Source organism: Anticarsia gemmatalis, chromosome 19 (assembly GCF_050436995.1).
Source record: "Anticarsia gemmatalis isolate Benzon Research Colony breed Stoneville strain chromosome 19, ilAntGemm2 primary, whole genome shotgun sequence".
Classification (NCBI taxonomy): domain Eukaryota; kingdom Metazoa; phylum Arthropoda; class Insecta; order Lepidoptera; family Erebidae; genus Anticarsia; species Anticarsia gemmatalis.
The window spans coordinates 20,241-92,329 of NC_134763.1; the positions used below are offsets into that span (position 1 = coordinate 20,241).

General features: G+C 49.0%; 1 protein-coding gene across 1 annotated transcript; it reads right to left on the minus strand.

Moving 5' to 3' along the window:
- Positions 1-19,943: 19,943 nt before the first annotated feature.
- On the minus strand, positions 19,944-34,233 carry LOC142980952 (uncharacterized). The gene is made up of 14 exons (XM_076126581.1): positions 33,727-34,233; positions 24,831-25,175; positions 24,700-24,754; positions 24,360-24,611; positions 24,192-24,252; positions 23,901-24,034; positions 23,468-23,818; positions 23,012-23,397; positions 22,594-22,726; positions 22,257-22,472; positions 21,651-22,184; positions 21,287-21,519; positions 20,839-21,180; positions 19,944-20,734 (listed from the first exon to the last, which is right to left on the minus strand). The coding sequence occupies exons 1-14, from the start codon at positions 34,216-34,218 to the stop codon at positions 20,147-20,149; spliced, it is 4,122 nt and encodes a 1,373-aa protein (XP_075982696.1). The 5' UTR covers positions 34,219-34,233; the 3' UTR covers positions 19,944-20,146.
- Positions 34,234-72,089: the final 37,856 nt, after the last annotated feature.

Genomic DNA, 72,089 nt, shown 5'->3' on the forward strand with positions numbered 1-72,089 from the left:
CTAACCTAACCTAACCTAACCTAACCTAACCTAACCTAACCTAACCTAACCTAACCTAACCTAACCTAACCTAACCTAACCTAACCTAACCTAACCTAACCTAACCTAACCTAACCTAACCTAACCTAACCTAACCTAACCTAACCTAACCTAACCTAACCTAACCTAACCTTTTTTTTTTTTTTTTTTTTTTTTTTAACTCGGTTAATGCATGAAATTGCATCCCCAGCGCCCGGGGGAGCGCTGGGGTATGTGGGGCTCTCCGAACCAGAAGGGCTAGGCCTACCCACTAAACCACCGAGGTGTTGCTTCCTCCTCCGCATAATGTCGAGGCTGCGGGATCGCTTAAAGCACGCAACCGCAGCCCCGACGCGGCTGTCCATCAATGGACCCGTCCACAGTGTGGGACGACACCGCAACACACTGGTGCCGTCCCTCCACATACCCCCTCGTGCAATGACCAGAAAACTCCCCCGAGTTCGCCGGCCGAAGGGGGCCTTCGGAGGCCGGGACAGACTGCGCGCAGATGCGCAGTATGTCCCGGCCTCCGGTATAATCCGCGCCGGCCACCGAGCCCGGAGGTGGCAGACAGCCCTCTCCCGGACCAGGCGGCCCAACAACTTCTCCTACTACTACTGACTACGGCGGGGGGAGGAGGTGTGCATACCTCCTTCTTCGTACACCCCGCCTCCGCTGGCGGCGCGGGTCGGAGGAAGACGCCTCACGATCCCGCTCCGCGGCCTCCTTCTGCGAAATGACTGACTCGCAGAAGGTGGCCACCGCCCTCCAGGACCCCTCGCTATTCAGCATCGAGCTGATCACGTTAGTTAGCGAGAGGTCCCCCTCCACGAACGCCGACATAGCGTGCCTCTGCGGCCCCCAGGCCGCGCACTCGACCAATGTGTGGTGCGCTGTATCTTGCTGCGCACCACATTCATGGCAAACCGGTGATGGTTCCCGGCCCGCAATCTGGTGCAGGTACTTACCGAAACAACCGTGTCCGGTAAGTACCTGCACCAGCCGGAAGGACAGAACCCCCCACTTTCTACTCAACCAACGGGACAGGTGTGGCTGAATCGCCTCCACCGTGTCGCGGCCAGCGACTGGGGACCGCAGTTGTTCGTCCCATCTTCTGACCAGGTCCGTTTGCGCCTCTGACCTGGTCCTCCGCACTTCGTCAAAGTCAGGGCGTTCGCCCCGCGTTCTTGCCTCCACTTTGCAGGCATACACCCGCGCTAAGACCCCTGCCTGTAATTCCCAGGGGGGGTCGCCCGCCAGTAGGGTGGCCGCCGTCCATGATATGGTACGGTACCCCCTTATCGCTCTCACCGCTATCACCCTCTGGGGTCTCCTCAACAATACTAAGTTTTTAGCGGTGAGAGCGTCCGCCCACACGGGGGCACCGTACAGCGCCATGCTTCGGACGATGCCGGTATAAAGGCGCCGGCAGGCCGAGCCTGGGCCCCCCAAATTAGGGAGCAGCCGACCTAGAGCGGCCGCTGCGGCGATTAGCTTCGGGGCTAATTGCGTAAAGTGGGCCCCGAAGTTCCACCGTCCATCTAATGTGAGACCCAGGTACTTGAGTTGGGCCCTCACCGGCACATCTACTCCCTGAACAACGATGCGCGCGTCTGGGGGAGGTCCCCTCCGCGGTCCGTGGAATAGGAGGGCCTCCGTCTTCGTTAAGGAGACCCTCAAGCCCAAGAGCGCGAGCCGGTCCACCACCAAAGACACGGCGATTGTGGCCAGCCGCGCCGCCTCCTCATAAGACCCGCCCCGGGCAGCGACGAAGGTGTCGTCCGCGTAACCGATGACTTCCGCGCCGGGGGGAACCGGCCCGCGAAGGAGCCAGTCGTATCCGATGTTCCACAGGGTCGGACCCAGAACCGACCCCTGTGGAACACCGCACGTCATTCGCCGCGCATACCGTCGGCCATCTCGGCCCTCCCAAACAATTTGTCTGTCCTGGAGGTACGCCCCCAACAGCTTCCGGAGATAGGAGGGCACCCCATGGTACCGGAGTGCCTCCATGATAGTCTCGAACGGAATACTGTTGAAGGCATTCGCCACATCCAGCGATACCCCCAGGACAACGTCTCCAGCCGCAACCGCTCCTCTGCTAAACTCTTTAAGGGCTGTTAGGGCGTCTAAAGTAGACCGCCCTGCCCTGAATCCATATTGGGCCTCTGAAAGCTGGGGCCCGACCACCTCAAAGTGCTGGATGAGGCGAGATGCGATTATTTTCTCGAGCAACTTGCCCGTCTCGTCCAGCAAAACAATTGGCCTGTACGCCGAGGGGGAGTCAGGGGACCGATCTCCCCCTTTCGGGAGCAAGCACAACCGCCCGACCTTCCACTGCTTCGGGAACTCTCCTCTGCTAATGCATGCATTGAAGAGTCCCCGAAGCTGTTCTTCCAGATATTTTGACGCTACCGCCAGCAGTCGTCCCGGAACGCCGTCAGGCCCCGGAGCCGTTTTCCTGCCACGAAGTCGGTCCAGGGCCAGCTCCATCTCTCCCTCTGAAATTGAGGGGGGAGCCTCTTCCTCTGCGGGCTCCGGAGTAGGAGGAGCCATCACTGGGGGCGTGTGTCCCGGCGAATTGGGGAACAGTTCGCCCACCACCCTGCCGAGAAGATCCGGCTGTAGGGTTTCCGTTAACGGGGCGCCAAGATTGCGTAATTTCTTTCGAGCCGCTCGGTAGGGACGCCCCCACGGGTCCCTGTCTAGGTCCGCCAGGATCTCCTCAAAGGCGGCCGATTTGGCTTGGCTTATGGCCAGTTGTAGGGCTCGCTTGGCGGCGCCATACTGCTCCCGCAGTTCCGCCAGTTCAACATCGGCTCCCTCCCGGTCCGGAGCCCGCCGGTTCCGTGCTTGACAACGGGCGTGTGCTCTACGGGCTCTGTTGGCCGATATGCGAAGTTCGGCTATCTCCGGGGTCCACCAGTAGACGGACTTGCGTGCTGGTCGACGCCGCGCCCTCGGCATGGACGAATCACACACTTCTGCGAGGATGGTGTGCATCCGGCCGGCCAACACCTCCGTGTCGGCTCCCTCCTCCGGCCTGGGGGCGAACCATCGGTGAACGATGGCCGCCTCCTCCGCCAGCTCCTTGTCGAGCCGGCCTAAGTTCCACCTGGGGAAGGTGCTGACGGGCCGCCGCCCACTCGCCGCACCTCCCGAGGGAGGGGAGACCTCAAATCTTATGTAGAGGTGGTCAGATAGGGTCTCGACTTCCTCCTCCACCCTCCATCCGACCACCCTGCGCGCGACTGCAGGAGTGGAAAAGGAGAGGTCCACGATAGACCCCCCGTTGTGACGCACGCAGGTGTGGACTGTCCCCAAGTTGAGCAGGGACAGCCCGGAGAGTAGTCCCCATACTTGGACCGCCTCCCCCCTCCCGTCCGTGACGGGGCAGCCCCACGCCCGGGACTTAGCGTTGAAGTCGCCGAGCACCAAGATGGACCCCGGCGACCTGCGAAACACAGCCGCCCTGACAGAGTCCAGGAATGCCTCGAACTCTGCCAGGGAGCGGTTGGGGGAGAAGTACACCCCAACAATGGTGTACTCCCCCCATCCGACCACGACGTAACCTGCCCCCCTTTCGATGACGACAAGAGGGGGGCCAACACCCATCCGGACCACCACCGCCACCGAACCGTCGAGGTCCCCGGCCCAGTTAGAATGGGGGGGGATGAAATACGGCTCGCAAGCCACCGCAACGTGCACCTGCCACTGCGCGAGGGATTGAAGGAGGAGATCCTGTGCCCTCGCACAGTGGTTGAGATTCGCCTGTAGGAAGCTAGCATGTCGACTACAATCCATTATTATTCTGACATGCTAGCCTCCCTGTCTGCCCTCCCTGGCCGAGTCGAGGCGGTGGGAGCTCTCCACGCCCCCACGCCCGACCTTCCTTTTACCGTGGGGGGAGCACAAAGCCTCCCCCCCATTAGATGTCCGGCCGGCTTTCCGGCCGCAGCGCAGACGCTGCACCGCATGGTTGCGGATTTGCAGGCTGCAGTTTTATGTCCCTCCTCGCCACACCGGAAGCATATTTTGCTGCGGTCGACGGGAGAGGGACATGTCGGCCTTGTATGGCCAACGCCCAAACACCTGTAGCAGCGGAGAGGCCGCTGCTCTAGTAGTCGGACCGTTGCAGAGGTCCATCCGACCATTAATTTGGCCGCCTTCGATATGGTCTTGGAGGCCGCCACCGGGCACTCGACTATACACGAGCCCATTCCATCGGGGCCCGCGGTGATAGGGTGGACCTTGACTTGGTCCACTAGACACCCCCCGGCACGAGACACAGCAACGGCCACTTTTTCAACAGTGGCCGTATCCCCAAGCCCCAGCACCCGCAGATCGGCGCATTTGACGGGGACCGCTACCTCGGCAACCCCGTCGAGGGCAACCTTCAATTTGTCGGCCAGGGCAATGGCCTTGTCCTGGCTTTGGGAGCCTGGGATCTCGATAATCCGGGCCCCTGTGGCGGATCGGCGAAAGTGGACGGACTCTATGCCCAGGTCCGCCGGATTCACCGCCTCCTCTGCCCGCTCCATGAGCTGGGCGTACGTCACTCCCTTAGCGGCAGCCTCCGTGTTCAGGGTGACCAGTACCGCGGCCGTCTTCGGGGCAGTCAGCTTAGGCTTGGCCCGCTGGGTCTTCTTAGCCGCCTGGGAGGCCGGTTTTTGTGCCGCCGTGGAGGGGGGGGACTTTTTCCCCTTCCCCTTTCCCTTCTTTACCACCTCCGTCCAGGTGGTCGCTTGGTTCGATGGACCCGCTACAGGAGTGGTGTCCATCGCCTCCGGAGTCGGAGGGACCGCCGGCAGTTCGGGGACCGGGGGATGACTCACTCCCTTTTTATTCCCTTTTTTCCTCCCCTTCTTACCCGACTTGTTCGCGGCGCTAGAGGACTCCGCTGCAACAGGGGCCGGGGCAGAAACCGGCACCGGCATCGGGGTATCAACTGACCCCACCGGGGTCCTGTCCGCCCTTAGAGGCGGACGAATCCTCGTCTCCGGAAGGAGGCGCTCCTCGATGCCCTCAAACCGGGCATTGATCATGGTCCCGACCGAGGCGATGATTGAGCGCCTAAATTCTTCCAACAGCTCCCCCATGCCGGGCATAGTATTCGGGGCTGCTGGGGCAGGCGGTGGGCAAGTTGCCCTCGTGGCGGTAGTAGCGCTCGCCTGCTCCAACTCCAGCAGCAGCGATTTGCGCTCAGCCTTCAACGCCTCATTCTCCCGGCGGAGGCGAGAAAACTCCACCTGGGTGCGGCGCACCTCGTCCGACACCGTTCTGTCCGCCAGGGCCTCTACAATATCGAGAAGACCCGTCGCCGCCATATTGAGGGTCCTCATATAACCCCCCTTTAGGTTTTTTGATGTGCGCACAACCTCAAAAATGGCTGCTGCACTCACGCCGGCCTGCGCCCTTAGCTGCTCGGCATCGAGCAGATGCGGCGCGTCCAGTGTTGGGCGCTCAAGCCCCTCGTCCGGGTCAAAGATGGGCGCCGGGGGTCCCATTGTTTTACGGGACGAACTCGACCGACTCCTGGTAGAAGGTGCACCCGGAGTGGTCCTACCGCGCCTAGCTACCGGCTCACGTGGAGCAGTGCGGTCTTCGGTTTCAGTTTCCGAGCCCGAGACTTCAGACCCGAGAACCGAAGGCGTTCGGTGTCTTTTTCGGCGGGCACCGTCGCCCGAAGCCAAAAATTCATCCACTCCGACTGGGAGTCGCTCCAGCACCACAACTGGAGTAAGGGGCCTGGAACCCCCTCCTCCGACAATCGACGAGGGTCGCGCAACACTGGGCGTGCGACGACCCTCCACCACTGCGCAGTCAACGCTGCCGGGCTTTTTGCCCCCGATCTCCTCCTCACTGTTGGGCTTCTCGCCCCTCCCACTGTTAACGTCGTTTATGTTTTGATTAAAAGGTTCCATAAAGAGTCCCACGAGTATGGGGGAAATAAACCGTCCACCCAGGCAGAGCCCCCTGTACCTGGGTAACCCTATTACACGGTGAGGTCGGGCAGGTTTCACCGGATCTTACAAACTAACTTTTTTTAGTGAGGTTAAGTCCTCTTGGCCCGGCCAATTAAGGCAAGGCCCTCGGTCCCAGCAGTGGCCGCGAGACGTGACCACGACACCTCCGCTGGGATAACGAGTTTGAGGGCGGTGACCGAAGTCTGCCCTCCCGGAGACGATACCGAAACCGGGAGAGCCCGCCCTCCCACCGACGGATCACCCGTCCCTCCTCCGTCACCTGTGCCCTCTGCAAGCAGAGGGACACGCACAGTGATTTTTTATAGAGGTTTTCTTCCTCGCGACCGCTGTCTCCCCGACCTCCGACAAGCAGCCCCCGATCCTGACCCAAAAGTTGAGCCAGGCTTGCGGTTTGGGTCCGCCGAGAACGGTACTCAGCGGACACCCCCACCCCGGGCAGGACATGAAAGTCCGCCCCCCCATGGTTTTTTATAGAGGTTTTCCTTCCTCTCTCGTGCAGTGGCGCTCGCGCACCACCACACGGTGTGAAGGGACCTGGTTCTGAGCCTGAAGGCCTCAGAACGAAACGGTCCCTTCGGGTCTGTCTTGGCTTCGCTAATGCTACTGAGCCCCCTCACCACGACAAGGTGCAGACCCACGAGGGGGAAAGAAAATGTACGGGCTGCAACAGAAGCCGGCGCCTCGTTGGACAATGCCTGCTTGTTGCTCTTCACCCATCAATCTATCCCACCATTCGAGGCACTATAGAACAAGTCTACAACACCCATAGAACAATGGGAAAACTTCGATATAATATAACTCAGATTCGAACCCGAGCTTCTTTAAGTCAATGACTGTAACTATAGCCAATACGCCACGAGCGCGTATAACCTAACCTAACCTAACCTAACCTAACCTAACCTAACCTAACCTAACCTAACCTAACCTAACCTAACCTAACCTAACCTAACCTAACCTAACCTAACCTAACCTAACCTAACCTAACCTAACCTAACCTAACCTAACCTAACCTAACCTAACCTAACCTAACCTAACCTAACCTAACCTAACCTAACCTAACCTAACCTAACCTAACCTAACCTAACCTAACCTAACCTAACCTAACCTAACCTAACCTAACCTAACCTAACCTAACCTAACCTAACCTAACCTAACCTAACCTAACCTAACCTAACCTAACCTAACCTAACCTAACCTAACCTAACCTAACCTAACCTAACCTAACCTAACCTAACCTAACCTAACCTAACCTAACCTAACCTAACCTAACCTAACCTAACCTAACCTAACCTAACCTAACCTAACCTAACCTAACCTAACCTAACCTAACCTAACCTAACCTTTTTTTTTTTTTTTTTTTTTTTTCCGTCAGGGAAACCATTCGGGGTCGCTGTAGAGGGACGACCCACCGGCTAGGTCCCCGCCGCGCTGGGACGGCGCAAACGGGGTATGTGGTCCACCGAGAGAGCCCACTAAAACACCTGACGGGTGTCCAACCGCTTCCGCTACGACGTGCGCCGGGATAACCGCTATACGCAAGCACCGCAAGACGCACGCCATGCGCGGCTTGCCCCACCACGGGGGCCCTTCCTTGGGTGATGCCGTCTGGGTGGATAGTGACGGCATCAATCACCAGAGACGATGGGCGTGACACCACCCGCCCATCACCTACCGGGGAACCTCACCACTCCTGTGGACGACGGATGTCCCATATCCGCCGCCCGGAGGTCCCCGTTAAGGAGGAAGACGGCGCTCATGCGCCGCACGCCTGCGCCCGACGCGGCGTCGTCGGATTGGGTCAGCTAGGGGATCTAGCTCTCTGACCCGCTCCGCTTCCTCCTTGCGCTTGATCACCTCTTCGCAGAAGGTGACCATTGCGCTCCATGCCTCGTCGCTGTCGACCATGGCCTGGCATATGGCCGAGAGCGACAGATCGGCTCCGGTGGCGTCAACTAGCGCCGCACGTGGCCCTGACCACGCCGAACACACGGCGAGTGTGTGTCCCGCCGTGTCCTCGGCGCAGCCGCAATGATGGCAAGCCATCGATGCCTCTCTACCGGCTATCCGACACAGGTACCTCCCGAAGCAGCCGTGTCCGGAGAGGACCTGCGTCAGCCGGAAGGTCATCGTACCGTGCCGCCTGTTGACCCACCGATCCAGGACCGGTCGGATAGCGCCGATGGTCAGAACACCGGCGCTTGGCTCCTCCAACCGCTCGGACCACTGCCGGAGGATTTCGGCGCGGAACTGACGCCGCGCCATTGCCCCCGTTTGCAGCGATCCGGTCCCCTCGACCTCCCCTGCTCTCACCTGGCGGTAGCGTTCCGCCAGGGCACGAGCCTCGAGGTCCCACGGGGGAGTCCCGGCGAGGACACATGCCGCCTCAAAGCTGACGGTCACGTATCCCCGTATGGCCCTGATCGCCATCACTCGCTGCGGTCTTTGGAGGACCGCAATATTCCGGCGATTCAGGGCATCCACCCAGATGGGCGCCCCGTAGAGAGCCATCGAACGCACAACGCCGGTGTAAAGACGACGGCATGCGCCCGAGGGTCCCCCCAGGTTCGGCAGCAGTCTTCCCAATGCCCCCGCGGCCCCGACAAGTTTGGGCGCGAGGCGACGGAAGTGCTCCCGAAAGTTCCATCTGCTGTCCAGAACGATGCCCAGATACCGCATCGTCTTACCGACGCTGATGGAAACTCCGCCCACCACTAGCTGCGCTCCGACCGGCGGCGCTTTCCGAGGCCCGTGGAAACAAATGGCCTCGGATTTCTCTAGGGCTACCACTAGCCCTAGGCGCCGAATTCTACTGACTATTTCGGCGACGCCGGTCGTGGCCAAGAGGGCCGCCTCCGGGTATGTATTGCCGCGGGCCGTGACGAGGGTATCGTCGGCGTAGCAAGTCACGTCGACCCCCGCCACGAGTGGTTCCCGCAGCACCCAATCGTAGGCGATGTTCCATAGGGTCGGACCAAGAACTGACCCCTGCGGAACACCGCATTTGACGACCCTCCGGCGCCACCCATCCCGCGTGGGATACGTTACGGACCTGTCGGAGAGATACGATGACAAGACTCTCCGCAGGTACTCCGGCACGCGGTGGTGGCTGAGCGCAGCGAGGATGCAGCTCCAGGGAATAGTGTTAAAAGCGTTGGCGATGTCAAGAGACACCGCCACGACCACCCCTCGACCTTCCACTGCACCCCCAATGAGAGACCTCACCCGCGAGATCGCGTCGACCGTGGACCGGCCACGACGAAAACCAAACTGTGTTTCACTAAGGTCCGGTCCTGGTCCCATCAAGTGCTCCGTGAGGCGGGCTGCCAAAAGGCGCTCAAAGAGTTTGCCCACCTCGTCGAGCAAGACTATGGGACGAAAGGCCGACGCCGAGTCTGGCGGGCGTCCCTCCTTCTTCAGCAGGGTCAACCGTCCCGTCCTCCACTTACGGGGAAATTGACCCTGCGCCAGGCACGAGGAAAACAGCCACATCACCCTGGATTCGAGTGCGTTGGGTAGAGCCAATACCCATGCCCGACCAGGAATTCCGTCGGGCCCCGGAGCGGTGTTGCGGCCTTTTAGCCTATCCACCGCCCGGTGCAACTCGTCCAAGGTGACTTCGGGCGCGACTGCTTCCTCCGTCACTTCGATGCTACTGCTCTCCGAATCCGCCGCCGCCGCAAACGGGGGAGGATGTTCCCCCCGGTCCGGAAACAGGCTCGCTAATACCTGCTCCAGGAACACGGGGTGGAGACTTTCCGTCACCGGGGGCTCCCAGGGGCGCAATTTAGCACGCACCATCTGGTATGGCCGCCCCCAGGGGTCCCGATCTAGGGTCCCCAGGAACTCCTCCCAGGCCCTGATTTTGGCCTCCGCAACAGCCACCGACAGGGCACGACGACAGTCCCTGTAGGCGGCATACAATTCGGCCTCACGGGCCTCATTACGGCGACGGCGCCGGCTACGGGCGTACCGGCGTCTTGCGATCACGCAGTCTTGACGAATCTGCGCGATCTCTGGCGACCACCAGTACACCTGACGTCTGGGAGGGCAGGGGCGGGCCCGCGGCATTGACGCGTCGCAAACGCGCGACATAGCGTCCGCGAGCCATTGAGCCTCCGCCTCCACGTCAGCCGGACCCTCAGGCGCTGGACTCCAGGACTGAACCAGGGCGGCTTCGACCAGTAGTTCGCGGTCGAGTCGCCCCAGCACCCACCTCGGGCTGGCCCCGCGGGGGGCCCGACCCGGACTGTTCGGGTTCGCCGAAGGAGGGAGAATCCGATACCGGATGTATCGGTGATCGGAAGCCGTCTCGACCTCCTCCAGCACTTCCCAGTCCTGAACACGGCGTGCTAGGGCGGCGTTGGTGAAAGTCAAGTCCACAATTGAGCCGCCCTGCTGCCGCACGCACGTGTCGACCGAGCCCCGGTTGGACAGAACCAACCCGAGCGAAATGGCCCATTCTTCCAGCGCCTCACCCCTAACATCGGTTGCCGGAGAACCCCACGCCGTGGATTTGGCGTTGAAGTCCCCGGCCACAAGAACGGGGGAGGGCTGTGCCCATCTGACGAGCGACGACACCTCAAGAAGAAATTGCTCGAAGTCAGATAGGGCACAGTTCGGAGAGCAGTAGCACGCGACCACCGTCAAAGATCCCATTGACGCCGCCACGCATCCACGACCCTTCGCTACTTTTTCGAAGGGCGGGGAGCTGTGGGACGCCAATCTCAGTAGGGCTACTGAGCCCGTTTGGTCCCCGACCCAGTTGTCACGGGCCGGGACCATATATGGCTCAGATATTATAGCCACGTTCATCAACCACTGCGCCATGCTTTGGAGCAGAAGGTCCTGAGCTGCGGCGCAGTGGTTGAGGTTCGCTTGGAGGAGGCGAATCTCGGCCATTATTTGCCGAGCTCCATCGCCTCCCCAGCTGATGACGGCTGGCCGCTCTTAGTCTGGGGGGCCTTGCCCCCCGAATTTTGGGGGGCCTTGCCCCCCCTCTTCTTCTTAGCCTTGGGGGCCTTACATGAGGGTCCCCCAAGACGGTGCTCCGCCGGCAACTTCGCCTGTGCGCAGAGAATGCACCGTGGCGCGGCGGAGCACTGGCCCGCTTTGTGGCCCGCCTTACCGCAGCGATAGCAGATGTCGCTGCGGTCGACGTCCGAGTCGCAGACGGCCCGGGCATGTCCGACGCCCAGGCACCGGAAGCACCTCATCTGTCTGGGTTCGGCCACATGAATACGGGCCGACACCCACCCCACCAACAACCTTCCGGCGTCTGCGACTCTCTTGGCAGCCGGGATTGGGCATTTTGCCCAGGCCGATCCCTCACCTCGCGGGCCACTGCGGACCGCGCCAACTTTCACCGCCTCAACTGGGCATCCTCCGACGCGCGAAATTGCCCGGGCCACTTCTTCGGGGGTGACCGAGTCGTCCAGACCCTGGACGCGCATGTCCGCGCACTTCACGGGTCTGGACACGATTGCGTCACCACCCAGGACCTCCCTCAATTTAGTTGCGAGGGAGTCCGCCTTTTCCTCGGCGTTCGGCCCGGGGATCTCCAATTTCCGTGCGCCGGTCGCGGCGGCACAGATTTTGGCGATCCCGTTTATACCGTGATCCGCCAGGACGATGTCCTTCTTCGCCCTGGCGATCACCTCGGCGTAGGTGACCCCCCGCGCGACGGCATCCTGCGATACTGTGAGTATAATCGCAGCCGTCGTGGGGGGGCGTAACGGGACCACCGACTTTTCCTGCCTCTTAAGGGGGGGCTGCGTTGAGGTGGCAACCGGTGTCTGAGCCGGTGCGGCAGCCTTCTTCCCCTTTTTGGGGCCTTTGCGCGCCACGACGTTCCACCCCTCTGTAAGGGGTGGTGGGACCGATGGGGTCGTAGAGGAGCCACCGGCAGCCTGACTCGAGGCAGGAGCTGGGGCGGGAGGTGGCACAGACCCACCCCCCGATTTCTTCCCCTTCCCTTTCCTTCTCGACTTGCCCTTGGCTCCTCCAGTGGAAGCTGGGGGGGCCGAAGAAGGGGCAGAGGTCGAAGGGGCCTCCGACGTTGGGACGGCGGCTTCTGGGGCGGGTGTTTGCTGCACCACCCCTCTTGCTTTGTCCGCCGCTAATGGGGGGCGCAGACGAGGCTCCGGCGGAAGCCGGGCTTCGATTGCCCCGAGGCGGGCATCTAAAAAGAAGCGGATTTCCGCCATTCGTCGGTCGAACTCCGACTCCGACCCTGGTCCCGCTTCAACCACCGTAGAGGGTGCCGGGATTGACTCCACCACCTGCCTGAGCGCCGCTACCTCCTTGGTGAGGAGGTCTACCTTAATATTAAGGCGGCGGTTCGTGGCGTTCAGGGTCATGTTCTCCACGGTGGCGGACCGGCGACTGAGCTCGGACGCCGCCCGCCGGACCTCCCTCTCCGCGTCCTTCAAGGACTTAACGAAGGTGCCCTTCAAATTTAAGGAGCGGTCCGCGACGTAGCGGACCACTTCCATATGCCGCAACATTATGTCGGCAATATCCGTCGCGGGCAGCTCCTCGAGGTCTCGCTCCGACGGACCCACTGGCATTCGGAGGGTGGATCCCTCCCCGGCACTCCCGGCCATGTCCATATCGGTCGTAGACCCGGACATGGCACGGTTGAGGTCAATACCCTGACCTGAGGGAGGCGTTCGCGCCTTCCCTCTCCTCTTTTTGCCGCTTTTACGCGGCGTATCAGCAATTAGGGGTTCACCGCCATCGCTTACGACTGAAACCGGTCGTTTGCGGCCTTTGCCCCCCCTGTCAGTCGAACCACCGTCGGGTTCGCTGTTTTCCTGGCGCCCCCTTCTGAACTTAAGGGTTCCGCCCGAGGAAGAGACCCCCTCCCTTCCCGACTCGCTTCCGGTTATTGACGGACGTCGGAAGAACGAGCGGCGTTCGTCACAAGGCTCGTCTAGCGGGTCTGCAGCGACGCTGCCCCGACTCGACGAGCGGCTTCTAAGACTGCCCTTTTTGGCAGAAGAGCCATCGAAGATTGGGGAGCCGGCCGATGAACGGCCTCCCCCCAATTTTTGGGTACCGCCAGGCGTCGCAGGACGCCTGAACGTACTCCCGTCCCCACCAGGGACATCGTCCACCACACTATCACCAACTGTTTTTAGGTTTATAAAAGAATGTTCCATATTAATCCCACGAGTGTGGGGGAAGTAGACCGTCCACCCAGGCAGAGCCCCCTGTACCTGGGTAACCCTATATACACCGTGAGGTCGGGCAGGTTTCACGGGACCTTACAAACTAAATTTTTTATTGAGGTTAAGTCCTCTTGGCCCGGCCAATTAAGGCAAGGCCCTCGGTCCCAGCAGTGGCCGCGAGACGTGACCACGACACCTCCGCTGGGATAACGAGTTTGAGGGCGGTGACTGCGAAGTCTGCCCACCCGGAGACGATACCGAAACCGGGAGAGCCCGCCCTCCCACCACCTGGCAGCACCGGCAAGCAATCCCCGCGAGGAGATTACTCACCGTTACTCCCAGTCACAACGGTCAACGCCGCTCGCCATACCACCGATCCGAAGATTTGTGGCATGAGGAACGGAACCGACTCAGGGTAATTTTTTATAGAGGTTTTCTTCCTCGCGACCACCGCCCCGAAGGACGGCAGCCCCCGAACCCAGCGTGGGCCTTACGGGTTGTGAGTCTCTCTTGGCTTCACCGTGGCTGGCTTGCCACGGCTACTGAGCCCCCTCACCACGGCAAGGTGGAGACTCCCCGAGGGGGAACCTAACCTAACCTAACCTAACCTAACCTAACCTAACCTAACCTAACCTAACCTAACCTAACCTAACCTAACCTAACCTAACCTAACCTAACCTAACCTAACCTAACCTAACCTAACCTAACCTAACCTAACCTAACCTAACCTAACCTAACCTAACCTAACCTAACCTAACCTAACCTAACCTAACCTAACCTAACCTAACCTAACCTAACCTAACCTAACCTAACCTAACCTAACCTAACCTAACCTAACCTAACCTAACCTAACCTAACCTAACCTAACCTAACCTAACCTAACCTAACCTAACCTAACCTAACCTAACCTAACCTAACCTAACCTAACCTAACCTAACCTAACCTAACCTAACCTAACCTAACCTAACCTAACCTAACCTAACCTAACCTAACCTAACCTAACCTAACCTAACCTAACCTAACCTAACCTAACCTAACCTAACCTAACCTAACCTAACCTAACCTAACCTAACCTAACCTAACCTAACCTAACCTAACCTAACCTAACCTAACCTAACCTAACCTAACCTAACCTAACCTAACCTAACCTAACCTAACCTAACCTAACCTAACCTAACCTAACCTAACCTAACCTAACCTAACCTAACCTAACCTAACCTAACCTAACCTAACCTAACCTAACCTAACCTAACCTAACCTAACCTAACCTAACCTAACCTAACCTAACCTAACCTAACCTAACCTAACCTAACCTAACCTAACCTAACCTAACCTAACCTAACCTAACCTAACCTAACCTAACCTAACCTAACCTAACCTAACCTAACCTAACCTAACCTAACCTAACCTAACCTAACCTAACCTAACCTAACCTAACCTAACCTAACCTAACCTAACCTAACCTAACCTAACCTAACCTAACCTAACCTAACCTAACCTAACCTAACCTAACCTAACCTAACCTAACCTAACCTAACCTAACCTAACCTAACCTAACCTAACCTAACCTAACCTAACCTAACCTAACCTAACCTAACCTAACCTAACCTAACCTAACCTAACCTAACCTAACCTAACCTAACCATCCTTTACATAGGTCGCTTGTCACACCTCCTTGCCGTCGGAATCACACTACTTTATTGGATCGTTATTTGGAATTTTATTCGGATACGTATTAATTCCGTTTACGGATTTGGATAAGGATTATTCGTTTCATTTGTTGCGTTTATTTCAATCAATTTTTTTTTTTTTTTTTTTTATTCATTTCACTCGTGTCGTTCATTTCGTTCATTTCGTTCATTTCGTTCATTTTGTTCATTTCGTTCATTTCGTTCAACTCGTTCGTTTCGTTCATTTCGTTCATTTCGTTCATTTCGTTCATTTCGTTCATTTCATTCATTTCATTCCTTTCATCCATTTCATTCAATTCATTTCATTAATTATGGCGATCTCGTCATCATCAAGAAATCTACCATGAAAATTCTACCATTTGACGTCTTCATCAAGAAATCTACTAGGAAAATTCTACCATCCGACGTCATCATCAAGAAATCTACCAGAAAAATTCTACCACATCTTGTCTTCATCAAGAAATCTACCAGGAAAATTCTACCATTTGACGTCATCATCAAGAAATCTACCATGAAAATTCTACCATTTGACGTCCTCATCAAGAAATCTACCAGAAAATTCTTCCACATCTCGTCTTCATTATGAAATCTATCACTGAAATTCAACCATTTGACGTCATCATCAAGAAATCAACCAGGAAAATTCTACCATATGACGTCTCCCTCAAGAAATCTACCAGGAAAATTCTACCACATCTCGTCTTCGTCAAGAAATCTATCAGGAAAATTCTACCATTTGACGTCATCATCAAGAAATCTTCCAGGAAAATTTTACCATATGACGTCTCTCTCAAAAAACCTACCAGGAAAATTCTACCATTTGACGTCCTCATCAAGAAATTTACCAGGAAAATTCTGCCAGGAAAATTCTACTACATCTCGTCTTCATCAACAAATCTAATGATGAAGTAAATATATTCATGAAAATTTGATTTATGGACATAAAAATATCGCCCTTAAAAAAAAAAAAAAAAAAAAAAAGAGTGATATGCACAACATGAATAAACGCAATAAAGACAAACTTATTATCGCAGCCACTAGGCTCCAAAAATTAAATGAAACCTTCAGAGGTCAGTGTGTGCGATTCTACAATAAAATCCCGAGGGAAATTCAAAATTTAAGTCTCATTAAAGGAGAATGCTCAAAATGTATGGGAATTCCAGATATTCGCCTCTATCAAATTCGATGGCTAAATACTATTTTTTGCTATTATCTACTATTTAAAAGGTGAATTTAAAAAATAAATATTTTTCAAACATTCATCACAATGATTGAAAGAAAGAGATGGCGAGATGAGTTGGACTCTCATGCTAAAGATTGGCAACAAATAGCTTTAGACAGAGATAGATGGAAAGAGGGAAGGGAGGCCTTTGCCCTGCAGTGGGACAATATGGGTTGATAATAATAATAATAATCACAATGATTATTTTTTGAATAATATAATTGTATAAGTAAATATCTAATACTAATAAATAATTAATTTTAATGGAACTGTGATTTTTAAAAAATAATTTACAATAAAATAATTATATTCTATCACTACATAGTACATAGAAGGTGCCAGCTGCATTTCTTCCCGTGCATACTGCAGAAGTCAGTAGAGGGATGGAAGGGTTTGGTGCTTCATAGGCTATAGGCTAGCAATCTACCACCATGACAACACTTTTCTACCTTATAATAGCCCTCCAATTGTCTGCCAACCCGCATTAGACCAGTGTGGTGGACTAAGGCCTGATCCCCCTCTTTGTTAAGAGGGGAGGCTCGTGCCCCTCTGTGGGGACATAAATACATATGACCTGGTGATGATGACTCATTTTTCAAAAATATATTTTTTAATATTTTTAATTTGTAACTCAGTTACATATTAAAAATGTGTGACTCAAAAAAGATTACACATTTACATAGGTCACTTATTTTAAAAATATAAAAATATATTGAAAACCCCTACTGAAAAGTTATAGCAAAATAGTATGTTCAGCCATCGAATTTGATAGAGGTAAACATTGGGAATTCAATTACACAGTATAACTAATTTTTTGAGTAACATAACTTTTGTGTACAGCCTGGGTTTTTTTTGAGCATTCTCCTTTAAGTTATTAGTTAAAAGTAATTTATGTCGTAACGGATATTACACTATTAATGATCATTTAGATGATAACTAAGCTTGGGACTGTGCTGCTTCTACCAAGTCTATTTCAAAATAATGTATTACAATTTGATGAAATATGATTTACTGTGTCAACAGATTAGTTTTCTTTAGATTTTTAATTAACTTTCTTATTTGAATATTATTTATGTCTTGTATTTCTTTTTTTTTTCAACACTGCACACAGTAAATCATTACAACGACATTGTTATTGATCATAATAATGTGACATTGTTATAAATAATTATTATTAGTCCATTGAAATGTTACATGAGATTTACATTTATTAGAGGACGCAATTTTATTTTTGGAACATGTAGGGGGGGTCAATAGAAGCTTAACTTGAAGTTTATGTGGTCGCCACCCTTGTCCCCCGGCCGCCATCTTGGAAAAGGGGATGGACACTTTTTTCGCTATATCTCGGAAACTATGCGTCTTACAATAAAATTGTAAAAGCATAATTTGTAGCAAATTATTTTGTCTACAAATATGTTTAATAACTTTTTGCCCTAAGCTCGTGCTCGTGAGCTCGTGGCTTAGTTTACAACAGCCGCACGGATCGATCTCTGAAATTAAGCTACGCTTGCCGAGGTTGTTCCGTGGATGGGTGACCATCTTATACATATCGAGTTCCTCCGTGTTTCGGAAGGCACGTTAAATTGTGGGTCCCGGCTGTCATTTTCGAAGATCTTTGACAGTCGTTAACAGTAGTCAGAAGCTTGAAAGTCTGACAACCAGTCTTACCGAAGGGTATCGTGTTAATACCCAAGTAATTGGGTTGTGGAGGTCAGATAGGCAGTCGCTCCATGTAAAACACTGGTATCCAGCTGCATCCGGTGAGACTGGAAGCCGACTCCAACATAGTTTGGAACAAAGGCTAAGCGAATATATAACTTTTTGCCCTAAATTAACAATTAAAGAAGTTATAAGCAAAAAAGTGCAATTTTTTTATAATTATTTTTTTTATTGCTCTATAACTTTTTTTAGCGACAGCCGCGCGGATGGATCTCTGAGGTTAAGCCACGCTTGCCGAGGTTGTTTTGTGGACGGGTGACCATCTTACACATATCGAGTTGCTCCCCGTTTCAGAAGGCACTTTAAATTGTGGGTCACGGCTGTCATTTTCGAAGATATTTGACAGTCGTTAACAGTTCTCAGAAGCTTGAAAGTCTGACAACGAGTCTTAACCAGGGGTATCGTTTTATATCCCAGGTAAATGGGTTGTGGAGGTCAGATAGGCAGTCGCTCCATGTAAAACACTGGTATTCAGCTGCATCTGGTGAGACTGGAAGCAGACTCCAACATAGTTTGGAAGAAAGGCTAAGCTGATATGAATAAATTTTAAAAAAATAACTCAGACCAATCTTGAAGAGTATTCTTCGAGGAAAATTTTGCCTTATATATTTTTTTTATTTCATTAATTAGAAACTTAGTAACAGCGCTCCGAAGTAGACCGGATTTGGAAAGAAATTTTTTGTAAAAAAAATTTCACTATTTTGCTTATAACTTCTTTAATATTGTTAATTTAGGACAAATAGTTATTAGACATATTTGTAGGCAAAATAATTTGCTACAAATTATGCATGTACAATTTTATTGTAAGACGCATAGTTTCCGAGATATAGCGAAAAAAGTGTTTCTACCCCCTTTTCCAAGATGGCGGCAGGGGGACAAGAGTGGCGACCCCAAAAACTTCGAGTTAAGCTTCTATTGACCCCCCCTACCTGTTCCAAAAATAAAATTGCGTCCTCTAAGAAATGCAATATTCGGCCCTCAAATTGTAACATTTCAATGGACTATATGGCATTGTTATTAATTTGGAAATATTGACATTTAAAAAGAGCAAGCCGTGAGTTTCTCGCCGTTTCTTCTCACGAGCAACAGCTTTTCCGAAACGGTGGTAGATAAAAAAAGTAAAGTTTATGAAATAAAGAATATTTGACTTTGACAGGGAGTCTTCATTTCATTTCAGGGAGATGTTATAAGATTTCAGGGAGATGTTATGAGATTTCAGGGAGACGTTATGTAATTTCAGGGAGTCTTCATTTCATTTCAGGGAGATGTTATAACACTTCAGGGAGTTATTATGTAATTTCAGGGAGTCATAATATCATTTCAGGGAGGTGTTATAAGACTTCAGGGAGTTATTATGTAATTTCAGGGAGTCATAATATCATTTCAGGGAGGTGTTATAAGACTTCAGGGAGTTATTATGTAATTTCAGGGAGTCATAATTTCATTTCAGGGAGGTGTTATAAGACTCCAGGGAGTTATTATGTAATTTCAGGGAGTCATAATTTCATTTCAGGGAGGTGTTATAAGACTTCAGGGAGTTATTATGTAATTTCAGGGAGTCATAATATCATTTCAGGGAGGTGTTATAAGACTTCAGGGAGTTATTATGTAATTTCAGGGAGTCATAATATCATTTCAGGGAGGTGTTATAAGACTTCAGGGAGTTATTATGTAATTTCAGGGAGTCAAAATATCATTTCAGTGAGATTTTATAAGTCTTCAGGGAGACGTTATGGAATTTCAGGGAGTCATAATATCATTTCAGGGAGATGTTTTAAGACTTCAGGGAGTTATTATGTAATTTCAGGGAGTCATAATTTCATTTCAGGGAGGTGTTATAAGACTTCAGGGAGTTATTATGTAATTTCAGGGAGTCATAATATCATTTCAGGGAGGTGTTATAAGACTTCAGGGAGTTATTATGTAATTTCAGGGAGTCATAATATCATTTCAGAGAGGTGTTATAAGACTTCAGGGAGTTATTATGTAATTTCAGGGAGTCATAATATCATTTCAGGGAGGTGTTATAGGATTTCGGTTTAATGTTAAAAGCATAATTATAAGATTTAACGGAGATGTTATAAGATTTCAGGAAGTTATTAAATTAAAAATTAAAAAAAGAAAAAAAAAGCAAATATTAAACTCAGTATTTTTTTTATTACAACAATATTTCTCGTTCACTTTACAACCTTTACAAACAAAATGACACAATCGCTATCGTAACCACTCACAGACGTACAAACTACACTCGCGTCAACATTATTTACATAAAATACAATATTTACAGGCGATCGTTCCGTCCTCAACAATAAATATAGGTGACGTCACACGAGCGTGACGTCACACGAGCACGGTGAGGCGCTCGGGCGGCGCGAGGCGCGCGGGCGGCGGCTCGGGCGGCGGCAGCGCGCGCTTGGTGAGCTCCTTGTCGCGCGGCGGCGTGTCGTTGCGCGCGTCCGCGTTCTGCGCCTTGTACAGCGAGTGCGCGCGCGGCAGCTCGTCGCGCCGGCCCGCGCCCGCGCCGCCCGCCAGCCCCGCGCCGCGCGGCTCCTCGCGCAGCGGGTTCGCGTAGCGCCGCAGGTTCTCCTCGTTCTGCAGGTTGTTGGACTTCTCCTCGTCGCAGCGCCGCGAGCGCTCGGCCGCCGCCGCCGCGCGCCGCCGTCGCAGCAGCAGCGCGGCCGCCAGCGCGCCGCCCGCCAGCGCCGTCAGCGCCAGCGCGCCCAGCGCCAGCGCCAGCGTGCTGGGCCCCGCGGCGTCCGTGGCGGCCAGCGGCGCGGGCGCGTGCGGCACGCGCAGGCGCAGCGCGGCGCCGAGCAGCGCGTGGTGCGCCAGGCGGCGCCGCGACACCAGCTCGCTGAGCGCGCGCACGGCGGCCCCCAGCGCCTCGGCGCGCTCCGTCCCGTCCGTGCCCACCTCGTCGCCGATCCACTGGAAAGTAACGATACGCGGTCATCGATAACGTAACGGACGACTAATATAATACGCGAGAGACATTAGAATTCAGAATGTTAGGCGTGGAAAACGGCTCTCACCAGGGCGAGGTCGAGCGCATCGTCGTCGTCGGGAGCGAGGTCACAGAGGAGCGCGAGCGGCGGTGCGGGGGGAGCGCGGGCCGCCAGCGCCGCGGCCAGCGCCCGGCGCAGCGCCACGCATGCTCTTTCGACGTGCGCGCCGCGCGCCAGCCTCTCGCGCGCCAGCTGCAGGGAGGCGCGGGCGCAGCCGGGAGGCAGGCGAGCGGCGCGGGCGCCGGGCCAGCACGTGGGCGGCGCGGGTAGCGCGGGGGGCTCCACGCGGCGCCCCGACACGCGCCGACACTCGCCGATGGGAGCGCACGGCGCCCGCAGACACAGCGCCGGAGCCGACGGAACGCAAACCTGCGGGGAAATCGATGAGGATCGAATAAAGTATGATACTCTACAGTGACGCGAGATAGGGCCGCGCCGGTGGGCGTGTCGGCGGCAGAGTGACGGTGAGACCGACCTCGTCGGTGCGGCAGGGCTGCGCGTTGGGCACGTGGCAGTCGGGGAGGCCGCACCACAGGCGCGTGCAGGCCGGCGCGCCCGCCTCGCACCAGCACGCGTTGCAGCCCCACCACCACGTGCCGTTGTCGGCGCCGCACGCGCCGGGCTCGCCGTCGCCGCCGTCGTCGGGCCCGTCGCCGCTGTCGCCGCCCTCGCTCCCCTCCGCGCCGTCCGCGCCCAGACCGGCCAGCACTGCGGACCGACAGACTTTTTAAGACGCCGATTTCTTTCTCGCAACATACGGACATAAGGTATTGAGCGATAAACGTATTTTGTAAAATGCGATAATATAGGTGCAGAGAATACACAGTCAGAACGCTTACTTTCGAGACATCGTCGTGCCGCGCGCTGCGGTGGCGGCGGACACACGCAGCGCGCGGCGCGTTCGGGGTTGCGCGCGTCGGGCACGCAGGCGGCGCCGGGCGGGCACGCCGGCGAGCACGCGGCCGGGGCGGGCGCCCGCACCGAGCACGTGTCGCCCGCCCAGCCCGCCGTGCACTCGCACGCCCACCAGCCCGCGCCGCCCACGCAGCGCCCGCCGTTGCGGCACGGCGACGACGCGCACGGGTCCAGCGCCAGCTCGCAGCGCGCGCCCGTGCGGCCCTCGCGGCACACGCACGCCCAGCCCGGCGCCGCCGCGCTCGGCACGCACGTGCCGCCCGCCGCGCAAGGGCAGGGAGGCGCGGCGGGCGGGGCGAGCGGCGCCGCCGCCAGGGACGTGTCGCATGCGGCGCCCGCCCAGCCGGTCGCGCATGCGCAGCGCCACGTGCCGCCGTCGCGCACGCACGTGCCGCCGTTGGCGCAGGTGCCTTCCGGGCAGCGGTCGACCTCCTCTACGCGAACCGCACAGGTTTTACCTGAACGACAAGAACACTCGTGAGTACGAAGTTCGGGCGCGTCGGACGGGTCGTGCGGCGGGGCTCACTCACCGGTCCAGCCGTCGCGGCAGACGCAGGTGAAGTCTGCGGCGGAGGGCACGCAGGAGGCGTTGTTGCGGCAGGGCGCGGCGGCGCATGCGTCGTGCTCGGCGCGCACGTCGCACAGCGCGCCGCTGTAGTGCGGCTCGCAGGCGCAGCGCGGCGCGGCGCCCGCGGACCGCACGCAGCGCCCGTGCGCGCACACGCCCGCTCCGCACACGTCGCCCTCTGCCGGGAACAACGCGGGAGAGTATAGAGAGCGTGTTCGAGTAGTGCGACGGAAGCGTTCGTGTGGGTGCGACTAGGAAGCGGAGAGGTACGTAGGAGGGAAACGTGTGGAGATACTGACGTTCGCGGGCGGCGCGCGTGGTGCAGTTCTTGCCGGTCCAGCCGGGCGCGCAGTGGCAGTAGTAGTCGCTCTGCGCCGTGTAGCACGCCGCGCCGTTGCCGCACGGAGCGCCCGCGCAGTGGTCGCGGTCGTCCTGCACGCACACACACGCAATGTTAACGTATTCATAGGCATAACACTTCTGACTAACTTTAACATAACATGCAAGTTACAGAAAACACTGGGCAAAATAAACTCGCAAGAGAACAGGACACACAGAACACAAGGAGCACGCGTGGACTCACCGCGCAGTAGCGTCCGTGGCAGGAGGTCAGCTAGAAGTAAGCACAAGAGGGTTAGTGTCGTTAGTAGTGGCCGGCGGAGCGGTTAATAGAGCAGCAGTTAGTGAGAGCGTCGCGGGGCGTCGGGCGCGGCTCACCTCGCAGTTGGTGCCGGAGAAGCCGACGGGGCAGATGCAGCGGTAGTCGTTGAGGCGGTCCACGCACTCGCCGCCGTTGCGGCACGGGCGCGGCGCGCAGTCGTCGATGTCGCGCGCGCACGTGCGGCCCGCGTACCCCGCGGCGCACGCGCAGTGGAAGTCGTCCACCAGGTCGATGCACGTGGCGCCGTTGAGGCACTGCCCCGTGCAGTCGTCCACGTTGGTCTCGCAGTCGCGGCCCGTCCAGCCCGCCAGGCAGGTGCACGCGTACCCGCCCTGCGTGTTGTTGCACGCGGCCGCGTTCACGCACGGGCCCAGCGCCGCCTCCGCGCCGCCCGCGCTCGGCGCCGCCGCCTCGCCGCTCTGCTGCTCGCACTCGTCGACGTCTGTGGACACGGGGCGGTCAGTCACTCGCTCGCGCACGGGTCGCGGAGCACTCGCGGGCGCGGCACGTACCGTCGGCGCAGGTGGGCCCGCTCCAGCCGGGCGCGCAGTCGCACTGGAAGGCGTCGAGCAGGTCGCGGCACGTGGCGCCGTGGCGGCACGGCGCGCTGGCGCAGTCGTCCACGTCCAGGTCGCAGAGCGCGCCGCCCCAGCCGCGCGCGCACGCGCACACGAACCCGCGCGGCGCGGCGCTCAGCGAGCACTCGCCGTGCACGCAGGGCTGCGGCGCGCACGGGTTGTCCACGCGCTCGCAGTCCACGCCCGAGAAGCCCTCGGCGCAGCGGCACAGGTACTGGTCGGGCGCCGTGTTCTCGCAAGTGCCTCCGTGCTGGCACGGCTCGTGCGTGCCGCAGTAGTTGAGATCTGTAACGCGAGGGACGCTTCAGTTCGTCGCGTATCGTGGCGTATGTCGACAACGGTAGGACGATGTTAGAGTCTCACGTACCTTGGTCGCAGAGGATGCCGCCCCAGTTGGTGTCGCAGGTGCAGTCCCAGGAGGAGCCGTTGCAGTAGCCGTGCTTGCAGCCCGGGTACGGCTGGCACTGGGAGCACAGCTCGCCGCGCCACCCCGGCCGGCAGCTGTCACACACATTATTACGATTGTTTTTGATTTAATTGTACTTTTTTATTTCACTTTATTATATGTATAGAAAAATAAGAAAAAAGGTAACTTCATTTCGGATTTGATACTGTTTGGGTAATAAATAGAGCGCATATAAAGTTTGAAATGACTCACTCGCAGTCCCCGGGTCGGTCGCAGCGGCCGTGCGTGGGGTGACAGCCTTCCTTGCACACGGCTGTAACGAGAGAACCAGCCATTAGCGTGGAGTGTTCACTCGGTTGACTCAGTGATGTGAGTGTGACACTGAGAGTTTGTGAGTGGAGGTGGAGGTGCTGCACTTACGTTTCTCGCAGTTGTCGCCCTGCCAGCCGGGCAGGCAGCGCTTGTCGCCCTCGGCGGTGCAGGAGTAGTGGCCGAACTTGTCGTCGCGCGGGCGGCAGAAGGTGGTGCACGTGGTGTTGTAGTAGTTGGGCTGGCACAGCACGCGCACGCGGTACGCCACGGCGGCGCGCGCGCCCGCGTGCTGCAGCGCGTGCCACTCGGCGCTCGGCTCCACGATGCCCGACCACCACGCCTCCTCGATCAGACCCGCCTCTGCAAACCAACGCGCTCGCTCACTACACTGCACTCGTACGTCCTCACCGCGCTGCTTCAGCGCGACATGGCAACACCGGGTACTTACCGGGCTCCGGGTACTCGTAGTCGTCGTACGCCTGCAGGATTAACGTGAACGATCTCTGCAACAGACAAGTGACGGTCAGCGGTGTTGCTACAGCGGCGTACAGCGAGCGGCGCGTGGCGGCGGACACTCACCGTCCAGCGGAAGGAGAAGGGCAGCGCCAGCGTGTAGAGCGGCTCGGCGAGCGTGAAGGAGTCGGTGCCGAGCACGGGCGAGGCGGCGCGCCCGAACGAGCACGCGCCCGGCGCCGCCGCCGACTGGTACTCCTTGAGGCACAGAGTGAAGCGCGTGCGGCACGGCGCCGAGCAGGCGCGCGCCGCGGCCGCGGGGGGCGGCGCGCCGCCGGGGGGCGCGGGCGGCGCGGGGGGCGCGGGGGACGAGGGCGCCGCGCCGCCGCAGCACGAGCCGCCCGCCACCTCGCCGCGGTAGTTGGAGAACTCCAGGATCTGCAGCTCGAACACGCCCGCCCCCGCCGCGCACTGCACACAACACACACACAACCGTTAACCACATGCACTTATCACCTACTCATACATACACTATGACTATGTAAGTTATTGGAGTGACGATAATCAAACATAACTGTGATTGGAATTGAATAAATTGAGTGTAATGTACTAGGGGAATATCTCGTAGATCAGTCTAGTGTCCGCTGGGTCCGTCTGAGTCGCCTATAAGTTTCTATCACAGAAGGTATAACAGACTGTTGTACTATGTACCTACTAACATACATAAACTCGTACTTGGCACAGGATCTTCTACTCATTTCCAAGATCGGTGATGAACATTGATTCAAGGGTCAGTGTTATCGATACAATTTTATAAGCTGGTGCATAACACCAGTGTAAGCGATAATAGCAATAGACTTATTGAACCATTAGGTACGACACCTCATACATACAACGTGCTATGTGAATATGAAATCTGCCAAATATCATACAGCTGAATCTGATACCACTCATCATACAAAGCGATGAAGATAAATGTAAGTAATCGAATATAATAAAGTAAATTGCAAGACCCACGAGAACGTAATAAGTTTGCAACATTCTAATTAGTATGCATTATTAAACCGACAGAATGGTAACATTTACTGTTCACTGATATTATACTTGAGTGTATAATACAAATTAATTACAGTATTGTTCTAAGTGAGTTATAGTGAATGATACTAGTTGATATGAAGAATGGCGGCGACGCTACACACACTACACACTACACGCACGTGTTAGGGTGCAGGCGGCGCGGCGGGGCTGAACACTCTATTCATAAAGTAAACAAAGCAAGCGGTGCGTGCGAGGCGAGGGGCGAGGGGCGTGGGGCTTTGTTTACACGGAGCGCACGCCGCTCGCGCCTCGCCGGTGGGCGGGGCACGGCGCACGCGCGCCGCGACACGCCCACCGCCTCGCCCCGCGGCGACACACGCCCACCACACCACGCGCCCCACCACACTGACAACACGCAGCGCAAGATAGTGTTTACATATTGACACATAAACGTTCTGTATTACAGATTGCTATTATCTACATCATTGTACATAATGTACATGTCAAATATATGACACGTTCATTGTTAGAACTTAGAGACTTCCTCAGATATTAAAGTCAGGACATAAGCATGAGTTACCTATCTGTATCACTGCACGTCAAAGCACATGATACACACGCATCGTCATAGTGCACGTTAGTAGAATAGAATGATGATTCATATACATTTTGTACATAAGTATACCTATATTCGGTAAATATCTAGTGTTGTCTAGTCAACGTGTGTGTATAATATTCAAGCCGCACAGCTTCATAAACATTAAAAATAGGCAAACATAACAATTAATAATGTATTACCTTATTGTTTTTTTACTTAGACTATGTAGATATATTTATAAGTAAACGTAAACAATCAGATATTGTTCTATATGATAGCTATGTATCGAGATAAGAGAATTGTTTGCAAGCATTCAGCAGGTAAGCAACAAAACCTTGTGTGAAGTGTGCTGAAGGCTGCCACTGCACTAGATGTTGTTTGTATGACAGGGCACACTGTTGGCACGTAGTAACAGTTCCCGCGCGACAAAGCGACCCGACAGTCAGGGTAAAGAAGAGACAGTGTTCACAGAAAGATCACAAATGTGTTACAATGTGTGAAATACACTCACACACTCGGAAGAATCTGAAAAATAACAGTTTCTGAGTAACCGGAAAGTAAACATGTAAATATATATAAAGAGATTACATATAAAACGCAATAAACGTTTAACATTATGTAAATAGGTGTAGGTGTGGGATACAACAGATGCGTCTGACCCGGTGTTTAATTAATGACATATTGCAAGTTACATCATGATGAAGATCACGTGCCAAATATAAATAAATGTTTTTTATTAGGTATCGTATATGCAGGCACTGTCTCAGGATACAGATGGGTTCCATGATTCCATGTAATGTAAACAAGTAAGCTGCAGATCTATAAAATAGTCATGAAATTAATACGTACTGCCCTGACTTCTCACGGATATCGATATTTTTTTATTTTAACTTAATATAACATTTAAATGATGGTCGTCTATAACGTAATTTTAATTTGTTTTCAATAATTTTCATACGTAAAATATTTTTGTAGCTATTCGAGATACCTAGTAGGCAAAGTAATGTGCCATGTCTCTGACATTGTACCTCTAGAGTAGAACTGAGAATACAACACAATTAAGAATGACAAATTTTGGGAGTATTTTAGTAGGTAAACTGATTTAGGCAATGACTGGACACCGTTTGCGACAATACTCATACATCAAAAAAATGGTTGTGTCAAAAAAAATAAAAAATTCCTGACTGTCAACAACACGACAATCACAGGAGTTCCCAGGGCGCGAGGCAAAATCAGGGCGATTAACCGGTGCTGGGATTCATTAACAATGGGAGACATTTTGACATACCTACGATACTTCAATCGATAAAATATAAGTACAAGTAAGTCATCACATATTTAGTTTCACAGACTAGTTCTGACTGTAAAGTTCCATAGACTGGTGTATTTCCTAAAACAATTGTCTATCTGTACGTAAGAGTGGCTGTAACGCTTACAAAATGAGATAGCAGAACCGATTATTAAACTTATAGAACTTATCATTAATATCATATCATTCATCAGCGTCAAAAATATTGGCTAAATGTTGATAATAAAAACACACTTGAGTGTGGCGGTGAGAAAACATTATCTCATAAAATATTGTTCAAGCAGAACGTTGTACGAGGTAAATCTGTATAAATAAAAAATGAACCACCGAAACTACCGATTACACTAAATGGCATATTTTTTTATATGTTTGTGACTGCCGGGACAAGGTTTGTATGGGATCGGTGGAATCAAAATGCCAATGGACTTAACAGGAAAAATTGTACTATACCCGGACGAAGTCGGGAAATTCCGCACGTATCTCATATAAACTAGCCGAAAATAAACAATGACAATACCTATTCCACCTCGGCTGATATCAAGTTTGGTGAAAACAAGTTCTTAATTTTTCAGATCAGTTTTTGTGATTGATCTTCGATTGAACAGATACAAAATATCTGGTACACGTCATAAAAAAAAAAATTATCCATGTGCGAGACGGACGAGACGATCCTCGCACGAAGAGATTCGTGCCATCTATAACAAATGGAAACAAATCGCGTTTGCTGTACGAGAGCCGCGCTTAAATAAATAATTATTTTATTTTGTTTATAGCATATATTTTGTTGTATTAGCGCCGGATACACGCGAGATACAGTCCGGTAACAAACAGACGGATAGCAGAGTTCTGGGGGGCTGTCACGTATCTCAATTGACAACTATTTGAGAGTCACTACGCTGTACATTGTTTTCTCCCTTAGATCATAGTGATTAACATGTAACTTCAAATCAGCAATGTACTGAATAGTGACCATCAAGCTGATATAAACTAGCTGTCAACTGAGATACGTGATAAGCCCGCTAGCAATACCTAAGGCCCCATATTTCTTCTTAAATCTATGAGTCCACGCAGAGCATAGTTGCGATTCGTGATGTAACTACATATTAACTTAGTTTATTTTTAAAGGTAGGTAGTTACACTATTTGTCGTTACGCAATGTTTGACAGTTGACAGTAAACACGTTTGTATTACCTATCTAGTACAAATTATTATATTCACATGACGCAAGTTCATCGCGTCATCATCACATCACGGCAGCACCGGGCACCGGGCAGCAGTGCACGACCGACATGTAACTCGATGGATATAATATTACTCACACGACTAGCTACGAGCTATTTTACAAAACATCTTGCTTAAACTATTCATTATTTAAAAAAATCTTTTAATAATTTAATAATATTCTGTAAATCTTACTCTCAATGAGAATGTCCATGATCTATCAGTAAGTAAAACTAATCTTTTTTTTATTTCTCAACATAGAAAGGACTTTCGTCCTATAGATAAGAACATGTCAATCCCCTTAGGCCTTATCTTAACAAAAGAAACTTATTTTTATAATTATCAGCAAATTAAGTGACATTATTTACAATCTGATCTGATGTCGGCAAGGCAATAATGCTTCAAGCCATACCGACATCCAGGAGGTTTAGCTCGAACTTGTGTAAGTATTCCGCTCTTTTGTCATGATCCTTGAGCCGTTCCATCAGAATGTGCTGTACGTCATGTGTTATGTTGTAGTAGAAGTATCGCAGTGGAATAAACAAGTAATTAACAAAGGAGTCGAGGAAACTATATTTGTCAAATCGTAGAGTATTGCTACGAGCGATGAAACTTATCATACGTTAACATTATACACGTACGAGCCACTGAACACATAACTTAACTTTGTTGCAATCTACATCCATACTAATATTATAGATGCGAAAGTAACTCTGTCTGTCTGCTACTCAATCACGCTTAAACTACTGAACCAATTTGCATGAAATTTGGTATGGAGATATATTGATACCCGGGAACGGACATAGACATAGGCTACTTTTTATCCCGGGAAAATGACGCATTTCCCGGGAAAATTCAGGTGGCGGACGAAGTCGCGGGTAATCAATATTATAATGACACTGAATTAACAAAAATCCGTTGTCATGGCAACTGTTTTAATGACGGATATGCTTTAGCGCGATTTCGTTATATTAAGAGATATAAATAATTTTGAGAATATTTTTCGTGAAAAAAAAGCATATTTTTTAGAGTAACAGTAAAAAGTGTTACAAAAACGTGGAAAATTCTGACCCATTCTCTCTTATGTGACGCAAGCGAAGTTGCGCGGGTCAGCTAATTATAAATATAATATACTTCTCAGGGAAATCATATAATGTACGATTTCACTCCAGGAAATTAGCGTTGCTATGTGTTGTTTCGTGTGAGCACCACAAACGAAACACAAATTACTAAATATATACTCGATATACGACGATACCCGGTACTTACTTATATGAACATTTATAATTTACTTACTGATATTATCAAATCACTTACAAATCCAATCACGACAAACAAGGTTTTATACAAGGACTATCTGAGGGTGGCGCGAGCTCGTGGCGGATGAGTTGAGACACGTCCATTATCCATCCAAACATATTGTATGACGTGATAAAGAAATGGAGTGAAAACTAATGTAAGTAAGTGATATTAAAACCATATAAGTACCAGATGTAATCGTAAGTATAAGTGAAGAAGATCTTGAAACTAGAGAGGAATTCGGAGTTGAGGCCAGCTCCTTTGGGGTATTACAACTATTTGGTAGCCACTAAGCTATATGCCGTTTTATCTAAAATGATGACGAATAAGAAGGAACGTCATCATGCTCTGCTCATGCTGGAGTTATAATAAAGGGGGAGGAAATGTAATTACCATAAATTGCGATGGTAGAGATAATGTGATAAACGGGACTAACATTAACTAAACTCACGACTTATCTGAATGTTTTATGAAGACAAGTGGAAATGTTTGAGTGAAGCTTTAAATAATAGGTAAGTGTGGACGGAGGCATTTGCTAAACGATGGCGAGAGTCGAGATAGTGTGAGTGAATGTGTGTGTGTGTGTGTGTGTGTGTGATGTGCAATATTTATGTTTATTAAGTGTGAGAACAAGCACTAGCCGCTGCGACTCTACCGGATTGTATCCAGCTCCTACATATGTATATTATGTATATTATTATGTAGTATGTATATACATCATACATGGTTACGTGCAAGGACTGCGCGAATGTGTGTGTAGCGTGTGTACGATGTGTGAGGAATCTGTACTAGACCATCTACGTGCCTGTGCTGCACTTGTTTTAAGAAAAATAGAAAAATGGCTTTTCACAGAAAATACTGTAAAATTAGGTTAGGCAGGATGATTCTTTGTTAGTAATTACTTCAATAAAAAATATATTTTTCGCAAGTTATCTATCTATCAGTCTATTTTACTGTACTTAATTAATTTTGAAAAAAACTAAAACGAGTTATTTTCATCAGTCTTAAGGGTTACAAATGAATGCAGACATAATCACTCTCGAAAAATAATAATGAAATCAACAATCATAAGATGTCGCAGTCAGAGCAGTCTCGCACTTAGAGTAATACTCGTATGATTGCACACAGCAACTCACATCATTCACTTGATATTTACCATTCATGTGATTAAGTGTCGTTTGTGGAACATGAGAACTAAATACTGAATCTGATTCATCAGTTCACAAAAAATCAATTCAGGAATTTGAAAAAACCAACGAGTATGACAGCAATTATACATAGAGATCTATATTTCATAGATACTAGACGTTAGGAGATAATATTATTATGATAACATGACACCATTCTATTATTGAAGAGCTCTAACAAATGACTAGTCTGGGAGGAGAGATGTCTCTTTTGAACATTATAAAACACGTTGGAGCAAGTTCATGTAGATATTGCTACATACAGAGTACAGACGACTCTAACAAACCACAGATAAACCGACGACAAACATTAGTGGACTATTGATTTAGATATAATTATAAACGTGTATTTGATTCAGAACAACAAGCAGTCAATTTGTTGCAATTGTTCGTGTTGATTCAATTATCTGATGACATGTTCGATGGAGGCGCACGCCGGATGTTCCGAAAATGTAAACTTGAATGGTGGTTTTAAATAGTACAATACGAAGGTGTTCAGTGTTTGATATTTTACATATTGTACGATCGTTCGTCATTGAAGTATGGAATACATTGAGAACTAGTTGTCAGTGTGGAGATAGCGAGCGGGTCGGAATCATTAAACATGAATGGTAGATGTCGTCCGGTCGCCGGTCGCCGGCCGCTCGCGATAAACTAACGAGTGCGGCTAGTTTAGTACGAATAGATACAGCACTATCATGTGATTTTGTCCACTGAACACCACTCACTCAACCATCATTAGGTATAACAATTTAGAAAGAATATCTGACACCACTTTTTCAGAGATAATGTAATGACACGCTGAATTGTTTTGAAGTGCGAGGTGACATCGTCTGAGATCAACCGATTACCTATGAGGGTCGAGCATAATCTTTATTAGCAGAAATGAAACGTGACTTATTTGAATGTAGGTATCCATAGTTTTCGTCCGCGATTAAATTTGTCCGGAGAGATTTCCCGTAGTTCCAAGGATTTTGATAAATATGGTTAAAATTGATCTGTATATAGGTAATATGTACTTGTAAAACATAGATGTTCTGTTCTGTTCTCATAATGTCCTGAACAGTTCATCTGCATCCAAATTCTTTGTGTGCTATTGCCGATGGTCTATTTAGCCAAGAATTTTTCATCGACTTTTGTTTCATATTATTTGATGTTTGAACAATACTATGTAATCGAGTTAGATCTACAAACAGTATCACTGGAACTCCATCATGTTCCTTGCTCAAATCTAATTAATTCTCAATTTAAGATTTCTTTAAATGCTGAATTTCAGTTCTGTTAATTCGTGTAGAACAAGTCAGAGTCTGATAGTAACAGAATCTTTAATATGAATCTAATTTGTTATTGGCTGTTGTAGATCAATTGTTGTTGGTTAACAGAACATACATATGTATGCATAAATGTATGAAATACTCTACGAGAATACGTGTTGCAAGATGGTAAGGTCGCGCGTTGGCCACTCAGTACTCGCTCTATTATTGAGTTGAGAGATGAGAGATGAGTGTCGGTGTCGCGCAGAGGTAGCGGACCTCCGCTCACCTTCACTCTCCTCCACTCACCTCCACTCATCTGTAGTCGGCTCCAGGAGCACACTCGAGCGACACTGGTGCGACATGTTCTACACAACAATATCACATTCGTATCGGCCGAGATGATCGAGTTTTGTTTTATGATTAGTTTAATTGTTCTGCTAGACGATCTCTTCACTTGTCCGTAGTATGTAATGGTAGTACAAATCACGTAATGTAGGCAGAAACAGTCAGAGCAGTCACATCAGTCTGTTTACGATAAACACGCAAGGTAGGTATAACTCGGCCGAAATGTCGAGAAATTCAAAATCTACCTAGATCCAAGATCCAACCAAGATATCCAAGATCTACCTTACCATATATTTTGTTACTATTGTTCTGATCGATAACGCGAACGTAATAGTGATGTGAGGTACGAGACACTACGTGTAGTGGTAATATTATATGTTTTAGACGAGAGAGTGTTTGTGCGCACGAGATATTCCGCGCGACAACGTGAGCTGCGTGCTGATGCGCCGCCATCAGTATGTGGGGCACGCGCAGCGACCGCGCCGAGCTCTGCGCCGAGCTCCGCGCCAGCACCGCGCGCCCACATGTGCCGCGAGAAATACTCGCACCGGTCGCTGGTATGAGCCTTCATCACCTACGTGCGTTCTCTACTAGAACTTGGACAATTTCCCAGCGGACTCTAGACTCGACTATCTAATCACTTCTAACTGTCTCTTCTCTTTCGCAGTGAGAACGATCATTTGAAACCAGCGAGGGTTCAGAGAACAGGTCAGTCGTTCGTACGCGGTGTCGCGGAGGTCGGGGCAATATATAAGAGGAGGAGACGTACGCGCAGCAGGCAGGCGAGGGCGAGGGCGAGCAGCAGCGGCAGTAGCCGCGGGCTCAGCGCGAGGCGCATCGGGTCAGCGCAGCGCCGGGCGCCGCGGCGCGCGCGCCTGCCGCATGCCGCCACGTGTGGCGCGCTCGCTGCACCGGCGCACTGCACGGCTCGCTCCGCCACACACAACACACACTGCACTATACACTCTGAGGGCTCCGTCGTTCTCACTCGTGCGCTCGCCGCGGGCTGCGCGCTCAGACTGCCGGCGGCGCGCGCCCCCCACGCGCCGCGCCCCGCGCTCGCCCCCCGCGCCCCGACACCCCCCGCCGCCCCGCTCCGCCCCACCGACGAGCTTTTAATCCGGTGCAGCACTGATTTACTTTTATTGCAACGTGCACGCCGCGCTCCCCTCCAGTGGACGTGCGCGCGCGCAACCCCGCACCGATCATCCACACTTGACCGTATGTGAGTCGTTAGCTTATTGTTTAATTGCCGAATCATGATTGATGGGGGGCTCTCTTATTATGAAATTATGAGCTTTTTCGTTTAAAATAGGGTATTCAATGCAGCGGGACTATTATTTCCGTATGACTTTTTAATGAAGCTAATGTTAAGCGAACTGGGTCGTACAATGTTATGGTATCCTTTAAAAATATATGAGGTAGGTACCTACAAACATTCTTGCAAGTCACTATGTGGACTACAATAGTAAGGCCTTTGATGCAGTTGATCACGTGAACGGGATCAGATGCAATTGTTATCAAACAACACGTTGTTATACTAATACAAACCATACAAAAGAAGATGCGACGTTTAGCAATTTTGTAAGATCTAATTGTGTTATGAGCAATAGGTTCATTTCAAGCGAAATAGCTTTAGGAGTATTGCAAGGCAATGACATGGGACCACGCTATGTTAAATTGTCATTGAAACAGTTATTGTAGTAACAAGTAGTGCGGTGTCGGCGCACCGAGCGGCGGACGGTGCGGAGTGTGCGGAGTGTGCGGACACACAGCATCTGTCTCATATTGTCCAAATAGTATATTCGGCTACAAAGGGGGCGACCGTGGCTCTGCGTAACGAGCACTATTGTCGCACAATCAGTGGCCCTCTCAATAATTCCTAGCATTGTGTTCCGTCACGTCACGTCACGTCACGTCACAGGCGTCTTCTCGTCTTCGTCTCGTTCTCGACGTGGAAGTACTTACCGACAATATATCAATAGTATACACACACATGTTATTAAGTACATACAATGTGACAGCAGTGTGATGTGTGTGGATGACGTGTTCTGCTCTTATGTGACATCACTTCCTATGTACTGTGTACGTGTAGTGGGGGGTGGGGGGTAAGTGGGGTGAGTGGGGTGACAGTGTGGTGGCCACCCCGCGCGCCGCGACTCTGAGACGTGGCAGATAAATGGGCGGAAGCTGCGCGATGTTATCCCGCGACTCGCGAACGAGACACATCCGTCGCGCGCCGATAGCGCATCCACTTCTCATACAGCTAAGCATCCGTCCCGTCCTTACGCCATACATATACATATAACATAATATATGTATGTATGTGCAGATTCATTTCCATCAGCTCATTTAAATTGGCAAGTTTTATTGTGAGCTGTTATGGCATCTGTAGTACAATGTGTACAGTATAAGTATTAAGTATAGTGTGGTCAGAGCGTACGTACTCGTGAGTAGTGGTGAGTAGTGGTGAGTAGTGGTGAGTAGTGGTGAGATGACCAGTCATTACGGAGAGTATCGGCGAGCCGCGAGCGACGCGTCGCCGCTGAACTTTGATTAATTCAACATGTAGTGCGAATGAGCGCAATTGAGCGCTAGCGCAGTACGCATGCGCGACACGATGCGCGCGCGCCGCTCTCACGCAAATTACGCGCCGTTGCGCTACAATTAGGTGCGCGTCCGCGGTCACCGGCCACGAATTAAACGTACGCGCGCCGCACTAGCCTCTCACGTCATACAACTGTTCTGCGGGAACTCTACACTGAATATTGCAAATAATCAGTTATCCATCTCCCCAAGAAGCGCACTATAATAAGTTGTTGCTCATTCGCGATCGTTTGTTGTGCAAATAATGAAGCGTCGATAGCAGTCTAGGTGGTAATGGTACCTGCATTACAGTGAGCAGGGGCTGAATGACAACGTGGCCGCGTTGTGGGAGGCGTCGGGCGTGTGAATCGCCCGGGGAGCGCACGCGCCGGGCGCCGGCCGCGGTGCAGCACGGGGCGGCCGCGGCGTGGTGGCACACAGCCGCGGGCTCCGCGCTCATTCACCGAGGATCTCTCGACTTATCGTCTCTCATTCACGTAATCACGTCTGGGCTCGAGCCTCCGACCCTCGCCTCGCGCCGCGGCTCGTGTGGCTCCACCGCGGAGTCATCTCGCTATAATACAAGCGAACATAAATTAATGCACATCACATATCGTTGTTGGTTTCTTGTTTAGTATTCGATTCTTTTATTCGAGGAAACCTGCACCGTCGGTTGCGGAACGTCGATATTAATGAATTCCGGGCGACGATCCTTCGACAAACACAACCATGTTATTTGATCTCGCAATATTTTTATAATCGAACGATATCATGTCACTCTCTCACCACACATGAGCCGGGCAGCCCGGTGGTGGTGGTGGTGGTGGTGCAGGAGGGTGGTGTGACGGATGACGTGGAGCGCTTGCCTCGTGTGTTATATCATTATGTATGATGTTAGACAAATTGAATGAGCGTGTCGGGTGGGAGCGGGCGCAGCGGTGCAGCGGTGGCGGGAACCGGTCCCGGCCCGCCGCGGAATGTGCTCAGCCGGAGCTCGCTGACGTTTAGTTTAAGGGACAATGAGGTCGTCGTGTTTCACCTGCATGTGATCGATCACCGCGACTGTGTCTCGTCGCACAGTGTGCACTGGCACTACCTGCTGTATGCGCCGCATCAAGTGCACTCAGTAAGAGCACGCAGGCGAGCACTGACCTCGGCGAAGGTTGTGAACGATTTCTCTACGCGAGAGGTAAACGCGAATCGCAACGCGGAGTGATGTCGGAGGTTGCGTGCGTGTTGCGCCGCGCCGGTGCCGGGCCGCTGCCGACCGGTTTAATGAGCCGCTCCTCGCCCTGAGGGAGCGGGCCGGAGGGGGCGAGGGCGCGGGATACAATCTCAGCTGTGTCCTGTTTATTTTTAACTAACTGGTTGTGTCGAATCTGTTCGCATCCACCTGTGCACCGCCGCCGCCGCGCCGCCGCCGCCGCCGCCGGGACGCATCCAAATCACTTTGTTTATGATTATTTACACATATTAGTTTCTATTGTTGGTATACAAGGACCTACTTGTGCAGGTGGAAATTAATTATATTTTGTATAAGTATACAACGACTAATTATAATGTTGCTGTTTGTGAGTATCAAGTAAATAGATAGAGGGTCTTGATACTCGTGAAGTGGTTCGGTGATCGTGTGAGCGGGTTGTTCTCAGCGGCCGCGCCGGTACAGTGTGGCGTGCTCTCACGAGCCGCGCACGTGAGCCGCAAGACAAGTGCCTGGCGACCTCCTACCACCATTAGCTGTACACTGCCGGCTCAGCGAACCGTGCCCACCGGTCGACCGACCGCGGCGCGCCTATGTACAGCGTGATCTAATGTACTCGCATCCACAATGGGCACTCACTCTCGATGGTGTGAATCACTCGCGTGACGCGTTGTCATAGTGTGTCGTACTCACAACTACCACTATTTACACATGTAGCGATATAAATATAAAATGCAACAATTGCAAAGCGGCGCGGCGGCGGCGAAACATAGCACGTTGAAAGAAATTAATGATGCGAAAAGAAAAACCCAGACGTTTAGTCGAGTACTTTTGTATGCAATAATCCTAATACATTCAGGTTCTACTGTTCCGCATGGAAATTCCCCCCGAAGAGGGTGTAATTCCACGCGGGTGGAAAGCTAGTGTACATATAAATCGATTAGTGTGCGATAGACGCACGTTTCCGCCGCGGTCGGGCGGCGGGCGGCGGGCGGCGGGCGGCGGCGTGTAATTAAACATTATCTTAGTCGCATTAGTGCACGATGGAGCTTATCTAATGCTTGATGTGTGTGAAAGGAGCGCGTGACTCACCACAGTGCGCCTCCGATCCACTGTGATCTGATGGACGCGGCGACTCCGCTGACACACACACACATACCGGCTGCACTCGATGATATCCTGGAGGCAGGCCAAGCACAGTACTTTATGGAGCCACCAGGTTCACAATGGGACACGACGTGCAGCGTATCAGCGTGAGCGCTGGCGGCATGCGGCATGCGGCATGCGGCACAGGTGCACGGGAGGGGCCGGCGCGGTGTTTGCTCACTCTTGTACAAAAAGAGGCTCAAATTAACGCGCCCAAACATTGTTGTAGCTACGAACTGGTCGTCGTTAGAACAACATGGGCCAGGTGCGCCCGCCGCCCGCCGCCCGCCGCCGCCCGTCGCTAATCAAACACACTCCGTTTACCGACCGACCTCAATGAAACGTTTACAACCGAGTGTTACACAAATTAACAATGTCAAATAATGACAAGAAAAGACTGGTCTTTCGATTCACCTGTTCGGTTATAAAGGGAAGTTTAAAACTATGAAGGATCTACAGTAACAGTTTAGGGTGGCAGTGATACAACATGTGTGGAGTGCGCCGCGGGGCCGCGCCTGGTGAGGGGTGCGCCCACTACTGCCGAGTGCCAACATAATAGGCGAACAGTGGCTGACAGATGTGGACGACTGCACCGAGTGTAGTCGATTGTACCGAGTGTCGCGACACAGTGTCAGTGCGCAGTGTACACACGCCAGCATCTGTTGCGACAATACCCGCCATGATCACACACTCACCGCTACACTGTCCCACCACTACAACACGCACGTCGCATGAGCTGCGCACTCACTCACATATTGTATGCGTGTGTACTCTGTATCGGTGCATTGTTTACAAATATATCGCAACTGCACACAGCCGCTTCCTCACCCATTTAAATATCATTATCAGCGCACATGTCGTGGCGGCACACATTATTGCGTCGCGCGCTCGTGTGTCGTGCTCGTAGCGGTGTCATCGACGGTTCTACCAACATTGATGAGCTACGGCGACACTTACCTAGAGCTGGGACGACATTCGCCAATTTACTTATCTGTTCAATATATCTGTGCACGAGGCGGGAATTGATCGCGCTATACAACGGTCACGAGCGATCTACGAGCGCCGCACGGTGTTAGCCCGCGCTGCAACTAACACGCTTCCTGCATCTGAATACTAACGCGTTACGTTCTTAACATCAAGTTAATAAAGTACGAGTGCTAGTCGTGTTAACAGTTCCAACTTAATTTTGGAGGACAATACAATTGAAACATGCGGTAAGAGTAACTACAAGTTGATAGTGTGTTGTGTACTGAGTGTAGTACGTATGGTAGGGAGCAGTGCGCAGGCGCAGGTCCAGGAATGTATAGAGATTGTGATCGCGGCGTAACACAAATAAACCGCGACGTAGGGGCGCGGGACGGCGCGGCCGCGAGGCGCGCAGGTAGCGCGGGTGTGCAGGACGATGCCGCGCGAGTCGCCGCACTCGCCGCGCTGTGGGAGCGATGAGAGCGCTGCGGCCGGGATACACTGCCAGACGTTTTAATTAAGGCCTCACCAGGGCGAGGCGGGGTGCCGGGGGACGACCTTATCGGTTAATTCGATGGAAGTCGATGGAGCGACGACAGGCCGCTTGTGTCGAAGCGCGCCGAGAGCCTGTGACACCGTCGCGACTTAAACCTGACACTTGATATCAGAGAGCATCGTTGAGCGATTAGTAGCATTTTAAACATTACGTACTAAACACACTCATTCAAGATTATCCGAAGACATTAAGGTGCGAAAGCTTAAATACTGCAGCTGTCCTATGCGGTCGATGCGAGGAGCCGCCGCCAATACTCGTAGTCCGTAGCTACGGTACAATGCAGTGCAGAAGTATGTGGTATTATTGCGCGGTATTGTGTGCAGCACACCGACTACACTGCGGCGTCGCGTCGGCCGGTACTCTCCGTCATTTACTTGACGCTCGCAAATTCCTTGTTTTCTCAGCACTCATACAAACTAACAACATGTAAACATGAACGCACACACGTGCGAGGCGAGCCGCCTCCTCACGTGCTGTTATTTGTTTCAGTTTATATAGGATCGACGTGAAGCACCGCACCGCATCGCCGCACTAACGTTCGCCAAAAATAATCACAACACTGTTACTAATGTAATATCTAAACATTGTTTTTTTTAACGTTGTGTCGCTCTCAGCTGGGGAACTTGTAACTGATGGAAATAACAGGGATACATAAATACACAACCTGAACTCTTATTGGGATTGCCAGTATCTAGTAGTGAGAGAGGAAGCTGTGATGTTAACAAGTGTGCCAGCAGATAACGGATGACGCACTTCATACGATGTTTGTTTCGACACTGGCGAGTGTGAGCGTCGTGTTAGTGGTTGACGTCTGTACTACACGAGGGTGGTTATAGCTGGAGAGATGATCTAACACACTTTGGTTGGAAGGTCGGCGGTGACACGCGCGCGTTATCTAGCGGCGGCGGCGCAGGCGCGGATGTCGATAGTGGGTTCCGGGCGAGCACGCGCCGCCGCGCTCCTTGTTGCTAATCATCGCCACTGTCATACACTCACACACTGCGCACGCATGACGCACACACACACACACACTGCGACACACTGGCTCAGTGACCCACTTGCACAGCATCGCCACTATCAGCGACACTCGCTAGGAGGGCGGCGCGGTTCCTCCGCACTCAGCTGACGACGCACACCTCGCTGCTGTTAGCGATACAGATGAGCAATAGTGGCAGTCGCCAGCAGCCGGGGCTCTGGAAGCTTCGGACAAGTTCCCGAGTTTCATTTACAAGTACAAGTATACGATACAAAGTTACTGGGGGGGGGGAGGGGGGGGGTGCGAGGTCAGTTATTTTGCTTGTGTCGTTGAGTGCGCATTGTGAGTACATACTGACGCGAAAACCGCTGATTTCATTTATTCAGTGATCTCCTGAAGAGCCGCGTGTTATGACTCAACCGCAAGTCTTTATGCTTGTTATGAGTGCACGCCAATATAAGAATATATGTTTGTATCGACGCGGATTTTTACGTTTCTTTAAGAAATTTTTTATTATTTTTTTTTAAAGAAAATATCGCATTTAGTGGCAGTATCAGTGCCAGAGTGCAGTGCAGGCGTCAGTAAGCTGGCACATACAGGAGGCGTCCGTCACTGCTGCGCTGCTATGCTAATACACGGACAGCGGCGGCGTGCTTGTAACGAGCACTCGTTAGCTGGCCGGAGGACTGCCACGGTCTCGCTCACTATGTGAGAGATGTCGGCCACTCCCGGTGCGGAGCCGGTGCGGAGCCGGTGCGGAGCCGGTGCGGAGCCGGTGCGGAGCCGGACATGTTAAATACTCTGAAAACTAAATCAAATCTGTCAAATCGCTAAAGCAAGGTTGATTCTGAAATCAGTGATGCGCTGCCTACAAGATAGATACTTACAAACCTTGGCACATAAACGATAGACAAAGTGCGAGGTGTACAGTTCCGCACATTTATATACATATTGCACATACTGCCCGCCACCTACTAATATGTAGCTTGCGAAATGTGCACGATGCTGGGCGGCAATGGGCAGACGGCCCGTCATTTTAGAGCACTCTGGGCGGGGGCGGCGCCCGCCCTTACACCTGTCACTCCGCCCTGTTGCATAATGTCAGGGAGTGATAGTGGCACGTATGTAGGTAGAGCGCAGGGCGCTCGTCCCGCGGCGCTGTGTGTGCGGCGGGAGCAGGGCGAGCGCCGAGGAACCAGTCAGGTGTTATGTCAGCGCGGGGAGCGCGGGGGGCGCGGGCGGCACCTGCGCCGCGCGGCCGTCGACCTCGCCCCCCCCCCGCGGCCTCCCGCACCCCTGTCTTGTAGAGGAGCATCCTGCGCCGCGCGATGGGAGCCTGCGCCCGCGCACCCTGATGCAACATCACTGCACATATCCGCTGAGATTGTGCATTTCTATTCATCTCTGTAGCACTATTTCACACATCACATTCATGCACTATTGTAACGTGGAGTAATTCAAGTATAGATTGATTCTTTCGTTAGTAATTGTAGTCATAATTCAAGCTACAAGTGGATGGTCTGATATTTTAGTTAAATAATGATAAGTAGTCAGGTGTAATCCGCAGGCCGGGGCGGCCGCAGCGCGCACACGCGGGTATACGGCGGGTGTCGGGGACAGAGACGCGTGCAATGATTGGATTCTTGTGGAACACAATGGAGGGCTCTAATTAAATATTTTTTGTGCTATAATTTAATAAATTAAATCGAAATGGCGGAGCATGACTCGATACAAACGCCTCACGTCGTCGTCGGTGCTGCGCTCGTAAACGCTTCAATTTAATTTGTTCCCGCTTTATGTGTCGGCGGCAAAAACGCCCGGCTTCATCCCGCGCCGCACCGCGCCGCACCGCGCCGCACCGCGCAGCGAGCAGCGGCACAACGCGCCTTGTAATCTAATTTATTAGTGAGGAGCGAGCGTGTCGGCGGCATTGTGTCCCGCGCTCCGGCGACCCGGAGACACAACGACACTTGTACCATGAGCAGTGCGAGCCTGCAGGCGTGCTGACTGTCGCCACTGTCGGTGCATGCGACGGCGCGCCCCGCGGCCGAGTGCACAGTACTGCAGAGCGCACGTGACGACGATGACGGCGGGACACGACCGCGCCTTAACGGTACTCCGCGAGCCCGCCGCTCGAGACTCGAGGCGCTCCTCACATTATGGTCGGTAAGTCGCCGGCGCTGCGGCCACGGCCCGCGATAAGAGAATTCTCATTAAGATTAGTTATAATAATAAATGGGGCGCAGCGGGCGGTCATCACAGCGCGTTGCAATTTCCCCGGAGCCGAACAAAAATAGAAGCCATCGAGCGGCGGCGTGACCCCGGGCCACGCGGCGGGGCGCGGGGAGGAGGGCAGGGGGAGGAGGGAGTTAGTGAGGGAACAATTTACACAGAGAGCAGAGCGCGCGAGTAAATGACCGCGATCATAACGAACCATCAGCCGCTGTACTGTGCCCGTACTGTGCCCGTACTGCACACTCCGTGCAAGTGTACAAGTATACGCACTTATACATCACACTTCTCTACCTCTTTGTTCAATAAGACTCTCTGTCTCTATGACTTATGACAGGACACGCGACACATTGTGGACAAGCTCGTAGATGCGAGTCGCCTATACAATGCTGTAGTTGTAATAAGCCCAGCAGCAGGCTGGACGCTGCGCCGACGTGGCAACGTCGCGGCAACATCGCAACACGGTGACAAGGCGACACGACAAAAGACAAGCCGATAGCATCTTATCTACGGCCCGCCCGCATTATCATGTAAATGAAGGCTTCCGGCTGCGCCTGCGCACTGCGGATGTGGCGCGTCTATTAGCGCGGCCGACACAGCCTGCGACCGGCACCGCGCCCGATACTGCCGAGTACTGCCGCCGGAGCCGCTGTACTGCAAGCACTGCTCCTCCACAGTACAGCAACAGTTACCGCTTCTACTTACAACAAAAAAGTTAAGCTTCGAAACAACTGAGCGATCACCCTCCTGCTAATAACTTCAAAATGTCTACTTGGCATGAGTCAACTCGATCGACTGGCACTAGGTACCGCTGATAGTGACACCTTATTACTGCATAACAAGCGTGTGTACATCACTGTACATACACAACAACAATAACACATGGACAGGGGACAGGGCGGCGGCTCTACGTGTGAGAGCTGGAATGCAGGTCTATTTGCGGGGATGAGTCGCTCGTAAAGTGCGCGCTCGCCGCAAATCGGGCGGATAATCGCGCGTGCGCCTCGGTAATTAATACCAAGCAAAAAAACGTTATAAAAACCCGGCGCATGCGCACGCTGATGATGCGCATGCGCAGTAGAGCGTGTCCCGCCCCCACGTGTATGCATGGTGTCGGTGTCGAGTCAGTGTCGTGTCGGGCTCGTGTCGGCGTGGGGGCGCGGCTAGTTTTTGTGACGTCGCGCTGGAGGCAGTCATTAGAATGAGTTGCTTGTTATCGCTCGCGTCACATTATTCAATGAGCACGTTTAGTGCGTGATCAGTGCGATCATCATGTACATGTCGTTGTTTGTGTCGCACACTTGACTCTGTGCACCGCCGCACTTGCTGGAATATCTGAGCGTCCTTCGATATCGCACTCGTTTTATTACAGTCTGCGTTTCTGTTGACATATTTATGTGTTTGTACTGTAGTCACGTACGCTCCGCGGTATTTAATTTCAGCACAATAGTAAAGGAGTCACCGTTAATTGCTCGCCGCTCTCGTATGTAGCAGGACTAGCAGGTATGATGTCATCACAACGATAATCGCACACGATGTCTATCCCACATCTAACGAGCGCATGTTTGGGTGTCATGTCGGCGTGTGACGTCACCGGCGGCGGACGTTCCCGGGTTCAGTTCCCGGAGTTTTTCCACCAGTTAATTAGTAGTGGTTTCTCACGAGCGCTAACATCGTCCTTTATTAAAAGCTCTCGGATTCTGTTTTAGGTATTTTAATGAGCGCCGGTTACCTCTGTCTGCTGTCCACTCCCCCCTCCCCTCGCCCGCACCCCGCCCCGCATCTCTCCGACTGGTACAGGATTTATGTGCGCCGGCGCAGATTCGGCAAAAAGGCGCCAACCAGCCGCAAACCGGCTCCACATACATACGTCATAGGGACTGTGCGCAATTACTGCTGCACTGCGGCTGCACCTCACACACACACACACACATACAGACACACAGACACTAACATTGACTGCGTGCATGTAGAGTTGATCTCACCGAGAGTGAGTGTCGTGTAAATTGATCGCTAACATCGACGATCCTTCCGAGGATGACATCATACGAGTAATAAATATGAGAACAGGCGCGATAACAAACATAATGTCACATATGATCGTATAAGGAGCGGGCGATGTGATACCATCGCGTTATGAATGAGCGGCGGACATATTTGCAAGGTTCCCACGGTCGCGACGTCGTCGTCTCATATTTTCATTAAGGCAGAGTTTTATTCTGCAGCAATCGGTGTGGCTCGTAAAGCCGGCGCTCGTAAACCGGCCGAATATCGCGCGTTCGCCGTTCGTGGGAGAGCTGGGAGACTCACCGACGACACAGCGACATTGTGTCGCCACACTCCGACGCACTACCGACACACACCCATTGTTAGTCGTGGACGAGCGCGGGCTTGCTATGTCACTCGCTACGATTTTTCTAACAAAAGACATCAACGCGTTCATTTGCAAAGCGTTTTTTTTACGATGACATAGATTTCTTGGACATTTTTGATGAGTAAGGTCAAAATCTGGCATATATTTATCTTATTAATTATCATGCAGAGCAGCCTTGTTACCCCCGTATATATCTTAGAGAAATGGTAAAAGATTGTTTCACATAAGTGTAACAGGATTAATTAAGCGTATCACGAATCGGAGATTCTTAAACGTCGCTTAAGTGTGTTATAGAAGAGTGCACGTCACATACTTGCTGTAATATGTGTGTAATTCCCGGCTATGATACGAGGGATGCGCGATGTGAGATAGCGGAGCTATTTATTAGACAGACGGTGTGTGATCGGGAGCAGGCGGCGGTGGTCGCGCGCCTCACATACGATCACATCAACAATGCAGAAGCTATTCAATTAATGCCCAACAATACAATTCTAATGGCAATAAAAAGGCTCGGTGCGATGTTATCTGCGGGCGGCGGCAGTTCCCACGTCGTCCAGCGCTGGGCTCGTTGCCCAACAGTGATATGATCGCGAGCGTGGCGCGCACTAAATCTCTGCTCCGTTTATGGCAGTGTTTAGTGGTTTAATTCTTTTATGAGCGCATTTGCATTCTTGTGAAATCATTTAAATTAATTATGTGTGAGTGATACTCACTTCAGTGACATACTCGCGACACTCTGTTCTCGCCTCGACTCGGTACTTATATAACTAAATAGTATACGTACCGACTGCGCACATCACCTCACTAAACCTGCGTGTATTGTGCATGCTTGATTCTGCGTCTTCTACGAGCTGTAGAATGATTGTTTATCTCTTATCAGATGTTCTTATTTTTGGATTTGATTAGCTGTGGTGTATTGTGTTCCCGCTGATCCGGGCAAGTCAATAGAACTCAAAAGTAGACATCACGCGACGAAACCTTCCAGAACAGACCGTGTCTTTTAATTATTTGTTTGTGGCGCATACTTCCTGTTGTCATTTATGTACACTGTACAAGTATGGAGTATGTGATCGATCAAATTAACTGAAATTCGATAATTGAAGCTCGATAATAACGGCGGAACAGCGAGTGATACGGGACGGTTGGTCGCAGTCTCACCGCTCATGAGACTTATACGTCTTGTGACAAAAACGCTCCCCCCCCCGGCGCCCCTCGCCCCCGCGCCCCGCCGCCCCGCACCGCTCCGCACCACGATGTAATCGACACGTCAATTAATTAAGCGCAACTTGTCAGAACACTACTATACTTGTATGAGTTGTATGGGTTGTATGTATGTATATGGCAGTGATCTTCATAACTGGCTGCACTCGTTCCGCCGCATTCGTCTGCTGTAATACGTTGACATAATGCTACTATAATAACACATGAACACAGCCGGTTCAGACTTCCCTTTGTTCAACTTTTTTCATATTCCTTGAACACACAAGACTTCCAATTAAAGTATGATATGAAATTAATAATTCTTATTATTTGGGCGATGATTGTAACGGAGTCGAACAAGTTAAATGATTGATCGGGGTCTGTTCGTTCCACTCAGGAGGTAACGTTGTTTCGTGTGTATGTTAAATTTATGTAAGATATGTAGATGTCCAAATTAAAATTTCCAAATAAAAAATCAGTTGACGTTGGTTTCATCACTATCTACCGTCTGTACACCGTCCCGACGAGATCAGTATATAATGCTCAAGCAGTTAATATTGCCAGAAACACGAGCTCACTCAGATGCGTGGCATTATCACATAATCACGCGGTGTCGCTTACATCGGCTCACCGCAACCCGCTTAATGAACACTTCACGGCGTGACGCGCCTCTGTCGCCGCTATCGTCACATCTCCCTGACACACTCGTACATTAGCGATAGTTTACGCGCGTCTGTCTGTCTGTCATCGCACTCATCGCGCTCATCTCGCACTATCTAGTTAATTGCATCTTGAAACTGAATCGATGTAATAATCGTACTCCGTAGCGAGTTGGGAGCTTATTCGTGTGGTTACGAGTGTTACGAGCATGGCTCGCGTTACACAAGTCATAGTTAACGACGAGTGCGCGTCACCTCGGTGGACGCGACTCATGTGTGCGATCATTGACAACTCAATTACAATGACTGGTGAAGTTATTCCGTGACAACATGACTTGTAACTGTGAGCAACATAACAGTCTGTACCTGCTGCAATATGAACACACAACGCAACTAGTGCTCCTGAAACAGAAGCCGAAGCATGCGCTCTCATAGCAAACATTGGCTAATTGCACGTTTGGCGCAGTGGTTTAAGCGGTCACCTCGCCGCAACAACCGGAGCGCCGCGTGTGGTGGGTTCGAATCCCACCCGGGACAAATCTTTGTGTGATGAGCACGAGTATTTGTTCTGAGCCTGGATGTTAATTTATCTATATAAGTATGTATTTAGAAGTATATAAGTATGTTTATCAGTTATTTGGTTACCATAGTACAAGCTCTGCTTAGTTTGGAATCAAATGACCGTGTGTGAGTTGTCCAATCATATTCTTATTCATTCATTCAATTATAAGTAAGTCGGCAGTACATACCTGCACGACACGTCTCACACGGAGACACACGTGGTATGACGTGGTATGACGTGGCGAGCACGGAGCGGCGCGGGGTTCCCACGGCGCCGCGCGTGGGACGCGTCGGGGCTCTTTCATGTCTCCTGTCACATACGAGAGTGACGCACGCGCAACCTGTGTACAGACAGCAATGAAGGTAGTAATGCAAGGACAGACTTTAAGATATTTAAGGAGAGTCATCATAGTGAGCCCCGGGTGTGACACAACAGTAAAATACAGGCAGCCAAGTCTTTGTTACAAATTTCATAGGATATTGCGATTTCGGTTGTAAAAAAATGTAATAAAATAAATAAATATTATTGGACAACTCACACGCGGTCATTTGATTCCAAACTAAGCAGAGCTTGTACTATGGTAACCAAATAACTGATAAACATACTTACATACTTCTAAATACATACTCATATAGATACATTAACATCCAGGCTCAGAACAAATGCTCGTGCTCATCACACAAAGATTTGTCCCGGGTGGGATTCGAACCCACCACACGCGGCACTACGGTTATTGCGGCGAGGTGACCGCTTAAACCACTGCGCCAAACTTTGCTGACCCTATGTGTACATTAGTTGGTTTGGTTGCGTGGTGTCGGTGTGGTACCGCACGAGGCGGGGCTATCAGGCGCCATCGAACCTGCGGCTCACATGATACCTCACATACTCACATACAGACAGACACACATAACTAAGTGATCGGCTACTACACAGGGAGGGCGAGCGCTCCCGCTGTCTGCCGACAATGCCTCCACGCATTAGCCTCACAGACGATATAAATAAATTAGCGGAGCGTGATGTTGATACATCAGATAGGGACGCACTACGGCTTAAACAGGAAGAAGCGTAGTCGGTACTGTCACGAATATTATGTAAGTAATTAAAAATCTATATAAATGAACATCATCAGACATGTCGCATCACGCATCTTTTCTGAGAGCACAGAAACATAGCATTGAGATGAATTAACATAGATAGATAGCGACAGGGTCCATCTGTCGCGTGCGCGGTGTCTATAGATCACGGCGTGTGTCGAGACGCACTTAATTGCGGCAGTGAAGCGCGCGCATCGCTGTAACCATCGGTAACCATCGGTAACTATTGGTAACTATCTGTAACCGTCAGTAAGGCACGCATTATGTAAACGCGCGTCATTGATAACGGCGCGCGATAAACACACGCACTTTACGAACGTATCGCCTCGTAAACATACTGAAGTAGCGCTCGCTTCAATACTCATACATACGGTAACGGCGTGCACGTGTCACAGAGTGTCACAGAGTGTCACACGCGCATGCGCAGTGGCTCGCCGCACTCATCACCACTCGTGGACGTAATGAGATGTAAGCGAAGCCGCAGGTATCGCATGTCAGTAGTTTGCATACATCACGCCCCCGGTATACGACTGCCATAATTGGTTTCCAATCAAACGCGCAGTGATCCAGTGACAAGTTATTGGTATGACTATTGACACTATATATGACACTATCGCACTATGGCACTGCGACAGAGGTGTCGGTTTACCATCACCTATTATGCTGCTGATGTTGAAAGAACACGTCGAGGGCGTCATATGTAATTTGAATAAGGGACCATATTACTTATCTCAGTTTGAAAGTCAAATAATTAGGATTTAAAAAGTAGCCAGAGCTTACGAGTTCACGCTCCAATTTTCGGTTTTTTCATTAATGTTACTCAAGTAGTTATTAACCAGAGCATATTACTTACTAATGTGTAGTAGTTTGAGGTGCATTTAAACAAATTAATTTATACTTAGGATGTAAATGTATAAATGTAGGTACACATATTGTATGTACAGTGGAATGATAGATCGTTCGGTTGTATCGCACGTCACGGCTAATCCCGGCCGAGAGTGACAGCGGCCTGCTTACCTCCTCGCGATAACACCCCCACGTGTAATATACACCTTAGTCCTTCGACATAGAGCCTTATATCCAACGATTGCATATAAATATAAATGTCGACACGATACTCTACACTTTACTTGGTTAAAATAGAGGTGATATTCATTTGTAAAGAGTTGTAACGTGTATATGTATGTATGTATGTGTTGGATAATACGCAATGCACGCAGTGCTTAATAACCGTGTGTAATTAGTTCTCAAGCCCGAGCTGCACAGCGCGGGGTGACTTCCACCAACATTCAGCTGTGTACACAACGACTATTACGTCAGTTAACTGGCACAAGCGGATGCTGCTGGCAAATGAGCTGCTTCGCAAGATTCCATTGATTCTCGCTACAATTACAAAATCAATTCATCTATTCATTCAATTCAATTGCTGGTATAATGACATTAAAGTCAAAAATCAATTTAATTAAATTGTTAGCTAGTCTAAAAGAGTTAGAAGGAAGTTTTTCCTTAAATCAAATGAAAAAAATCTTTTAAAATAAATAGAAATGAAAACAGCATAACAAGTGACTGTTATATAGCTCTGAACCACGGTACACTAATAACTGAACTATAAATATTCAAATCAATATCCAGCCGCGTTTTGTTTCATCCACATTGAAATAAAACGTCGTTATTAGTTACAATATTTATTTATTCACGTTGCGCTCCTCTACGTTACGTCTCAGTGTGAAACAATATGTAGATTCTATCAGATCAACTTGAACAACACTACTTTAACGTCTAACTGTATTATGTAAAACAAAAGCAATAATAAGCTTACATTATTCGGTGGCGATGCTCGTAAATACAAGCGTTTACTCAACAGTGGGTAATAGCGGGCTACAGTAGACGACAGTGGACAAGGTTCTCTTGCGCAGGTACTGCATACAAACGAGGAGACAGCGCGGCACTCACCCTCCGTGACGTCGATACAATGACGTGGTGTCAATGATGCGTCATTATCGCGTCTCCACTGAACACAACGATATCTATGCAAGGGTTGATTTGCTGAGCATGTATCGCCGAAGTCCTGGATTACGGTTAGCGAGGAGGAATATCCTTACAGATAGTTTGAGACAGGTCGTAAACTACTGTGCAACTCGGCTATTACCTTTACCTCGATGTTAATACTGAAAATTAAGGTTGAAGACACAAAGAAAGTTCAAGTTGCGTTGATTTGCGAGATGTTGTGTGTGGTGTGTGGTGTGTGGAGCGGCCGGGTATGGCGGGTATCTCCGGTGTGTTCCACCGGGAGCGGCTAATGAGTGCCGCGGCGTTCCTCCCCCTCCCCCGCCCCCGCGCGGGCTCACCCCTCGCGCGCCCTACAGCTTATTAGTTTTTATTGGAGGACCACCTGTTGCGCTGCGCGAGCGCATGATCACATACACGTATGCGTGTGTGTGTGTGTGTGTGTTTATGTGTGTGTGCGTGTGGTGCAACACACGCAGAGATTGATGATCGATATTCATTGAAGTCCAAACTAATTAAATAGTTGGCCAAACTACTTGTGTGATTTATAATTGATATGTTTTACAAGTAGTTGCTTTGTTCGCGACGGAAATTGATTTTTAAGATATTATCTGGAACAAGTTTCGTTTCACCAACAATCATTTATTACTAGATCCCGGATGTTGTCATCACATCGCCGCCACTCGCGGCCACTCGCGGCCCGACCGAGGAGGATACTTTCAATTTGGACGACTTTGATATGATTCTCAATATGAATTGTGTAAATAGAAGTATCAAACAGTATGACGTTCTATGAAGCAGTGTATAATTAGTGCTCAGATGACCGTTAATCGCCAGAATGTATCAAATGTGTAATGTAATAGCGCTCAGTAAGTGTTGGGAGATAATTGTAACAGTATAACACAGTACAGTGCGAGTGACGTGTACTTATATATCTACATACATACATACATACATGTCCTACGTACATGGTAATTTGAGAGACGTCGCTCGTTGTGGCAGTTCTCACGCGCAGGACATTCTGCCTAATTAGCAGTGCGGGCGGCTCCGCACGGCACGCATAGTGCGCGACCGCTGAGACGAGTCGAGGGTAGATACACTGGAACACTGAGCACAGTGTGTCTGTGCGTCATACTCACTCGCACTTGTACTAGCAGTGCTATTGACATCGTTAGCTCTAATTAATCACGCGGATTATGATCACTGACTCACACACACGTTGTTAGTGGTAAGTAGTTTCGTGAGTTAACACTCTTTATAGGAAGTTTGTGTATCGTTTAAGCCGTTGATCTTAAGTAAACGACTAGGGTGCGTTATTTATCGTCGGGATAGTGATAGACAGCCGAGAGCATTTAAGGGTATATCGTTACGGTATAGTGAAGGTCGCTGAAGACAGAAGTAGCTTTGCTAAGACAAAGGAATGAAAGTGACTTAAAAAATATATTTAGATTTTGAAACAAGGTAAAGTAATTAAGACGACGAAATAGAAGTAGGTAATAAAATCAGCATATTATCGTCAGCACTTCCGGCGCAGTGGTCAGTCAGTGTGTCTGTAGGTAGCAGTGGTCTGTGTGTGAGGAGCAGCAGTGAGCAGTGAGCGGTGACGTCACGGCGCGGCGCATTAGCGCGGACTCTATCTGTGACATTATGCTAATGCGGGCAATTAAACCAACGTGGGAACCTGCGCCGCGCTGCACTGCGCCGCACTACTCCGTACTGCGCCGGCACTACTGCGAGCGGCACAGTCCGCGCATGCGCACTAATAGTTGCGCAAGATTACATGACGTGTGATGTCGTGACGAACTGTCACATTGAATGCACCGGAATGTTTGTACATTAAATACAAGTGCTCTTACATTATGCAGGTTGGACGTAACATTTACATGAATATTTTATTTTGAAAATGGCAATAACGAATTGAACCTATGATTGTTTACCAGTTTATAATTAGACTTGATACTAAATGGACGAGACCTACAGAAGAGTTGACATTTAGGTAGACATTTAGAGTTAGACATTTAGGTAGATATAGACATATAGTTACCGGCAACCACTTCTTCACATCAATGTGGTTATTGACCTCAATCACAGAGATTATGATGTTCTCATCTACGTCCAGTATTTATTTTGCCTTTGTAGATTTGCCTTTTGAATAATTTCTTAACACATAAGTATTTCAGTTATCATAACGACAAAACAAGTAGGGTATAAGTAAGTGTTATTCCGTTTTATTGGTTCTGCAAAAATAATTGGAGCTTATTAAAAGGTAAAGAATTTAAATTGCAATATAATTACACTGAACACCTTTTATCGAATTAAAATCTTAATAAACATCGTGTGCATATAAAACGAGTTCTTTAAGTTCACAAATAAAGTAAAAACCGTCAGACAGGCTATTAGCGTAATCATAACAGCTCACAATTTATCCCGACATTGCTCGTTAAGTCTCATGTGTCGTGCTGCGCATGCGCACAACAGCCTGCACTCACAACGATGCTCGTTCAATTTGTGATATTTGTATAATCGGCGTTAATGTCACGCGCGTGTTAATATGGATTATGCCAGTTTTTTATATAAGCTGCATAAGTAGCGCCGCGTCACAGCACTAGTGTACCTGCCTACTACTAGCCTAGCCTAGCACTAGCAGGTAGCACACACGCGACTCTGTCCAACAGTTGGCTCCACACACACACTATCTGTCATCTGATGGTGATTTATTCGCGACCACCGAATAAACCACATTCAACACCCATGAATGTATTTTATTCTTTAATCGGGTGATTCATTCGCATATCTGAGAAGACATTAATTGTATAATAATAGGAAGTGTTCGGTGACAAATGGCGCGGCTCTCTCGTAAGTCACGATGCTTAATTAATGAGTGGGACGATTTATTGTTCATGTATCACAGATACAATCGGCGCGCGAAGTGTCGCCGGTTCCCCTCGCTCCGTGAGGCTCCGCGCAGCTCCGGGCAGCACCGCGCCGCTCTGAGCCGCTCCGGTGGTCGTCACATATCCGGGGTGACGTTTACGAGAGGTCCGGCGCGACGTTTACGGTAGGCACCGGTAGGCTTCGCAGCAATCATCATAAATACTAATATATTGCGAACATTGCTTTATTTATAACATCATCAAACGAGAATATTATTATAATACATCCCTGGCGGGTTAGCTGCGCTAGTTATAGGCGATGTTATTATAGATAACGTTATGTATTGTGTTATTTGGTTGATGACTTCCTATCCTTGTTATTTCCTCTCTGTATTTATATGAGCTGTTGGTAATTTTAACGATAGTTTTATTTATCTCCATACATTTATAAAACAGACACCAAACAGCTGAAACTACTGCCGACCGCATCAAGGAATAGTTCAGACTTTTGTATACTTCAATTTAAAAAATAAGTCAAGTCAGAAAGGATCTTTTGGAACAACCATAGCCCACAGGCTGGTATTATCTGGCACGCGAGCGACGTCTTACAAGTAAATAAATACTTATTAAGTATAACTTATATGCATATACAAGTGGTGATATATCACAGCGCGTGGCGTGGCGTGCGCCTCGTCTATTAAGCGAGCAGAGTCGAAGAATGCTCGCCTTCCCGATATATGGTGCGAGTGTGGCGACCGCCGTAATATATGTTTATAGTGTTTTAATAACATGTCACGGATTAACTAAATAACCTAGCATTACACTATCACACAGTCACCGTGTAACAGAGCCACACTAATACGAACAAATCATGTAACACGCGATGTCGTAAACTAATACTACGTCGGCTTTGCCTTTGAGTCGTTTGGTTGACATCAAATGGGGCCAAATAAGGCCTCTTTTCTGTTAGCATATTAATGCTTTTAGATTGATATTTTCTCTTAATAATTATGTTAATTACAAGTTCTCTCAAAAACATCCATTTTCAAAAAGTAGCTATGTTTACATCACTCAGTCATACTTACACTTTTCATACAGCCTATGTGATGTGCGACGCGGCGGGGCACTCGACACTGCACTTACCGTAAATCGTCATCAGTCGCGCAGAGACGATCATCACGTACTTACTGAAAGTTACCGCCTCTTACCGACCGTTACCGACTGTTACCGACTGTTACCGACCGTTACCGACTGTTGCTGCTTGTAATTACAACATACTACGAGCTGACAAATGACCAAAACACATCGTTGCTCCACGGGTGTTACAATCACTGATCGTTATAAAAAGGGACGGATTTCGATGATGATGTACATTACGTAGCAGTGCCCCTTTGTTTCTCATACTGCCGTGCTCTGGGCACTATGTAAAAAACGAGCTGATAGCACAGATGTCAAGCTTCCTGTTTGTTTTGTCATTTGAAGACACAATGTGTAGAAAGTCAGGAATCTGATTGGAAGTAAGTATCTTTTGCACGCTTGCACAAATCCTGACATCTATAATAATGCATAATGACATAAATCATCAAAATGTATGCCGGCTTATCTTATCCATCGTCACATACGAGTGGTCGGTGAAGGCCGTTGTCGCCTCCACGGGGGCAGTGATTAAGTCTCGTTATCCTCTCAGTGCTATATTTAGTGAAACATGTCGCTGTTATCAGCCGGCGCTAGTTAATCTGGGCGCGTTTCCCCGAACACGGCGCCTTATCAGCGCCAAATAACTGCGACATCGTTCCACTGGGTTTTAGCTTTGTTTTCCTCATTATAATGGAGAATGTTAACAAATTTTGATTTTTAGCACTCCTTATTCTTTGTAAAAAATAAAAAATACTAGTGAAAGAATTACTTCGATATCTCAATTAGTTTCCGATTTATAAGTAAAACAAGTTGTAACCGCACGACGCTTGCTCTCGGGGACGGTGTGACGTCACTCTACACTACGCTCAGTCTGGCTCACACAATCCGCTTGCGGTCGCGCGCTCGGTGCGTTGAAATTATACCCAAATACTTTTAAAAATGTTCAATTCAAATATTAGGAAATCATATGTTGTGCCTAAATGTAATTAAATTTTATGTAGGTAAGTATATAAGTAATAATAATTAACTTTATCTTATAATGAAACAATTTCTAACCGGATTGATCGCGAATTTATTGATTTTACAGTGGCAGGAAAAATGTAAAATCAATAAGTACGCGATTATTTCGATTAAAAATTGTTTCTTTATAATATGCGTGATCGTAAATATATAACATAGCTGACTCGCGCAACTTCGCTTGCGTCACATAAGAGAGAATGGGTCAAAATTTTCCCCGTTTTTGTAACATTTTTTATTGGTACTCTGCTCCTATTGGTTGTAGCGTGATGATATATAGCCTATAGCCTTCCTCGATAAATGGACTATCTAACAGTGAAAGTTTTTTTTTAAATTGGACCAATAGTTCCTGAGATTAGCGCCTTCAAACAAACAAACTCTTCAGCTTTCTAATATTCTAGTATAGATATTACAAATATGTATAATATACTAGAGGCCGCCCGTGACTTCGTCTCCATGGAAACCCTTCCCGTGTAAATCCCGATCCCTGGGGAACTCTGGGATAAAAAGTAGCCTATGTGTTATTCTGGGCCTTCAGCTACCTATATACCAAATGTCATCGTAATCGGTTCAGTCACATTTGCGTGAAAGAGTAACAAACATCCATACATACATACAAACATCCATACATACATACATACATATATACATACATACCTATATACATACATTAAATATTTCATTAAATATTAAATATTGCTGGACAACTCACACACGGTCATTTGATTCCAAACTAAGCAGAGCTTGTACAATGGTAACCAAATAACTGATAAACATACTCATATACTTCTCAATATATAGATAAATTGACAACCAGAACAATTACTCGTGCTCATCACACAAAGATTTGTCCCGGGTGGGATTCAAAACCTCCATACGCGGCGCTACGGTTATTGCGGCGAGGTTACCGCTTAAACCACTGCGCCAAACGTACGCAGTAAATAGTACAAATAAATAAATGGTACATACATACATACATGCATACATTCTCACAAACTTTCGCCTTTATAATAATAAAAAGGATTTCGGAGGCAACAAAATCTCTATTTGTTGATAAATAATGCGAAACCATTATTTTCATCTATTTTAGGTAGTTTCTCCGATTGCCCTTTTTCAAATCCTTCATCCTTTTTATTAATTGAATAATATTTACTATTACTACACTATAAATGTAATAAGCGGACGCAAACACAACAAAATACTGCGCAAGTTATTACACCAAGAACAACGGCTGGCAACTTAATACTAAGCGGGACGCGGCCCGCGCGGCGCAAGTGTTGTATGACGTCACAACCACTCATGCGGCCGTTAGCGGGACTAGATATTTTTCGAAACTTTGAATGCTTATAAAATCAAAACTATTCGGTATTTTTGACTGAAACAAAAACTAGTTTATATGTATACACACAGGCTATACTGTGTCAAAATTTAAAGCGATTTGGCATACCTAGTAACATTCTCCATTCATTTGATTAGTTTCTAGTAATCTTAAATTATTTTTACACTAATAGATGGAATTGTATTATACTAATTTAGTGGAGCAAAACGGACCTTTGATCTTTGAGAGCTGATTAATTCGTATTTTTGGTTCTTATTCACTAAAACCTACTTAAAACTAATTTTAGGTGGGAGAGTCATGGCAGAATAACGGCATATTGGGATATTTTCATGATAATGTTAATTAAGGTGACAGGGAGCCATGATTCATCGCCTCACCGTCGTTCATCGCTGATTGTTGTTAGCACATGCTCATAGCCCGGGCTCCTGGAGTATCGTCAAACATGACTTTTATGAGTACTTCATAATTTATTGAACAACACCTATTTCATTATAATTTATTTGAGTTGTTATTGTGGGAACAGTAATTGGTCTAAAGAATTCCGCTTTCAAACTTCTGAAGTCAACCTATTATTTGTTGTAACTTTATTTCATACGCAAGTTTTGCTGATTATTTATCAAGTAAATATCATAGAGACTGCTGACGAGTCTCAATAAAATGACGAAACAACACTTATTTTTAGTTAAATCTAATACTGTTTCGACAACTTTTGATTTAAAACTCATTCAAAACTTGTACTCTGAACTGAACCAATGTAAGCGTTTACTAAATTACCTGTAAAATGTTATTCTAAACAGCGCAATTAGCCGACAGTCGGTCTCTCGGTTTGTAGTGAGGGACACATTAACAAATTATGACAAATAGACGTACCGTCTCACCGACACCGTCTGTTGAGCCATACGACACGTGTACCTTCAAACGTTACCATAGAGTCATGTTCATACATCACGTCTAACGAGGTGTATACGTCACATACGTCACATGCGTCGGTGAGGGAGTGAGGGAGGTAATGTGACAATTAGTCAGTTGATCAGGCGCCTGCGCATTCACGTGCGACGTCTATGTTAAATGACGAGTGTAATGACATGTCGTCAGTCACATTGATATAAACGTCGCTACATACTTGTGTGAGATTGTGTCTATTTGTCAGTTGGACAACTTGTTGGAGGTGAGTACGGCGCGCGTGGCGCACTGGTGGTCGTTGTGCCGCTATCGATACTAGTACAACGACGTTATCATCGCTGTCATGGGTTCGATTCTCATACGGCGCAAGTATATGTGTAATAGATAATGGAATCTTTTGAGTCTGATTGCATTTCGTGTTGACAATCTGTAGTCCTCATCAACTCCAAAATTTGCCCGTCTCCAGGTCAGCTACTATATTATAACGGGCTGTTATTATTGCACCCCAGTAGCTATTGCATATAATTTTGTATGATATATGGGTTCGAAATGTTTATTTGTACTAATAAAACATTGTTTTGACGCAGGAGTTTCAACAGAAGATAGAATTAACCTGAATTGTATACTAGTATGTGTGTGTAAGATCTATGTGTGTTCATTACATAAAAGCACAAGTTTACACATATTAAATAATGTTAGGTACATTATGTACAATTACCAGAGGAGTGGTGCAGTGGTCGTGATCTAGGGCGTGCAGGCAACACGAGCGGTTCACGACCGCGAGGAACACCTCACATACCTCACACACACGGAACTTTCTGTCAAAACATTACTAATATCACTCTGTAAGTTGAGAACAAGAAGAGTATTGTGTTTACTAATGTTTGTTTCGGAATAGCGAGCAATTAACGTTCTTCCTTATCAATATCTCATTTATAAGGCACATTGAACATTTATGCAAAAAAATAAAGTAAAACTATCGATAGATCTTGTAACTTAACTGACATTTAAAACAATCCAAAAATTAGAATCCGCTAGAATCCTACAGCTCAGTTGAACAACAAGCTAACGGCACGTAGGAGCAGGTTTATGTTTCAGGCTTCACTATCTGCTAGGATTGTAATTACACGTTGTCCAGGCCGTGGTCCGAGGGTACACGGCCAGGACCGAGCCGCGTCGGTGAGTGTTGGTGCACGGCGTGGTATCGTCACGGGTCGCGCGGCCTGACTCCAGCGCGCAGTATTAATTAGCGCGTCCCGTTACCTGCAGATATCGGCGGACACTTGCGCGACCGCTACAACATACAACCTCCTGCACTGTACGTTATGACATCATAATCGCTTGCATCGCAACCAAAACGTTTTTAACCTGAAAAACGTAACGTTTCCAAATTAATATTGTCTACAAAGTGCGCACAGATGTAGCTTCCTAACTGATATGAATAGGATCGAAGCCTCGCTACGAAGGAGTAGTTGATAGTAAGCACATAGAGTCACGGGCTATTAGCCGGCAGATGATGGCGCGCCGAGTTAATCCAATTCATTAGTTTAATTAAGTTAATGTTGCGGCCACGCTGCGCCGCGCTGCGCCGCGCCGCACGCCGCCGCACGACGCGGCTCGGTGCGGCACGACGCGGTTCGTCGCGGACGCCGCCGGAGGGACGCCCACAGATAAATCGTCCCGATCTAGGAAAAAAACGCAGTAATAAATCTTATTGCGAATTGCGCTTGATTTCTCCGCACTGGAATGATATAATTACATGATTGCGGCCGCGCTCGCAACCTCCGCGCCACCGCACACCCGCGCACCGCTCCTCGCCGCGCGGGGGAGGGGGGGGGGGGAGGAGTAGCCGCGCATTCCCCGGCCCATTCTTTTTGCGCACAATTTACAATGACAGATATGTAATTATATAAAATATGTAACGCTCTCGATGCTCGCTCGTAGCGCTGGTTCTTGTCGCCGCCGCTACCTTCTATTAGGTACGTACATAGAGTGGTGCGTTAGAGCGACGGCGACCAACCCGCCGGGTTTGTTCACTCTTAAACAAGGTAATTAACCTCAAAACTGACTAATTTATTGCGTGGAAACATAATTTAGACAAAAACATACACCAATTATAAGTTCAAACTAGTTTTTCTTAGATATTGGGCAAGTGCGGACACCGCAGCTGGGCGCGTTGTCGGACACAAAGTTGTTCTACATTAGGAGCGCCCAGTGTTGATATTTGTGTAGCGACAGCGGCAGGTCGCGGGCGCAGTGATTGATACAGGCAGGTAGGTCCGTGCGAACTGGTCGCTAGGAGGATGCGCAGGACGAGCGCAGGTCACTCACTCCGCTTTAATTAGTCGCAGCTCCGTGTATCTGTATCTGTATTGAGCCGTGCCACACTATCGCACATCGCCCGCTATTATGATAGTGCGCTGCGCCTGTCCGCGTCCGCGTCTTATCTACAAATAAATATCTCAGATTGTCAGCCAACAAATTTGAAAGTCCTGTTCGAGCTCACACAAAGATAATCTCTAAATTATGATCAGGCGCGCGGGCGCATCTATCTTTAATTAACATCGGCGTGGCGCGGGGTGAGGCGCGCCCGGCGACGGGGGAGGGAGGGAGGGGGAGGGTTTCGTCTGATCGATCGCGCCTGCGCACTGCCGCCGCCCAACTCTTAATTGACAGCATCGATTACGAACACTCCTTATCGCCGGCGCACGTCTCGTGAACGTGAACCGAGCCGAGCTCAGCGCTTTGTTCCCGCTAAGTAATTGTTTTATTGACAAATTACTTGTTTGAGGTCGCTGCCTAACTGTCAGACTGTATTAATACAAGATCAGCTTTACTCATCATAATACATGTATTGTACCTCGGGGGGTTTGTGTCGGAGCATCTGTGTGTCCACGAGAGGACGAGTCGAGCCGGCACGAAGGGGCGACGCGACGGTCACGTGTGTCACATGTGGTGAACGATCACTATTAATTTATGTGCACTGTCATTGCTTAAAGTCCGCTCTGATTAAACAATACGCATCAAATGAGAGGCAAGTGCTCACAAACAATGACATCGGCGCAAGTGTACACACTGTTTGTTTTTTTATGTCAATTAAATGTGGGGTAATGTAGCGTCTGAGGGAGCGTCTATTGTCCGGCGGAGCGCGGCGGCGGGCGGTGGAGCGACGCGGGGGGAGGCGCGGGGGGAGGGGAGGGATTAACTCGCTAATTGTGAACAAATACGTGATTAGTGCAGGACAACGGCTAATAACTGAGGGGAGAGCACTCACCGTGAGCTGTGCGATGATGCTCACTTGCTATGTTATAACGTGTTAAACGTTTACATTATTTTACTGACAACGCAAGTTCTAGGATCAGATGATACATGCATAGCAAATCCAAGACACTAGGAATTAATAGTGTAACTTAATTAAGATTAACGACTTTAATTATAACGGCGACATCGCTAGCCGCAGCGCGCAGTGTGGCTCTGTCCTTAATTAGCGTGCATGCGCGTGCGCAGCTGCGGCGCACCACCGGCAACAGTGTCCCCACACTAGCCCGGCACGGCCGCGTTCATCACGTGTACTGTGTGTAGACTGTGTAGTAGACACGCGCTCTCCACGCTGATACACTAATTGTTGTGTGTCAGCCGTGTGAGGTGTCTGTTCTCAGGGACACGGCTCATTTTAACTTTTGTTCCTTTACTACATCATAATTAACATGTTATGATTTTGGGAAACTTTTTGTGGGTAATTTGTGGTGTTAGGCACACATTAATTTATTTTTGGGGAAGACTAATCTCATAGAAATGGATTCCATTTCAGCTGGACTGCACCACAGTGACAGTGGCAGTCGCTACGCAACCTAGTGGAATTGAAAATGACATGACATGACTGCCTCTGTGGGGTAGTGGTTCAGGTCGCCACGCCGCGCCGTAACCATTGCGTCGGGAGGTTCGAGACAATTATTTATGCGATACACAAATAATCGTTTCGGGTCTGGTTGTACTTTGTGTCCGTTGTTTATATGTTTGTAAAAGTCCCCGCGACACAAGACCAAATAATAATGCGGGAGTTGTCTTTAAAAAAAAAAACATGTCACACTTTACTTGCAGTTGGTTGGGTGTTTTCTTGTAGGAATCTTGATTAAGTATTTGGCCTTTTTCATACGTCAACTTAGCTATCCTGTTAAATGGACTAATTATACAGCTTGCTAATGGACCTCAGTATTTCAAGACCGCCCCTTTTATTTCACTGTACTGAACAGTCGATATCTTGAGACTGACACAGTACACAACTCATGTCCTGCGGCACCGCCCGCGCCCGCGCCGCAACGCGCTTGTCACTTTATTGCCGCAATACATTACACGAATAACTTATAGCACCAATTACTGTCCACCATTCGTCCGATGTAGTGATAATTAAGTTGAAATATATCGACAAATTGTACAGACATGATGAAGTGTGATCATCACGCCGGTGATAGCGCATGATGAACGAGCCGATCGCGCCGATCGCGCCGATTGAGCCGATCGCGCCGATAGCAGTGATGACGAACACGCGTCGCCTGTAGCAGTTACCAACGACTGCGATATTGAATGATGATAATTGCAGCGTGATGTGTGAACACATCGTGAATGTTGTGATCAACTTACATGTGGCATTGATATAATGAGTATTACATGTCCTAGTTGTAGTCGTAACTCGTAACCAACAACTTCCATTACTCTCCCATCAAACTGTCGTGAAATGTGTTAAGAGAGCGTTATTTCAAAATACTTCTTAAATTCCCCTCCCTGTTGCATCTAAGGACATGTAGAGATTGTAGAGCTGAGAGCTCTGTCTTTATAGTCATAAAGACTTTACTTTTACAATATGTATGACATTTTCTTTATACGATTACATTGATTAGCATTCTTCACGTTAGATAGTTTTAATACATACATGTATAAAACTTAGCACTAATTTTATTACATGTTGCGGAACGGCCACATTCCGTGGTCGTTAGTTAATTAACATATCGGTGCAGAATTATCGCAATATGTTGCGTTTTATTTTTTCTCAGGACTTTTGTACCGAAGTGAAGTTTATCATGTAAGTAGATCTGGCCGCGATGTGGAAGGCCTAATAAGGTGGTTGCGACGTTATCATCGAACCTGGGACCTCGGCGCGGCGGCGTGTCGCGGCTAATTGAAACATATGGGCGACACGGCGCGCCCGACAGCGACGGACGACCTGTCACCGACACATACACACACACATACACACACAAGACTGTGTAGCTACAACACACACAGATACTTGAATAAAGCTCCAAGGGCTGTAACTGTAACTTTTCAGTGAAGAGAAAGCTCTACAATGTTGGTATTAAAATTGTAAGTAATGTTCGTGATTCGATACAATGTAGAGCTGAAAAAAAAAAACCTGTTATAATAGTGTCGTTAGTTCCTTAGCTTAAAGTTTTAAATAATTATATAGAATAGATTTATTTTTAATAAGACGCAACAACGAGACAATGGTGTGGTTGATCAGACGCGCGGCCGCTCCCCGCAGATACGTCGCGTCGCGTCGTCGGTGGGCCGCTGTGACCCTCCGCCACCCCGCGCCTTCCTGCGCCGCGGATAATTGCCCATTGATTCGGTATTGTGCCTCCCCTCGCGCCCCGCACCCCGCGCGTCTAGGCAGCACGGTAGCCGCCCGCTACCGGTCCATACAAACTCATTGTGAGGCTGATAAAACGTTCCCCGATAACTTTATTACACGACAAATGGACTCAGTGAGCTTTCACGATATTCGAGATAATCTCAGTCATTCCTAGCGGCGGACGGCGGCCGTCACGTTGTATGGCTGCGCCTGCGCCGGCACAACACGGCGCGGTGTTGTGTGGCAGCCGTGACGTCACGGTGCTGAAGGTTCCACGCGCATCGAATTCGGAATTCAAGATGGTGGTGCTTTAAAGTTTCAGGTTTCAGGTGCGCGCGCGCATTGTGTGAAGCGGCGCGTGCGGCGGCGACCAATGGTCGGCGGCTCGGCGCGCGATTGGTCGCCATTGTCCGCCGACCGATTGTAATCGATTTCGCGGTCAATTTGTTCCGCGATCGCGCGATAGCGGCTATCTGTGCAATTACGACGTCGCTACTTAATCGAGCGGCGGGAACAATGGGCGCTTCCCAGACTTACGAAACCGTTTAGATTAACTAATTTGTATTAGCGCAAGCGTAACCGAGTCGGAATGACTCCGCGTTGCATAACCACGCTGTGTCCGACAGAGTCCGTGCTCCTCTCATTACGAGCCTCCTCACCATCAATCGTCTGGAGAGTATTCGGCGGAGTGGCTCGGAGTGGCTCGGAGTGGTCGGAGTTATTCGCGAGCGGTCGGAATGCGCGGCGGACACGCGGCGGAGAGCGCGCGGCGGGTGCTCGCCGCCGAAACAAATCAACGTCACGCGCTGATATCTCAACATAAATCATTGTTTTTTTATACAAAACGAATTAAAACAGCTTCACAGTTTCAAATCTCATTATAAAGCAACGGTGAAAGTTTAACAAAATGATGTATCTTAAACTTAAAATAATTTATTAATCCCCTCGCGGGTCAGGGATGCCGTGTGAAACGCGCCGATCGGCGTCACGCGGCCGCCTACCCGCGCCGCCGCGCCGCGCGACTGTGAGCCTTATCACGAGGAGGTAGAGCTGGCGGGGGACGCACGCGCGACCCGGCGTGTTTGTTTAAGCGGCAAATCGTGTTAGGCACAGTGGAGAGGGGCTCGTTACGGCGCATGCGCGTTTTTGTATCAGACAATAATAGGAGTTTAATTAAAAGCGCTCACAAACAAGTGCGCGCGCGCTTTGTCCGCGAGACGATTTAATTATCCGTGGCCGCGGGGCGGCGCGGGGCGGGGCGGCGGGGCGCGGGGGGCGGCGGGGCGCAGGTTAATGAGCAATAGCGCGGTGAAGAGCGCGCTGAGACGAGCACAATGCCTGATTGATTGTGTTTGCATTGACACCTGACACAGTGCGAGCGCAGCCGCGCGACTGAACACGCACAAACACCACACACAATACACGACACTGCCGGCTCAATGACGCTTTTGAACAAGTAAATTGTATCGTTGATTAAGTAGCCGAGCGCTTTCTATCTGCTCTATTCACATGTTAATTTATTGTTCGTGTGAAGAGTTTGTTAGTTTATCTGAGCGGTTGAACGGCTCTCGTTAGTTACACGCTCGTTGCTATATCCGTGTGGAGCGGGTGACGGGTCTGCGGGTCCGCGGGGTCCTCGTGCTCGTTGTGAAGATCATTATCATATCGGAGCCACAAATATTGCGAAACACGGACCTCCCACTGAGAGCGTTACAACGATCGAAATATTGTGTGTGGTATCTGTGCGCATGCGCACCGCAGCGCCGAGCGGAGGTCACCCAGTGCGCTGGATGTGCCTTGTAACTTGGAACACTCCAAGCATAAATCTTACAAATAATAATTGGCCTACTTCAACATTGTGGAGTAACCTTTTGATTTACTTTTATTACTTTAAAATTAGACCATAAATAATGTAGAACAATGAAAACGAAATTAAAACATCCACAAGGTATAATGTTACAAGTGATCTAGTAGATAAGTGGTGGGAGAGTCAAGTGAGTCAACCCTAACTAAAGTGCATGAACTTTATGCAATCTGTTCCTTCAAGCTTATATTTTATAAAACTCGTTACTAAGACTTTGTTACACAATTTTTCTTGCTACGTTTAAAAATACTGATCAGAATTGACTGTTTTGTACCTCAACAAGCACTCAAAAGATTTTTAATAGAATTTGCAGAGTTGATAATGCTATTTGTGATGTCTCAATGCTTCCTGATAGAGCACATGAATGTTGTAACTGCCCTTTTTCTGCTTTTCTAGCACGCCATACCTACGAACCACTAGCCTATAGTTAAATCTATGGATGGAACTCGAAAACGAACCAGTCACCTTAAATGTTTTCTGTTCTTGACTGTTATATGACGTATCGTTGTTACCAAGAGACAATAAGTTGTTGTTGTATAATGTGTATTAATACACGAATGTGCACCAGTGCGCGATGCTGCGAGCTGGCCGCGCTGCGACGCGCCGCGCATCACAATGTCCTGCACATCTCAGTCACACACTCACTCTGCACTCCACACAAAAACCCCTCACGTCCGCTGTCACTGGTAATTAACTCTCACACACACACACACACACACACATACTGACCACCGACCGTGTGTTGACACACCTCCCATACAGGCTTGATTGTTTAATTGTTATCTGAACTAGTAGTTAAACGTAATGATATGTTACGACACACGTCTCATTAATATTGTAATTGATTCTTATACGGGAGCTATACCCGGCCACTGGCTTGTATTATGTAAGATTGACTGCTTCTACGAAGTACAGAAATTATTCCAAACTGGAACAAGTGATAATTGTAATTGAATATGTAAACCGAACTTACCTACTAAGTAATTGAAAAGGCAATATAACATGAAGGGTGGATAACTGAAGGAATATGACTTACTCTCATGTAATGAATGAAACGCGAGTGTCTGTTAACTTAGGCAGCAAGTGTTCGCAGAAATGTGTTTATACACAAAAGTAATTTCATGTTGTTTGTTGTGGAAAGTTTGGAGAGTAAGAGAAATTGCTATGTGAAGTTTGTAGTACCAAATTAAACAACATTTCGTAAGAATCAGATAAAGAGCCGGCACTCGACAGTGATAAACAATGATGTGAGAGAATTAACATTGTAATAGCCCGCGTTATCTTGTACTATCATAGTGGCCAAGTAAATGTGCTGTGATAACGATCTCATCTCGCCACGCCTGTTAATGTGCCATTTAGCGTGACGTCACACCGCCTGCAGGGAGGCAGGTGGGGGGGAGGGGGTCTTCGGTCACGGGATGTTTCCGCACTCATCAACGTTTTTGTGTGAGGAGACCTCCGCCGGACGAGGGGACATTGTTGGTGGTCCCGCTCCCGCCGCTCTCGTCGTACAACCTTCGACGAATCAAGCGCATGACACTTTGGCAGGTGCGCAATAAGCCTGATTCGGAGATGCGATTTACCTTTAATTAATACTTATACAAACCAACTTTGGGTTCAATTGAAAACCGACTTAAATGACACTCCACGAGCAGATGTAAAAACAAATCGAATTTTAGTTAGCTCAAAATCCCTCACAACTTTTAACTGAGTGAGATATTGCATCACTCCTTATCATAGCAGTCGTCACAGTGAACAAGTGACAATCGCTGACGTGTAGTGCCTTTCTCAGTGGACAGCTAATCAAGCGAGCGCTGCAGGCGAGGCGCGAGGGAGCTGTTCCGCCCGCCTCGTGCAATACTTGTTGTTTACTTCCGAGCACAATCACCGAGGTAATGAGCGAATACCTTTGTAACGTAGCCACGCTGCGACTGACGCAATACAATCATAATATTCGCACGACTCTTCATAAAGAAGCCATTCAAATTGCTTGAAAAAGAACAATTTCGTTTAACGATGACCATTGACCATGTGATATAAGTTATCAAGTAACTCTGCTCATTATTACGTGTTATTTAAGTTATTCCTTTCGATGCACCAGTTGATATGTGCGACAGTGAACTCACATGTCTTAATAATAGATCATAAAGATGAGAGATAAACACCAGAATGCATGTGTATTAGTTAGACGTTGCTGGAGAAAAGGTTAAAAGTACGTTACACGTATACAGAGAACATAAAGCCTTACAAGGTTTTATCATGAAATAGCATATCTTTATTACTTTATTACAAACGTTGCCAATAAACCGCTGTGAAAACTCGATGATCTACCGAGATACGGTCCCCCAAAGATCCGGAAAAACGTACGAATATTAACAAAATGATGTACAAAAACAGAGACATAATGAACACGAGGCGGCGGCTCACGTTCCCTCCTTCATATTATTTGTCGTTCAAGTGACGGTGATGATATTTAATTACGAGTCAAGAGATCAAACACTTGTTTTTGCGCGTTAACACCGAAACACGAGTGTTGACTAAACGCTGCCATTACACACACACATATGTGTAACTGTTCATGTGTGTGTGTTTGTGTGTGTGCGGGGTCATCGACCGGCGCATCTCATTAGGTGGCGAACGCTCGGCGCTGTTTCGCGTTTAGTGCGCTCGCTGATTGGACGCGAATTAGGCGACCGCTGCGCAGGCGCAGGGCTAACGGTGCGCCATCACGCGCAGGGCTGCTACACTCACCGTAAACTCTCTGTACCCTCACTGTACACTCACGACTCGCTGACGTCCCTCCACATCGACAATGTCTCGGTCGTGTTCTCCTGCGAGACTTGACTTAGCATACAAAGCAAATACGAAACTAACAAGCATCGTTTTGACACACAAACATTCAATCATTGGAGATTTATCATACATATTCATACACGAGTGATTCATGCTACGACCGCTGTTGGTAACAAACACCTGTTCTTATTGAAATACATCACGGAATCACAGGCGAATCCGTGCAAATCTTTTAAGATGACCTTTCCCAGGTTTCACATTTCTATCCACATTTTAAATTGGTCTCATAGTAAACTAATTTCTTACATTATGACCTGTCCAGCTCTGTACCTTACAATGTCTCGTGGATAGAATTTGTGGCTACTTTGTATCAAATAGGGGTAAACACGTATTTTTATGTGGTCGTTAGTGCGAGCAGTAATGGGAGCGATGTGTTCGGGAGGCGCACGCGGCAGTAAGTCGCAAGTGCGTCGCATGGCTAATGAGGGTCGCGGGGTCGCCGGTAACGAGCGTGCACCAGCTCCACGGCTCCACGGCTCCACGGCTCCACGGCTCCACGGCTCCCGGGTACAAGCCACTAGGATGTTATTTACATCCAGAACTACCCGCGTACCGTGCTCTTGGGAACATGTAAACAACACGATGTTGAGAGTTTACACGGCCTACATCTCGTGGAGAATTTCAAGGTACGTCTTCTAAGTACATCGAATACAAAGTTGAAAATATAAACTTATCTTTCTGTGAATAAAACTTGAAGGTGGTTTCATGGTAGGTACAAAAGTTGATGTCGGAAAGCCTAACAATAACACAATTTCAATGAACGATAGTATAACTTTTACTGAAAGCATTTGTTTGAAGAAGGACTCAGTGATCGCTGGCTTCAGCACCCTTTACAAAAAAAGTGGGATTGGCAGTAGCCCTAGAGTGATGTCCAATTTCCCACAGACCGAAGCCACAGTGCTGTACAGTCATACATACATACATACATACATACATACATACATACATAGAACCGCGGAGCACCGCACAGAGTGAGCTAGCATTACGCCTCACATTTCTTGTTCATCCTCAGTTATTACGGGACTTAATCTGGTTAGATTGCACCTGCGAATCGACGCCAACTGTTCTTTACATACATACAAACAAACATGTGTACAGTACTCATAACATATCTAAGCCTAAAGCTGGGGACACACCGGGGGACAAATATCCCGTGATACGTGTCGTCAGCGACGTTGTCTGAAGTTGTGTGACGTTGCGGGACTGCGCTCGACATACTACTCTTCCCTCATGCTACGAATAAGTCTATACGTCAAGCGATATTGCCCGGTTCTGCTCACGAGAACACCAGGCTCAACCACATAAACGAGAACAGCGACATTTACGCGCTTCAAACCTTCAATCGATATCGTTTCGGTTGTCACTACGGCAGTAGGCGGCATAGGCCTTTTAAGCCACGAACGAAGATGTTTCCACGTAACAAATACTCTGCCTGACGCCACCTGATTCATCTGCAATAGACGGACACAGACCAATGAAGGTGATGTGTATCCTAGGCTTGTGTCTAATTGAACAGCGCGTAAATTGTATAGCGTTAGTAAAATATTGATAGCATCAATATATCAAGAGTTATGAGTGACTACTTTATACTGCTGAGACTGTTGTATGAACCTTGATCTTTGCGCAGGTATGCTTTGTATCCGAACGAAACAGCTAACCGTCTGAATGTCGACTAATGATAGTTCTCATAGCAAGTTGCACTCACAACCGATACCTAAGTCAGTAAAGCGACAGCGCGATCAGTTGCACATCTGCACCGTTCCATAGACATGGGAGAAAATGATTTTTGGGTAGAACATCTCTGTGCTTTGGAGGTTTGATAAAAGCCCAAATTTTCAACAAACTAATAAATGTTGTAGGGTCAACATTCGTATTTGTTGTCGGTTAATTACAACCTACCACAAAAAAGCAATTAAGAGTAGCAAAAGTTTACATTATTTGGCCTTAACTGACAAGCACGCAAAAAGCTAGGACGGCAACATGTCGGATTGAAGCAGACTTTCTCATTGAAGCGTGACTAAGATAAACCTAGTTAACAGTTAAAGCGTGGTGCACTTTGTTCACAGTTTCAGGTGAAAGAGTCAACGAGTGTGTTGTCCGGCGCGGTGCGACGGTGTGGTGGTGGTGTGGTGGTGGTGCGCTAATGAGGCGCGCGCGCATGTCGCCCGCCGCCGCGTGACGCCGCACCGCGACCACGCGCGCTCGCCTAATTGTCACGAACTGAGGGAAAAGCCCTCCTCCACTGTCACTCAGCGCGAGGGTGAGGAACACACCACATGAAGTAATGAGCTAGCTTCTATCAACAGACGAAATGACGCCACTTGTTCTATGTTTAATTCTAAACAGCTACTTTGTCGCAGTGACATTTTGCATTCAAGTTACGACTTGCTTTAACTATTAGTCTAAAATAAAATATCATTTTTTCGTGATTTATTTTGGGTTTTTTACATTATGTCATCTGATTCAATAAGTTTTTTATTCGTCTAACTTTTTTGTAAGTTTTTGCGCGTTATTTTGTCCGTTTCTAATCGTTTTGAAAAGTTTTTATCATCCATGACGGCGCTGTTGCTATTTGAAGACAGCAACCTGCAGCGACGCTTTATACAACATTCACTCAAAGTATTTTTTTCATTACTGCGGACTGTTATAAATAGTAAATAATAATATAGGTAGTTGGTACTCGTAAGTGATAGTGTCCGTTGGTGTGTATTACACAGATGAATACGGAATACATTTATTTTGATTACAGATGATCTCGATTCGGACTAATCGCATTTATTAGTGATGGATATTTCCTGCGCAAGATTAATGGAGCCGCGCAAAAACATCAGTTCACTACCGAAGCACATCCATCTATTAGCACCGACCAGTTGTCCGACTGGTTGCACAACCGGTGGACCAACCACATGCTGGCACTAACAAATGATATACAAATGTAGAGTAATGACTGTCTGTGACGCGTCTTCTCTTTCATTTCATTAACCTAGTATCTTCCTTACATCCTTCCTTACACACATATTTTTCAAATAGAATTCGTATCTTTTACGTAACATTCATTACCTTAAATTTGTAGGTTTTTGTATTTACTAACCGCAAAGGCAACGTGTATTGTCACTAATGGCGTAAACTTTCTTTAGTCTTAACGACTGACATTTTTGGACTTAAATCTTGCATGACTAAAATTCTACGAAACTGCAGCATCGTTTAATCCTACTGTTTATATGATATCTCACGACTATTTTACCATCTGATGATTGCACCTGAGTATGAGCACGAGTGCGTGAGTGCGTCAGTCAAAACTAGTGCAGTACACATATGTAGTAGATCAGTGACCGCGCGGCGAGTGACGGCGGCGCGCGGAGGAGATGCGCGGAGAAAGTGCGCCGTTTAATATTTGTGTGTAATTGGGCCCAGTTACCGCATCACATCAACTTAGGTAAAGTGCGGCGCAAGGCACAACACCACAGCGTGTTGTAAGGGACGGAAAACAAAGGAATTAATCAATACTATTACATGTTGTATACGATATAAATAGACTGAAATCATTAAAGAAAGAATTAGTAGTGTGATGCGTCATTATACGGTGCCTTACTTCCACTAGCGAGAGTTTCCCAAAAAGGCCAAAAAGGCTAATGAAATCTTGGCCAATTAGATCATTGGGCAAAGAACAGTAAAATTTACAAAGTAAGGTTTACACTTACGTTGTGTTAACATAGTAAGTCTGATATGAGTAATTTGATGATTGTTAGACTGACACCGAAGCGGGCTTAGAACACAGTCCCGCTACCTCTCACGTATGTACCGGCGGGTGGACAGGTCGTGCGGCGGCACTAAACACTATTTAATTGTCGCTCGCCTCCCTCCCCCCCGCTCTCCCCGCAGCCCCTCTTGTCCCGTAGCCACAGTCCCACACTTACGATTCACTTAACATTAGGAACTTATTTCAATGATCAAACGC

Bases quoted from the DNA above. Each gene is read 5' to 3' on its own strand.
- LOC142980952 (XM_076126581.1), bottom strand. From the start codon at position 34,218: ATGATTCGGCAATTAAACAATAAGCTAACGACTCACATACGGTCAAGT. The intron at 24,755-24,830 runs GTGAGTGTCCGC...TGTCTGTTGCAG, and splicing joins CCTTCTCCTTCCGCTGGACG to AGATCGTTCACGTTAATCCT. The intron at 24,612-24,699 runs GTAAGTACCCGG...GTTGGTTTGCAG, and splicing joins CTACGAGTACCCGGAGCCCG to AGGCGGGTCTGATCGAGGAG.